This window comes from Cervus elaphus, chromosome 12 (genome assembly GCF_910594005.1).
Source record: "Cervus elaphus chromosome 12, mCerEla1.1, whole genome shotgun sequence".
Classification (NCBI taxonomy): Eukaryota; Metazoa; Chordata; class Mammalia; order Artiodactyla; family Cervidae; genus Cervus; species Cervus elaphus.
Genome location: NC_057826.1, coordinates 77,596,151 through 77,668,239, shown reverse-complemented (window position 1 = coordinate 77,668,239; position 72,089 = coordinate 77,596,151). Strand labels below are relative to the sequence as shown.

Genomic DNA, 72,089 nt, shown 5'->3' with positions numbered 1-72,089 from the left:
GAGCAAGCATTTTTACTTTTGATGAATATTTTATTTTTTATGGATTGTGCTTTGACGTCATGACAAAAACCATTTTGTCCAATACTTGGTCCTGAAGTTTGTTTTTTTTTTTTCAAAGTTTTATAGTTTTGGATTTTACAGTTGGCTATATGGTCCATTTTGCGACTTTCCTCAAATTTTTGTATAAGGTGTAAGATTTAGGCCAAGATTCAGTTATTTGCCTAGGAATATCCAATTGTCCCTAAATCATTTGCTCATAAGACTATCATTTCTCCATTGAATAGTCATTGCACCTTTTCCAAAAAATTAGATTTCCCCACTTTCTCACATCCCCACTTGGGATGAGTCAGTAGCATTATCCTGTTAATGATTTTTTATTATCTCCTTTTCATTTTTGTTGAACTTTTTATCTTGTATTGGACTATAGCCAATTAGCAATATTGTGATAGTTTCAGGTGGACAGCAGAGGTACTCTATCCTTTTAACACTGCAGCATCTATTCTTTACTTTTTCATTCTTTATATTTCTAATTTGTGTTTTCTCTTTTTTCACCATGATAATTCTATCTAGGAATATAATTTTTAGGAATATAATCTTTTTAGCAAAATTAACTTTGTATCTCATGTTTATTTCTATTATTCTATTTCTGTTTTACCAATCAGACAATTTTATTATTTTCTTATTTCAGTTTATATTAGTTGTAATTTGTTCTTCTTTTGCTATCTTTTTTGTTGAAAGCTTAGATAATTGTTTTGCAGCCTTTTTCTTTAGTAGTATAGGTATTTAAAAGAGAAATTCCTCCTATATTAGCTGCATCTCATAACATTTATATGTTTATGTTCTCACTATATTTTCTTTCACAATATTTTCTAATAGCCAAGTATTATTTCTTTAACCTGTGGGTTAAATTAAAACCTAAATTTTAATGCCTCAATTTGAAATATTGGGCATTTCTCAAGATGTCATTTTGCTATTGATTTTCTAAGTCAATTCCACTTTTGATCAAAGAATAAATTCTATATAATTTAAATTTTCTTAAATATATTAAAACTTTTATGCACAAACTGATATACGTGTGTGTGTCTGTGAGTATATTTCATCTACATGTCAGGGCATGTCTGGAACCTCAGCTGCATGTTTGGGTACAGGCTGCAGGTACCTGGGGAGCACCGTGCACTTTCTGCTCAGAAGTAGGCAGCTGAGTCCCCAGGTTGGGAAGTTGTGATGTGCAGTGAAAGCTGTTTGACACTCTTATTGAGGGAAACTGTGAGTCTTCCTTTTTATTCACAACCAAACATATGGTTATCAAGAGTGCAGGGCCTTTACCGGAATGTTGCTGATACCATTCCTTTAATATTCCTCATGTGCTCAGTCATATCCGACTCTTTGTGACCCCATGGAATATAGCCCACCAGGCTCCTCTGTCCATGGGATTCTCCAGGCAAGAATACTGGAGTGGGTTGCCATTTCCTTCTCCAGGGGAATCTTCCCTACCCAGGGATCGAATCTGGGTCTCCCACATTGTAGGCAGACGCTTTACTGTCTGAGCGACTAGGGAAGTCCGTGGGAAGTAGTCAAATGCACTATTCTCATAAGTACAGTTCAGAATGGAGATCTCTCTTTCCTGGACTGTCAATGATTGAGGGCTCTGTTTGAGATTGAGAGCAAAGACAAGAGTCTATTTTTGCACGGGTGTGATTGTGAAGAGAATGCTGTTCCCATCTCTAAATTCAAAATGTTTTAGATGAGAGAGACTAAGGAGCAACCACGAGAGAGAGAAATATATTATACCCGTCAGTTTTCAGTTAAGGCCATGTGGAAGGAATTTTCACAGAGGCTATTGCTTCCTTAAATAAAAGGGAGTGTAAAGATAATCATTCCAAAGCTCCTTTATAAACGTTCCTCTCTCTCTCCCATTTCACCAGACTTTGAAGTCCAAAGACAAGATGAACTTCCTTATCTGTTGTTACAGCAAACCAGAACCAAGCACCAGATTCTGGGATAATGTTAGCAATAAAGATGTTGGCTAATAAATCTCACTGACTGCATAGCATGCCACGGTGTTTCAGGAGCCCTTTAACATTAAGGATATGGCAGGTACTGTTCATTGTCTATAAGTAGATTTACTTCTTCATCCTTACCAGAATCCCAGTATTTTGTTTGTTAGCAATGTTCCTAGAGAAAAATTCGTACCTTCCCCAGGCTTTCATAGCTTGGGATCAGCTTGAACTCTATTGTAATCAATAAGATGTAAGCATCCTGAGCGATTTATCACCCTTTCCTATTCACTAGAGTTTTCTACTTTTCCTAATAATGCCAAATGTCAACGTGTTGCTACCTTGATACTACATGTGTTGCATGCGTGCGAAGTCACTTCAGTCATGTCTGACTCTTTCTGACCCTATGTACTGTAGCCTTCCAGGTTCCTCTGTCCGTGGGATTCTCCAGGCAAGAATACTGGCGTGTGTTGTTATGCCCTTCTCCAGGGGATCTTCTTGACCCAGGGGTCGACCCAAGACTCCTGCGGTTCCTGCATTGCAGGTGGATTCTTTACCGCTGAACCAGCAGGGAAGTCCTGATACTACATACCTAACATCAAAATCACACATTTGTACCTCGGATAGATGAAAAAGACAAATGACACATTTCTCATCAATGGTCTATGAATAGAAAGTCAATGCTTACACATGGTCAGAAGTCATGCTTGTTTCACAAATGTGTTCTTACTTAAATACTTCAGTAGCAGAAAAGGAAAACTAGAATGAAAACACCTGAAATTTAGTTTTAGTTTATTGTTACCTTATAACTAATAATTAATACAAGATCATTATGTATCATTTTAGTTTTTATTAGAGTTTTATATTCATATAAGAAAATGTAATATAAGGGTACAGCAAGGTAAATTTTCACATAACCAACACCTTTATAAACAACACTCAGATCAAGAAACAGCATTACCAGCCCTTCAGAGTTCACTTTATGATACTGACCCATTTAAAACAGTATTCTGATTTCTACCAGTATAAATTAGCTATGTCAGCTTATGCATCTTATGGGAACGACATGTTTATTGACCATTTGAACATCTTCTATTGTCAAATGCCTATTTCAGACTTTTGTCTTTTCTATCAATTTGTTTATTTTCTTGTTGATTTGAAGGAGATATTTTGAAATCAAAAAGCTCTTTGATAGTATGATAATATATTTTATAGCTAGTATTTGCTAATATAATATTTTTATAATTAATAATATTAACTTTGATAACATAATAATACTGTAAATATATTCACTAGTTACCCTTTAATAGATTTTCTAGCTATCCTTTTAACTCTTGAATACTTTTAATGGCAATTTTAATGTACATCAGTTTTTAAATGAAGGGTAGTTGGTTTACAATGTTGTGCCCATCTCTGCTATACAGAAAAGTGACACAAAAGATGAATGTATATATGAATATAGACTAGTTTTGATGCTTAGCCATGTTTGCGTCCTGTTTAAGAAATGTGTACTTAACACAAGTTTTGTATTTTTTCCATTAACTTCATGCATTATTCTTACATTCAGATCTGCATTATGACTGCTATCTATATATGATCTGAAGACCATAATACACTTTTGTATAGGAAACATGATGGAATGTCACTTATTGAAATGAAAATCTTTTATCCTTGGTGCATAAAGGCAAATGTTTTTCAATTTTTAGTGTAATACATTTTCAGTATTAATTTTATCACAAAATTTTACCTTGTCACCCTCTCCATCTGCTTATATCATTCTCCTTTATTTCAATTTTTCTTCTGTTTTTAGAACTTTTTTAACATTTTATAGTTATCACATATTTATTACTTGGATGATGCAGTTTTCTAAACTTTCATTCTAATCACTAAAATGAATTATTTTCACAAGTTTTCTCCTCCTTTTTGTGCCCAGGATGCTTTCTTTTCCAAGTGCTGTATTGTGTGTACACTTGTTATTAGTTAATTTGAAAGTCATTTAGTATGTTGCCTGTTTTATGCAATTCTGGTGTAACAAATGAATTAGATATTCATCTTACTTTAGATTCAGTCCTTCAGATGTGCAAACAGGTAGAATTTGTAAAACATTAGAATCCTCAGTGTGCATTGCTAACAATCTCTTCCTGATTCTATTTATTAATGTATTAGTTGTAGGGAAAAATAGTTAAAAGACACAGTGAGCCAATGGAGCTTCAAGTTCCTAACTCCTGTTATTTTTCTTGTGAGATCATCTGCTCATGGTGAATCTCTATTGGTAGAATTAGTGATAGAACTAATGACAGTTCTATTAAACAGTACTCATTAATTCTGTAATTTCTAAAGATAAGTTCAGTAGAATGTTTTAAAGCAGGACACGTTTGGTATAAGGATAGCACATTTTTTTTTTTTTTTTTTTAGTTGGTAAGTATTATTTCTGAATGAAGATGAAGAAAAGGCTTTTTAAAATCTGTTCACCACTTTTGGGTTGGCAAGCACTGTGCTTCCAATGGCCATGGGTTTGCTGAAATACCATATGGACTTTTAACACCTTTGTTGGCTTATAGTTATGGAAGATGTCGTGAATGACAATACCAGTTGATATCCAAATAACTATTTTCTGTATCCATTTTTCTAAAATTAGGAGAATTCCCTGCCTCATTGGGGGAATGAGTTAAGTGCAATTTTAATCTTTCAAAATATCTGGTGTCAACCACTTTATGAGAAACACAATGTACTGGGAATTTTAATGGAAGAAAGAATTTTGTGTTGGAATAAACTAAAGTTTCACAAGAAGACCTTAACAAAGTACTTGAGTACCTGTTTCACTAACAAAGATAGGAAAGAGGCGTAAGAGGAAAAAAGGAAAAGAGAGAGGGAGGGTGGAAGGAAAAGAAAGGGAAATAGAACAGGATTAATGAGTTTATGAATGAATAAGTATCTTCAAATATACCCCTGTCTTCATTGTGAAATCCGTGTGATGCTGACTCTCTTCTATTTTTAAAAAGATCTAACTCACCCTTTAATATTTTATTGCATCCCTAGCAATTACTAGTAACATCAGTCATAAATATTTCTTTACTCATTAAATATTTGTTGAACACATACTATTTGTTGGGTACTATGCTAATTACTGAGAATACTTCAATAAACTAAAGGAATGAAAAGATGTTTCATGAAAAGTGAAGTAAGGAAACAGAAAGTGAGCTCAAAGTCTGTGAATAGGAGGAAATGAGTGAAAAGTGACTGAAGGGATATGCTGATATTTGGAAAATGCTACAGCACCTCTCATTGTACTTGGCAAGATTGAGTACAAGTATCTGTTCCTTCATCTCTGACTCACAAATCAAAGCATTTTCCAAAGCATAAACACAGCAATATATGTTTAGGTACACATCATATGCAGCAGGATCAATTTCTCAGTTTTTTTTTTTTTCATTTATTTTCATTAGTTGGACGCTAATTACTTTACAATATTGTAGTGATTTTTGCCATACATTGACATGAATCAGCCATGGGTGTACATGAGTTCCCCATCCTGAACCCCCCTCCCACCTCCCTCCCCATCCCATCCCTCTGGGTCATCCCAGTGCACCAGCCCTGAGCGCTTGTCTCATGCATCCAACCTGGACTGGCAATCTGTTTCACACTTGATAATATACATGTTTCGATGCTATTCTCTCAGATCATCCCATCCTCGCCTTCTCCCACAGAGTCCAAAAGTCTGTTCTATACATCTGTGTCTCTTTTTCTGTCTTGCATATAGGGTTATCATTACCATCTTTCTAAATTCCATATATATATGTGTTAGTATATTGTATTGGTGTTTATCTTTCTGGCTTACTTCACTCTGTATAATGGGCTTCAGTTTTATCCATCACATTAGAACTGATTCAAATGTATTCTTTTTAATGGCTGAGTAATATTCCATTGTGTATATGTACCATAGCTTTCTTATCCATTTGTCTGCTGATGGACGTCTAGGTTGCTTTCATGTGCTGGCTATTATAAAAAGTGCTGTGATGGACATTGGGGTACACGTGGCTCTTTCAATTCTGGTTTCCTTGGTGTGTGTGCCCAGGAGTGGGATTGCTGGGTCATATGGTAGTTCTATTTCCAGTTTTTTAAGGAATCTTCACACTGTTCTCCATAGTGGCTGTACTTGTTTGCATTCCCACCAACAGTGTAAGAGGGTTCCCTTTTCTCCACACCCTCTCCAGCATTTATTGCTTGTAGACTTTTGGATAGCAGCCATCCTGACTGGCATGCAATGGTACCTCATTGTGGTTTTGATTTGCATTTCTCTGATAATGAGTGGTGTTGAACATCTTTTCATGTGTTTGTTAGCCATCTGTGTGTCTTCTTTGGAGAAATGTCTGTTTAGTTCTTTGACCCATTTTTTGATTGGCTCATTTATTTTTCTGGAATTGAGCTTCAGGAGTTGCTTGTATATTTTTGAGATTAATCCTTTGTCTGTTTCTTCGTTTGCTATTATTTTCTCCCATTCTGAAGGCTGTCTTTTCACCTTGCTTAGAGTTTCCTTTGTGGTGCAAAAGCTTTCCAGTTTAATTAGGTCCCATTTGTTTATTTTTGCTTTTATTTCCAATATTCTGGGAGGTGGGTCATAGAGGATCTTGCTGTGATTTATGTCGGAGAGTGTTTTGCCTATATTCTCCTCTTGGAGTTTTATAGTTTCTGGTCTTACATTTAGATCTTTAATCCATTTTGAGTTTATTTTTGTGTATGGTGTTAGAAAGTGTTCTAGTTTCATTCTTTTACAAGTGGTTGACCAGTTTTCCCAGCACCACTTGTTGAAGAGGTTGTCTTTTCTCCATTGTATAGTCTTGCCTCCTTTGTCAAAGATAAGGTGTCCATAGGTAAGTGGATTTATCTCTGGGCTTTCTATTTTGTTCCATTGATCTATATTTCTATCTTTGTGCCAGTACCATACTGTCTTGATGACTGTGGCTTTGTAGTAGAGTCTGAAGTGAGGCAGGTGATTCCTCCAGTTCCATTCTTCTTTCTCAAGATTGCTTTGGCTATTCAAGGTTTTTTGTATTTCCATACAAGTTGTGAAATTATTTGTTCTAGTTCTGTGAAAAATACCGTTGGTAGCTTGATAGGGATTGCATTGAATCTATAGATTGCTTTGGGTAGAATAGCCATTTTGACAATATTGATTCTTCCAATCCATGAACACGGTATATTTCTCCATCTGTTTGTGTCCTCTTTGATTTCTTTCATCAGTGTTTTATAGTTTTCTATGTATAGGTCTTTTTTTTTTTTTTAGGTAGATATGCTCCTAAGTATTTTATTCTTTTTATTGCAATGATGAATGGTATTGTTTCTTTAAATTCTCTTTCTGTTTTCTCATTGTTAGTATATAGGAATGCAAGGGATTTCTGTGTGTTAATTTTATATCCTGCAACTTTACTATATTCATTGATTAGCTCTAGTAATTTTCTGGTAGAGTCTTTAGGGTTTTCTATGTAGAGGATCATGTCATCTGCAAACAGCGAGAGTTTTACTTCTTTTCCAACCTGGATTCCTTTTACTTCTTTTTCTGCTCTGATTGCTGTGGCCAAAACTTCCAACACTATGTTGAATAGTAGTGGTGAGAGTGGGCACCCTTGTCTTCTTCCCGACTTTAGGGGAAATGCTTTCAATTTTTCACCATTGAGGATAATGTTTGCTGTGGGTTTGTCATATATAGCTTTTATTATATTGAGGTATGTTCCTTCTGTTCCTGCTTTCTGGAGAGTTTTTTTTATCATAAATGGATGTTGGATTTTGTCAAAGGCTTTTTTCTTCATCTATTGAGATAATCATATGGCTTTTATCTTTCAATTTGTTAATGTGGGATATTACATTGATTGATTTGCAGATGATCCACGAATATTATGTTAGTGATGCAGCTCACATCAAGGGCCAGAATGCCTCCCTATTACTTTCTCTGTCTTGTTTTCTAATTTCCTCTATATCTTGTCTCTTGCAGAAAATGTGTGGCTAATAGGGAGCTAAGGATGTTTTGGAATCCTGCTGCAATCAGTAAAAAATATTTCTACTGCTATTTGGATGTTTAGAGGACTAGCATGTCTCTTTACAGAATTAAGGATTATTGCTTTTCTTGAGTCACAACATATGCTTTTTATCCTAACACTTGACATTTTCCCCTAAAATGTGTTTCACCTTCAGCTATGGGAATTGTGATTCACTCCACTGACTTTCCAGTTGCCTCAGTATTTCAGGGCTTTCTTCTTACTGTTGCTTCTAGTAAGGCCAGATTGAACTACACATGCTGAGATTTTGGAGCTTGACATTAGCAGATTTAAAAATTTCAATGTATGGCAAAACCACTACAATATTGTAAACTAATTAGCCTCCAACTAATAAAAATAGATGGAAAAAATAAAAAAATAAATATAACAGTTGGTCTAAGACATATTAAGACTGAAGATAGGCAACTTTTAAAATCTCTTTGACCTTTAGCTTTCTAATAGGTAGCAGAGATCTCAGAATAATTCACTAAATGGTAAGGAGGATAAAAAGATACATTTAGGGCTTTCTAAAAGACACTGATTTTAAAGCAAAAAAGAAATACATTTTGATAGATTTGACAGTGTAAGAAATAAAGACAACATCATTTAAAAAATAAAGGTAGTATGTTAGAATAAAACATACAAGCAAACATAAAAGTCAAAATAGCATTTAAGATATCAAAATGATTCTAGCAAATAAAAATAAAACTAATCTAATGGAAAAAATGGTCAAAAGATAGGAATAAGCATGTGATCAAAGTTGAATGAAAGAGAGCCCATATACAGAGAAAAAAAATTGCTCAAAAGCACTAGAGTTCGGTAAAATGCTATAGATAAAGTACATTTGGATTGCCAAAATGAAAAAGGCTGATAATTCTCAATTTTTAGAAGATGCAAACTGCACCTTCTCACTCCCTGTTGGTTGAAGTATAATTGTTTATACCACTTGAATGGAAAGCTGTCACTTTATCAAAAAAAATTTTAATGCACCTTGTTTTGCAAACAGCCATTCCAGTTTCAGAACTTCCATTACAATAGACATGTCTCCATATATACAAAAGTCAATCTACAAAGCTGTATAAAGACAAAACTCTTTATGATAGCACAGTAATAGAAACAAATATTTATTAATGGAAAAGTAGTTAATAATAGAACATTTCAGAGTACTACATAGACATTATAAAGAAATAATTGGACCACTTCCAAGGTGGCACAGTGGTAAAGAATCCTCCTACAATGCAAGAGACGAAGGACACCAGGTTTGATCCCTGGATCGGGAAGATCTTCTGGAGATGAAAATGGCAACGCACACCAGTATTCTTCCCTGGAAAATCCCAAGGACAGAGGAGCCTGGCAGGCTACAGTTCTTGAGGTTGCAAAGAGTCAGACATGAAAGAAAACTTTGGAACAAGAGAATTATTTGTATTTTTCTCACTTTTAGGTTGAGACTAACACATGAGAACCAACATTTTATTGACATGAGAAAGAACCATGAAAAATTACTAATGCTCCTCACTTTAATTCTATATTGCAATTAGGATTCTTAGTATTCCCATAATTCTTCTCAGACACATCAACCAATGAAACACTTCTTCCTCGTCCTCTTCTTCTTTTCTTTATTCATCTTCTCCTCTTTAACCTCCCCTCATTTTCCTCATTTCTTACAGCTCTCTGACTCTCCTTCCAGATGACTCTAGATTTGCTCTCGTGACTGCTCCCCCCACTGTGTCCCTGCTTCTTCCCACCACAGATACTGTACAGTTGCAGCACCATCTGTCCCAGTGTGCCCCTCTCAAGACGCAGTAGTACACAGCGGTGTCTCTCAGGGTGACCTGGGGCAGGACCAAGGTGTTGGACTTTCTGTCTGAAGCTGTGGTCAGAGAGTCCATGCTGCTGTTCACAATGTCTCCTAAGCCATGAATGACATACTGTGGACTCTGATTGGGATTTTGCCGATACCAATGTATATAGTCATTTCCACCAATGGTAGAGTGGTTACAAGGCAGATTTACATCCTCTCCTTCAGCACAATCCGTGGAGCTGGGCCAGGTGGTCTTAGCATCAGACACATTCCCAGGGGGATTAAGAAATCAAATTAGTTCCAGAGCACAAATAAGCATAATTTTATGGATCAAGGGCACAACCCTCCTGTAACTGTCTAGCCCTAACTGTTACTCCTGTGTTTCTATTTATGTCCTGCAAAAATATTATTGGTGTTCAGTATTGGACTTTAAGGAGATCAAACCGGTTATCCTAAAGGAAATGAACCCTAAATAGTCACTGGAAGGACTGATGCTGAAACTGAAGCTCCAAAAATTTGTACACCTGATAAGAAGAGCTGACTCATTGAAAAATACCCTGATGCTTGGACAAATTGAAGGCAAAAGGAGAAGGGGACGTAGAGGATGAGATGGTTAAATAGCATTACTGTCTCAATGGACATGAATTTGAGCATATTCCAAGAGATTATAGAGGATAGAGGAACCTGGCATACTGCCATCCATTTGGTGGTAAGAAGTTGGGTACAAATTAGTGACTGAACAACAAAATTATAGAGACCAAAAATAAGTGACAAGAATCAGAGATCCATAGGCTTTGTTCCATGGGTCCTTAGCTCAATAAACCAAGAGATTTCCTACAACCTGCTTACTGCTAAAGACTCTTCTGAAATCATGGTCATGGTTTAACCTGTCATGTAGAAGTTTTTGTTCCCTAGCAAATCCATAGATCAGTTCTCAATTCCATCACTATAATGCTGAATAAAGCACAGGGAGAGGAGTAGAGAACAAATAACTCTTTGTGGCCCTTTGCTCTCAAAGTCATCCCTTGTAGACACAGAACACTTACCCAAGGTCAGAAACACGGTTACTCCAGTCAGCAGCCTCATACTTCAAGGACAAGTCAGGATCGTGGGCTCAGAGCTGATCCTTGGCTTAAGGAGGTTCCAGAGAACAGAGGAAACAACTGTTAGTAAAAACTTACAACCAGTGCAGATATCACTGTGTTGTTGCCAGGACCTTCTCAGCCAATGATCAAACAATCTCTTATCTAGGTCTTCCTCCCCTGTTTTAGTCATGTCCCCAAAAGATGGTGAAACATCCCCAGCTCACAGTGCAATCATCTCTGAAGTTTAATGTCTGCCTAGGGAAAAGGAATACCAATCGCAATGATGTGTCTATGCACAACCATTGGTCTATCATTTGTTTCTTAAGAAATTGGCCGGTGCTCCATGAAGCTTGCAGAACATAATATTTAATCCCAGAAAAGTGTACTGAGCTCTGTGTTGTAAGATAATGAAAATTTCCATCCACATTCCAGAAAATGTATGGGAGATTCAAAAGTAGGCAGTGATTTGCTCTGGGAGGTGGAAAAATTAATAACATCGAGACTAAAAGCTACACATCCTGGAAATCGGAGCTCTTGTAAGTGTTCTTGGAATCATGCAACTATCGCCATCTAGGTAGACATTTTTCATACATCTGTTCTAATTGACATACATCTATTGACATAGATGGTGTTCACCTCATCCTCCTTGAACAGTGGTCCATAATCCTCATGTTCCCTATGCCGATGCTTGTGGGTGTTGTGCAGCAAGGATGCTAAGGCAGAGGGATAGACAGAAAGAAAGGCAGAGTAGGTGGGGGTGGGGTGGAGGTGGGTGTTGGTGGTATAAAAAGTCAGAGGAGGGGAAAAAGGGTATAAGGAAAAGAAAAGGGAAGAGATAATCAGAGGAGGGAAATGGGAAAGCAGTGTTAGGGAGGAACATGGAAAGGGCTTAGGCTGTTGGGCTAAGATCCCCTGAATCCTTCATCACACACATTCAACAAGGGATAAAAGCTCAAGTTGTCTAAAGAAGATGAAAGCATGTCATTTTTCCTTTTTTTGGTGCATCAATGGAAAACACATTTCCCTCCCTTTCTCCCAGAAAGAAACACTGTTTTCAGATGAATCAGCCCCTTCTTGTGACTGAATAGAAGAACTGCAGAGCTAAACCCACACCAAAAGTCAGCAAGCAACTTTTTTTTTTTTTTTGCAAGCAACTTTTTGAAAAGCTCCTCAGATTTGAAGGTAAATGGGCTTCCCAAGTGGTGCGAGTGGTAAAGAACTCACCTGTCAATGCAGGAGACTTAAGACACCCATGTTCAATCCTTGGGTCAGGAAGATCCCCTAGAGAAGGGCATAGCAACCCACTTCAGTATTCTTGCCTGGAGAATCCACTGGACAGAGGAGCCTGCGGGCTACAGTCCATGACTCGCAGAGTTAGACACGATTGAAGCAACTTGCCACACAGTACGCACACCTTCCTTGTCACACCTCTGTGCTCATCTGGATTTCCTTGGCCCTAAATACCTCACAGAAGGTTTTAATTATCTTTGACTGCTTTCAGTTCAGTTCAGTTCAGTTGCTCAGTCGTGTCCAACTCTTTGCGACCCCATGAACCTCAGGATACCAGGTCTCTGCAGTCATACGATTCTCTTTTCATTTTCATTTGTTGATCTCTTTTTCATTTGTCTCTAACCTTCCTATATTTAAAATTTACTTCAAAGCCCATGTAATTCAATATTTATAAGAGAGTTTGATACACAGTAGGCACTCAAGAATTGCAAGGTTTCTGAGTGAGTCGATGAATCATTATTCATGAATTTGATGATAAATTACGTTAAACAACTGTTTAAGTTATTCTGAAAACAATCTTCCAGTTTTATGGGATGCATGCCAAATAAAAGACTCTGATAGTATAAACAGAAGGTTATTACTGTGAACAATGAATAATAGACTATAAACAATAGATCCAAGTCTAGCATGGGGAACATTACACTGAAGACTTAGGAGTAAATGTTACAGTAATCATGCTTTGCTCATTTAACAAATATTCATAAATACTCGCTGGAAGCGTTGTTGTTGTTCAGTCTCTAAGTCATGTCTGACTCTTTGTGACCCCATGAACTGCAGCACACCACAATTTCTTGTCCTCCTCTATCTCCAAGAATTTGTTCAAGCCCATGTCCATTGTGTGGATGCTGCCATCCACTCACCCCCTCCTCCTCCTGTCCTCAAGCTTTCCCAGCATCAGGGTCTTTTCCAATGAGTCAGCTCTTCACATCAGGTGGCCAAAGTATTGGAACTTCAGCTTCAGCATCAGTCTTTCTGATGAATATTCTGGATTGCTTTCCTTTAGGATTGACTGGTTTGATCTCTTTGCTGTCCAAGAAACTCTCAAAGGTCTTCTGCAGCACCACAATTAGAAAGCCTCAGTTCTTCAGCACTCAGCCTTCTTTAGGGTCTAACTGTCACATCAGTACGACTACTGGAAAACCATAGCTTCAACTCTGTGGAACTTTGTTGGCAAAGTGATGTCTCTGCTTTTTAATATGTTGTCTAGGTTTTGTCATAGCTTTCCTTCCAAGGAGCAAATGTCTTTTAATATAATGGCTGCAGTCACCTTCTGCAGTGATTTTGGAGCCCAAGAAAATAAAATCTGTCACTGCTTCTACTTTTTCCCTATCGATTTGCATTAAGTGTTGGGACCCCAGATGCCATGATCTTAGTTTTTTGAATGCTGAGTTTGTCACTGTCCTCCTTCACCCTCATCAAGAGGCTCTTTAGTTACTCTTCTCTTTCTGCCATTAGAGTGGTATCATCTGCATATTTGAGGTTGTTGGTATTTCTCCTGGCAATCTTGATTCCAGCTTGTGATTCATCCAACCCAGCATTTCACATGGTGTACTCTGCATATAATTTAAACAAGCAGGGTGACAGTATACGCCTTGATGTATTCCTTTCCCAATTTTGAATCAGTTTGTTGTTCCATGTCTGGTTCTAACTGTTGCTTCTTGACCTGCATACAGGTTTCTCAGGAGGCAGGTAAGGTGGTCTGGTATTCCTATCTATTTAAGAATTTTCCAATTTGTTGTGATCCACACAGTCAAAGGCTTTAGCATAGTCAACAAAGCAGAAGTAGATGTTTTCTGGAATTCCCTTGCTTTTTCTATGATCCAGTGAATGGTCTAGTGGTTTTCCCTACTTTCTTCAGCTTAAGCCTGAATTTAGCAATAACAAGGTCATGATCTGAGCCACAGTCAGCTCCAGATCTTGTTTTTGCTGACTGTGTAGGGTTTCTCCATCTTTGGCTGCAAAGAATATAATCAATTTGATTTCTGTGTTAATCCTTTGATGATATTCGTGTGTAGGGTGGGCTCTTGTGTTGTTGGAAGAGGGTGTCTCTATGACCAGTGTGTTTTCTTGGCAAAACTCTATTAGTCCTTGTCCTGTTTCATTTTGTGCTCCAAGGCCAAACTTGCCTGTTACTCCAGGTATCTCTGGACTTCCTATGTTTGCATTCGAATCCCCTATGATGAAAAGGACATCTTTTTTTTTGGTGGTATTTCCAGAAGGTCTTGTAGATCTTCATAGAACAGTTCTTCATAGATCCCTTTAGGTTACAGTTTAAACCCATCGTGTCACCATCACTGAGACATTCAGTCACCCTGTTCTGGGTCAAGTGCTTCCTCATACCCAAATCTTCTCCAAGGAGCCCTCTAAATGGTACACTCAGGATGACAATAAAAGTTGAAGATGCTTTTCACAGTTAGGAAAGTTGTGTCTCATTTCTCAAAGATTAAAAAAACTGGAGCAGTAAAATCTGTCTCATAGGGTTTTTTTTTATTTTTTATTAGTTGGAGGCTAATTACTTCACAACATTTCAGTGGGTTTTGTCATACATTGATATGAATCAGCCATAGAGTTACATGCATTCCCCATCCTGATCCCCCCTCCCACCTCCCTCTCTACCCGATTCCTCTGGGTCTTCCCAGTGCACCAGGCCCGAGCACTTGTCTCATGCATCCCACCTGGGCTGGTGATCTGTTTCACCATAGATAATATACATGCTATTCTTTTGAAACATCCCACCCTCACCTTCTCCCACAGAGTTCAAAAGTCTGTTCTGTACTTCTGTGTCTCTTTTTCTGTTTTGCATATAGGGTTATCGTTACCATCTTTCTAAATTCCATATATATGTGTTAGTATGCTGTAATGTTCTTTATCTTTCTGGCTTACTTCACTCTGTATAATGGGCTCCAGTTTCATCCATCTCATTAGAACTGATTCAAATGAATTCTTTTTAATGGCTGAGTAATATTCCATGGTGTATATGTACCACAGCTTCCTTATCCACTCATCTGCTGATGGGCATCTAGGTTGCTTCCATGTCCTGGCTATTATAAACAGTGCTGCGATGAACATTGGGGTGCACGTGTCTCTTTCAGATCTGGTTTCCTCAGTGTGTATGCCCAGAAGTGGGATTGCTGGGTCATATGGCAGTTCTATTTCCAATTTTAAAGAAATCTCCACACTGTTTTCCATAGTGGCTGTCCTAGTTTGCATTCCCACCAACAGTGTAAGAGGGTTCCCTTTTCTCCACACCCTCTCCAGCATTTATTGCTTGTAGACTTTTGGATAGCAGCCATCCTGACTGGCGTGTAATGGTACCTCATTGTGGTTTTGATTTGCATTTCTCTGATAATGAGTGATGTTGAGCATCTTTTCATGTGTTTGTTAGCCATCTGTGTGTCTTCTTTGGAGAAATGTCTGTTTAGTTCTTTGGCCCATTTTTTGATTGGCTCATTTATTTTTCTGGAATTGAGCTGCAGGAGTTGCTTGTATATTTTTGAGATTAATCCTTTGTCTGTTTCTTCATTTGCTATTATTTTCTCCCAATCTGAGGGCTGTCTTTTCACCTTACTTATAGTTTCCTTTGTAGTGCAAAAGCTTTTAAGTTTCATTAGGTCCCATTTGTTTATTTTTGCTTTTATTTCCAATATTCTGGGAGGTGGGTCATAGAGGATCTTGCTGTGATTTATGTCGGAGAGTGTTTTGACTATGTTCTCCTCTAGGAGTTTTATAGTTTCTGGTCTTACATTTAGATCTTTAATCCATTTTGAGTTTATTTTTGTGTATGGTGTTAGAAAGTGTTCTAGTTTCATTCTTTTACAAGTGGTTGACCAGTTTTCCCAGCACCACTTGTTAAAGAGGTTGTCTTTTTTCCGTTGTATATCCTTGCCTCCTTTGTCAAAGATAAGGTGTCCATAGGTAAGTGGATTTATCTCTGGGCTTTCTATTCTGTTCCATTGATCTATATTTCTGTCTTTGTGCCAGTACCATACTGTCTTGATGACTGTGGCTTTGTAGTAGAGTCTGAAGTCAGGCAGGTTGATTCCTCCAGTTCCATTCTTCTTTCTCAAGATTACTTTGGCTATTCGAGGTTTTTTGTATTTCCATACAAATTGTGAAATTATTTGTTCTAGTTCTGTGAAAAATACTGTTGGTAGCTTGATAGGAATTGCATTGAATCTATAGATTGCTTTGGGTAGAATAGCCATTTTGACAATATTGATTCTTCCAATCCGTCAACACGGTATGTTTCTCCATCTGTTTGTGTCCTCTTTCATTTCTTTCATCAGTGTTTTATAGTTTTCTATGTATAGGTCTTTTGTTTCTTTAGGTAGATATCTCCTAAGTATTTTATTCTTTTTGTTGCAATGGTGAATGGTATTGTTTCCTTAATTTCTCTTTCTGTTTTTTCATTGTTAGTATATAGGAATGCAAGGGATTTCTGTGTGTTAATTTTATATCCTGCAACTTTACTATATTTGTTGATTAGCTCTAGTAATTTTCTGGTAGAGTCTTTAGGGTTTTCTATGTAGAGGATCATGTCATCTGCAAACAGCGAGAGTTTCACTTCTTCTTTTCCTATCTGGATTGCTTTTACTTCTTTTTCTGCTCTGATTGCTGTGGCCAAAACTTCCAACACTATGTTGAATAGTAGTGGTGAGAGTGGGCACCCTTGTCTTGTTCCTGATTTCAGGGGAAATGCTTTCAATTTTTCACCATTGACGGTGATGCTTGCTGTGGGTTTTGTCTCATAGGGTTTTGATATTTAAATTAGATAATGAATTGGAAATGCCTGACATGTGGTGCCTGACATACAGTAAGCTCAATAATTACAAACTTTCTATATTCTACTAAAACCTCTTTTCCATTAATGTCCAGGTCTGTGACCTGATTTTTCAACTCCACATCAGTTCAGTAATGGACGCTTCTAGGAAATTTATTTAATCACTTGTTTTCCTGGAGATAGTCTTTATTTTTCCTTATCCTTTTGGTGTGACGGCCAGCTAGCTACATTGATACACTCAGGGTGCTGAAAAGACACAGATGGAACAAGTGAGGTTTGACTTTGATTTCCATAAAAATAGTGAAATCAAGGAAAACTTGCATGTTTACTAACTATTGGATATACTATTTCTGAATTGGATCTCCAAGATTTTGCTATTCTTATTAATGACTACTAATAAGTCATTCTTATTAATGACTAAGAAGTGACTATTTTCACTTCTTTTTGCTTTATGAGCTTTTAATATATTCTGCAGTTGATTCCTTTTTCAGTAATGTGTATTGCATATATGGCCTTCCAGACTGACACTGGTTTTCCACTCTCTTAGCAGTGTTTTTTTTTTTTTTTTTTTTAACAAAAAATACAATTTAAAAATATGCTTTATGCTCATTAGAAGCTTCCTTGAAAGTTTTGTTCTTTTCTTTAAAGACTTTACAAATGTTTTCCTTTTATGACTGCTATTGCTTGTGATGAGAAGACAAGTATCATTCTTAATGATGTATCCCAGAATACAACATATCAATTTCCCCTGCCTATTAGCACTATTTTTTCCCCACTAAAATAGACCCATGAATTTGGCTTCAAGACCTTGCAAGCTTCAACCAAATCCACAGCGGTCAACTTACAGAACTTCTTACTCATCTTTATGACTTTCCAGATAGCATTGCTCCTGAATAAGGAGCTTCTTTTAGAGGAAGTCAAGTACAACAGTGAGTAGAGGTTCTTTCTACGCTAAAGAAGTTATGGAATGGGTAATGGATGAGGTAGTTATAAATACCAGTTACAACCATGTGGTCATTTGCAGTAACAAAACCTAGAATATTTATGAAATTATTTTCATTTTATATGAATATATTTATGTATACATTAGCCATTTTAAGCTTCTCTCTCCTCTTTGCCTGCTTCTGGTAACATAAAATGTGTTGCTACAAGGTAATCTTATATCTCATTGTATCTGTGTAGCAAAGATACAGGGTCAATTGGAGAGTGTGATTCAGCTAGAAGAGGAAAGAACGTCACCCTTAAATAGATAAATGAACTTGGTATTCTCTTTGAAGGAGAGAGCTTGTTTTGGCTGAATAAAGAATAATTGCATCATATTAACAGGAAGCATAGTTTTCCTGTGGTCCTTATTCAAAATTGTGGTGTTCAAAGAGGTAATGAATGCTTAGTTAACAAGGAGGGAAGTTAACTAGTTAAGCTATTTTGGTGGATTGGTACTGTCTCAACTTAATCTATTTCCCAGAATTTGCTTCTCTGTATTGTTCTTGGTTATGGTTGGCCATGAAAGAGATTTGTGTAAGATTTGGAAGTTACTTGTGGTGAAGCATCCCATCACTTCATGGGAAATAGATGGGGAAACAGTGGAAGCAGTGTCAGACTTTAGTTTTTTGGGCTCCAAAATCACTGCAGATGGTGATTGCAGCCATGAAATTAAAAGACCCTTACTCCTTGGAAGGAAACTTATGACCAACCTAGATAGCATATTAAAAAGCAGAGACATTACTTTGCCAACAAAGGTCCATCTAGTCAAGGTTATGGTTTTTCCAGTGGTCATGTATGGATGTGAGTGTTGGACTGTGAGGAAAGCTGAGCGCCGAAAAATAGATGCTTTTGAACTGTGGTGTTGGAAAAGACTCTTGAGAAGAGTCCCTTGGGCTGCAAGGAGATCCAACCAGTCCATACTAAAGGAGATCAGTCCTGGGTGTTCATTGGAAGGACTGATGCTGAAGCTGAAACTCCAATACTTTGGCCACCTGATGCGAAGAGTTGACTCATTGGAAAAGACCCTGATGCTGAGAGGGATTGCGGGCAGGAGGAGAAGGGGATGACAGAGGATGAGATGGCTGGATGGCATCACCGACTCGATAGTCATGAGTTTGAGTAAACTCCGGGAGTTGGTGATGGACAGGGAGGCCTACCGTGTTGCGCTTCATGGGGTCGCAAAGAGTCGGACACGACTGAGCGACTGAACTGAACTGAACTGAACTGAACTGTGATGAAGTAGTCATGTTTCTAGGTTCCGCTGGTTGGTTCAGGGATACAGAAACTATGGCAACTCATAATGTTGCTGCTGGTCTGGTAGTTCAACTTATTGTTGACTCACAACTCCTCGACCTCCCACCAGATCTCTTACTCATGTTCTCTTTGTCTTTGACCAAGTAAGCATGTAGCATGATGGCATACTTCTGAGGTTTACCCACTACTGTGAGCCTGAAGGAGGTAAGAGAGAGACAGGTTTTAGTGTGTCTTGTGGGGTCCATTGTCCTCATGTACACGTCAGTTTGTCCATGCTTTTTCCAGTTTGTCCACAGTTTGTCCAGTTGCCACATCCAACTTTCCTTCATAAATGGTACTTTAGTTGACTTACAGTGATCTCAAGCTCAAGCCAAATACAAACATAATAGCTTTTATAGACTCTTCCACCAGCTCTAGCCCCTGCCTGTGAATAATCCTTATAACTAATCTTATCGTACATCACTGGTGGTTCTCCTCTGAATATGCTCTGACACGATGTCTAAGAGGAAAGGACTGTATGATAAGTTGCTTCAGTCGTGTCTGACTCTTTGCAACCCCATGGACTGTAGCCCACCACCTTCCTCTGTCCAAGGGATTCTCCAGGCAAGAATATTGGAGTGGGTGGCCGTGCCCTCCTCCAGGGGATCTTCCCAAACCAGGGATCAAATCTGAGTCTCTTATGTCTCCTGCATTGGCAAGTGAGTTCTTTACCCCTAGAGCCTGGGAAGCCCTAAAAGGAAAGGACTAAGGAAATGATTTCCATGATCATTTCAGACTCTAGACCCAGATCTGTGATGTGAGGATCTTTAGGTGAAACTACCATTTTATATTATTGTGGAGCAAGTCTTCAAATTTAGACAACTTTGCACATATTTTGTATGGTTGATTTAAAGTCAAAAATTCAAGAGGAGAATGTTATCAGGAGAGAGTTACTCTGGACACCTGCTTCCATATGTCATGGAAGGAAATTTTATTTAGAATTAAATCCTCTGATGCAGACCACAGATGAAGCAACCACAGGATTATCATTTCTTGTCTAGGATCTACAGGTGTGTATCTCAGGTGTGGTCCTGCAGCAGAGGGACTCTCTCTTATTAAGCTCTGGGGTTTTTGTTAGGCTTTTCCTATTACCTTGAGCACTGTGAGTTCAAAGAGAGCACAGAAGTACTGCAGAATCTTCCAGTTGTAAGGTTGAAATGGTGAGGCTGGAGGATATTTAAGTGATCTCTGAAAATTTATAGAGTGGCGGCCATCCCTTGTAAGGAAAATCATCTCTCCACTAGGAGGCGGCTTATACCAAAACATGTTGTAACCCCTCCAACTTGTTTCACACCGACAGTTCATGGTGACTGCCTCTCCAATCTGAGTGAATATTTCTGCTTGATCTTGAATAACTTTCTGGGCTACACCAGATCCTGTGGAAAAAAGTCAGAAGACAGAGATGAAGCAGTGAATAAAATAGTGTAGGAATTAGGCTCATTTCAGATCACTCTCCCCAAAAAGCCAAACTGAAATCATAAGATGCTTGCTAATTCCAATCCTCCTTTCCTCCTTAAGTCCCTGTGAAGCACCACGTGCCTGTGTGCAGTCCTTTCACCTTGAACACTCACACCCATGTTTGGAAGCATCCCTACCAGAGAAGGTGAAGGCCAGAAATATCCAAAGCAGACTGGAGAGCAGCATGAGGCACGGATTCCCCTACACAAATGTGCTCAGTTCTGCCTCAAGCTTAGAGTTCAGTGTTTTTGTGCACCTGGCAGCACATATGCATAATACCTCAGTTCTTGTGTGACTCCTTCAAACAGGAAGTGGTGTTTGTCATATTCATACATCATGTGGTCTGTGTACAGAAGAGAAAAAACGTCTGACTCACCACAAACTTTTACTTTGTCTATTTTTCTTTCACTGGCAATTAAGTTAGGCTGATCCTGAAAGGAGGCATTGAAAAAACAGTTAGTAATAAAGGTTTGAGCTGAGGGAATTGAGGAACAAACTAGGTGTCATTCACTGATACATATTCAGGACAATTATTTTGCCATACCATTTAAAACACCGTTTGCTTTTTGTTTTTAAACTTTTTATTAGAGTATAGGCAAAATTTTCGTCTGAGGAGGCCTTACAAATAACAAAGAAAAGAAGAGAAAAGAAAAGCAAAGGAGAAAGGGAAGGATATACCCACTTGAATGCAGAATTCCAAAGAATAGCAAGGAGAGATAAGAAGTTCCTCCTCAGTGATCAGTGAAAAGAAATAGGGGAAAACAATAGAATGGGGAAGGCTAGAGATCTCTTCAACAAAATTAGAGATATCAAGAGAACATGTCATGCAAAGATGGGCACAATAAAGGACAGAAATGGTATGGACCTAAGAGAAGCAGAAGATATTAAGAAGAGGTAGCAAGAATACATAGAGAAGCTATACAAAAAAGATCTTCATGATGCAGAAAGCCATGATGGTGTGATCACTCACCTAGAGCCAGACATCCTGGAATGCAAAGTCAAGTGAGCCTTAAGAAGCATTACTACAAACAAAGCCAGTGGAGGTGATGGGATTCCAGTTGAGCTATTTCAAATCCTAAAAGATGATGCTGGGAAAGTGCTGCACTCAATATGTCAGCAAATTTGGAAATCTCAGCAGTGGCCATAGGACTGAAAAAGGTCAGTTTTCATTCCAATCCCAAAGAAAGGCAATGCCAAAGAATGTTCAAACTATGGCACAATTGCACTCATATACATGCTAGCAAAGTAATGCTCAGAATTCTCCAAGCCAGGCTTCAACAATATGTGAACCGTGAACTTTCAGATGTTCAAGCTGGATTTAGAAAAGGCAGAGGAGCCAAAGATCAAATTACCAACATAAGCTGAAACATCGAAAAAGAAAGAGAGTTCCAGAAAAACATCTACTTCTGCTTTATTGACTATTCCAAAGCCTTTGACTGTGTGGATCACAACAGACTGTGGGAAATTCAAGATTGGAATATCAGGCCACCTGACCTTCCTCCTGAGAAGTCTGTATGCAGGTCAAGAAGCAACAGTTAGAACTGGACATGGAACTGGACATGGACTGGTTCAAATCGGGAAAGGAGTACATCAAGGTTGTCTATTGTCACCCTGCTTATTTAACTTATATGCAGAGTACATCATGTGAAATGCCGGGCTGGATGAAGCCATGGACTCAGTAATGAGGCTGGCAAAGTGCTCCTCTCCATTTATTCTGATCAGGTATCCTCAACAGAGGAAAGTTCTGCAGCCTAGGTCTGTGGAATATTCTGCTTCAGGTATGGATTTTGCATCTTGTTTCCCAGCCAATCAGAGATGAGACCACATACATGTGCTAGAAATGCACCATTTCTGCCCTAGAATCAACTTCCTGTGGTTCAAAATGAGGAATCAAACACTGCTTTCTTGAGACCAGCTTCACAAACATTGTGGATATCTCTTAAGAGCTCACAATGCAAAGAAAGCTGACAACCTTTCAGAATTGGGTTGCCTTGGGATGGACTGCTGTTATTCAACTTGAGAGAGATTGGGATTGCACATGTGGCAGGAAACACACTGTGGTTAGGAATCTTTTACATAAAATTTCAATAAAATTGATAAACTTTCAAATCACCAATTTATAAATGTGCGCAAATGCTGTGTGTTAAATTATCTTTGTGCACACTATTCTAATAGAAAATATATGCAATAGAGATATTATTTCCAACTTACAAAAAAGAAAACTAAAGCTGAAAGAGATCAAGTAACTAACTTGAGATCACACATATGGCAGGTAGCATAGTAAGAACCACAATATATATCTATTTGGCTAAGTAGTCTATTCCCTGGATTCCCCAGTGGCTCAGACGGTAAAGAGTCTCCCTGTAATGCAGGAGACACTGGTTCGATCCCTGGGTCAGGAAGATCCCCTGGAGAAGGAGATGGCAACCCACTCCAGTATACTTGCCTGGAAAATCCCATGGACAGAGGAGCCTGGAAGACTACAGTCCATGGGTCACAAAGAGTCAGACACGACTGAGTGTCTTTCCTTTCACTTTCTTTCTTTTTTTTTTATCTTTCTTGATTTTATTTTATTTATTTATTTATTATTTATTTTTTTATTATTATTATTTTTTTTCCAGTGGGTTTTGTCATACATTGATATGAATCAGCCATGGATTTACATGTATTCCCAATCCCGATCCCCCCTCCCACCTCCCTCTCCACCCGATTCCTCTGGGTCTTCCCAGTGCACCAGGCCCGAGCACTTGTCTCATGCATCCCACCTGGGCTGGTGATCTGTTTCACCATAGATAGTATACATGCTGTTCTTTTGAAATATCCCACCCTCACATTCTCCCACAGAGTTCAAAAGTCTGTTCTGTATTTCTGTGTCTCTTTTTCTGTTTTGCATATAGGGTTATCGTTATCACCTTTCTAAATTCCATATATATGTGTTAGTATGCTGTAATGTTCTTTATCTTTCTGGCTTACTTCACTCTGTATAATGGGCTCCAGCTTCATCCATCTCATTAGGACTGGTTCAAATGAATTCTTTTTAATAGCTGAGTAATATTCCATGGTGTATATGTACCACAGCTTCCTTATCCATTCATCTGCTGATGGGCATCTAGGTTGCCTCCATGTCCTGGCTGCCATAAACAGTGCTGCGATGAACACTGGGGTGCACGTGTCTCTTTCAGATCTGGTTTCCTCAGTGTGTATGCCCAGAAGTGGGATTGCTGGGTCATATGGCAGTTCTATTTCCAGTTTTTTAAGAAATCTCCACACTGTTTTCCATAGCGGCTGTACTAGTTTGCATTCCCACCAACAGTGTAAGAGGGTTCCCTTTTCTCCACACCCTCTCCAGCATTTATTGCTTGTAGACTTTTGGATAGCAGCCATCCTGACTGGCGTGTAATGGTACCTCATTGTGGTTTTGATTTGCATTTCTCTAATAATGAGTGATGTTGAGCATCTTTTCATGTGTTTGTTAGCCATCTGTATGTCTTCTTTGGAGAAATGTCTGTTTAGTTCTTTGGCCCATTTTTTGATTGGGTCATTTATTTTTCTGGAATTGAGCTGCAGGAGTTGCTTGTATATTTTTGAGATTAATCCTTTGTCTGTTTCTTCATTTGCTATTATTTTCTCCCAATCTGAGGGCTGTCTTTTCACCTTACTTATAGTTTCCTTTGTAGTGCAAAAGCTTTTAAGTTTCATTAGGTCCCATTTGTTTATTTTTGCTTTTATTTCCAATATTCTGGGAGGTGGGTCATAGAGGATCTTGCTGTGATTTATGTCGGAGAGTGTTTTGACTATGTTCTCCTCTAGGAGTTTTATAGTTTCTGGTCTTACATTTAGATCTTTAATCCATTTTGAGTTTATTTTTGTGTATGGTGTTATAAAGTGTTCTAGTTTCATTCTTTTACAAGTGGTTGACCAGTTTTCCCAGCACCACTTGTTAAAGAGGTTGTCTTTTTTCCATTGTATATCCTTGCCTCCTTTGTCAAAGATAAGGTGTCCATAGGTATGTGGATTTATCTCTGGGCTTTCTATTCTGTTCCATTGATCTATATTTCTGTCTTTGTGCCAGTACCATACTGTCTTGATGACTGTGGCTTTGTAGTAGAGTCTGAAGTCAGGCAGGTTGATTCCTCCAGTTCCATTCTTCTTTCTCAAGATTACTTTGGCTATTCGAGATTTTTTGTATTTCTGTACAAGTTGTGAAATTATTTGTTCTAGTTCTGTGAAAAATACTGTTGGTAGCTTGATAGGAATTGCATTGAATCTATAGACTGCTTTGGGTAGAATAGCCATTTTGACAATATTGATTCTTCCAATCCATGAACACGGTATGTTTCTCCATCTGTTTGTGTCCTCTTTGATTTCTTTCATCAGTGTTTTATAGTTTTCTATGTATAGGTCCTTTGTTTCTTTAGGTAGATATACTCCTCAGTATTTTATTCTTTTTGTTGCAATGGTGAATGGTATTGTTTCCTTAATTTCTCTTTCTGTTTTTTCATTGTTAGTATATAGGAATGCAAGGGATTTCTGTGTGTTAATTTTATATCCTGCAACTTTACTATATTCATTGATTAGCTCTAGTAATTTTCTGGTAGAGTCTTTAGGGTTTTCTATATAGAGGATCATGTCATCTGCAAACAGTGAGAGTTTTACTTCTTCTTTTCCTATCTGGATTCCTTTTACTTCTTTTTCTGCTCTGATTGCTGTGGCCAGAACTTCCAACACTATGTTGAATAGTAGTGGTGAGAGTGGGCACCCTTGTCTTGTTCCTGATTTCAGGGGAAATGCTTTCAATTTTTCACCATTGAGGGTGATGCTTGCTGTGGGTTTGTCATATATAGCTTTTATTATGTTGAGGTATGTTCCTTCTATTCCTGCTTTTTGGAGAGTTTTAATCATAAATGAGTGTTGAATTTTGTCAAAGGCTTTCTCTGCATCTATTGAGATAATCATATGGTTTTTATCTTTCAATTTGTTAATGTGGTGTATTACATTGATTGATTTGCAGATATTAAAGAATCCTTGCATTCCTGGGATAAAGCCCACTTGGTCATGGTGTATGATTTTTTTAATATGTTGTTGGATTCTGTTTGCTAGAATTTTGTTAAGGATTTTTGCATCTATGTTCATCAGTGATATTGGCCTGTAGTTTTCTATTTTTGTGGCATCTTTCTCTGGTTTTGGAATTAGGGTGATGGTGGCCTCATAGAATGAGTTTGGAAGCTTACCTTCATCTGCAATTTTCTGGAAGAGTTTGAGTAAGATAGGTGTTAGCTCTTCTCTAAATTTTTGGTAGAATTCAGCTGTGAAGCCATCTGGTCCTGGGCTTTTGTTTGCTGGAAGATTTTTGATGACAGTTTCGATTTCCTTGCTTGTGATGGGTCTGTTAAGATCTTCTATTTCTTCCTGGTTCAGTTTTGGAAAGTTATACTTTTCTAAGAATTTGTCCATTTCATCCAAGTTGTCCATTTTATTGGCATAGAGCTGCTGGTAGTAGTCTCTTATGATCCTTTGTATTTCAGTGTTGTCTGTTGTGATCTCTCCATTTTCATTTCTAATTTTGTTAATTTGGTTTTTCTCTCTTTGTTTCTTAATGAGTCTTGCTAATGGTTTGTCAATTTTGTTTATTTTTTCAAAAAACCAGCTTTTAGCTTTGTTGATTTTTGCTATGGTCTCTTTAGTTTCTTTTGCATTTATTTCTGCCCTGATTTTTAAGATTTCTTTCCTTCTGCTAACTCTGGGGTTCTTCATTTCTTCCTTCTCTAATTGCTTTAGGTGTAGAGTTAGGTTATTTATTTGGGTTTTTTCTTGTTTCTTGAGGTAAGCCTGTAATGCTATGAACCGTCCCCTTAGCACTGCTTTTACAGTGTCCCATAGGTTTTGGGTTGTTGTGTTTTCATTTTCATTCATTTCTATACATATTTTGATTTCTTTTTTGATTTCTTCTATGATTTGTTGGTTATTCAGAAGCGTGTTATTTAGCCTCCATATGTTTGAAGTTTTAACAATTTTTTCCCTGTAATTGAGATCTAATCTTACTGCACTGTGGTCAGAAAAGATGACTGGTCCTTTCACTTTCAAGTAGTCTATAGTGTTTGGAATTTGCCATGCGACCTACATTTGTGATATTCAGTAAATGTTTAAGTGTTAGCAAAGTTACGTTCTAAAAATACTGGGAACCTACTTTGTGGTTATCCTTCCTAATGGCCCCCAAATGAGAAGTAACCAAATGTGCAACATCTGGTGAGTGGATAAACAAAATGTAATTAATTTGTCAATGAATTTCTATTCATCAATAAATATGAGTGAAATACTAATGTATACTACAAGATAAATATTTTTTCTAAAAAAATATGTTAAGGAAAAATAGCATAACACAAAATTACATATTGAAAGTTCCTATGTATATGAAATATTCATAAAGGAACTTATAAAGCTGTAAATTAGATCAGTGGTTGCCGGGGGGGGCAAACATGGAAATAAAGGACAACTATAATTGGGGATGCAAGATAATTTACTAATAATTATTAAACTGGGAATTCAAAATGGAAGAATTTTAGGAAATGTCACTTATACCTCAGTAGAGTTGCTTAAAAATAAATAAGAATTTTGTCCTGTCTTACTTGTGTCACAGTACAGGAAGAATGTTAGTTTAATTCAACATGTACATATTTATTTAAACAGTGCTTTTGTCCACAATTTCCCTAGGACCTTTAAAAGTTATAAAAGCAACATTGTCTGTGAGCTCAAAATGTAGTTGAAAAAATAAAACATGTCTAGGGAAAATTTGCAAGTATGAGATAGTATTAATAGAAACTGTTCAGAATCTAAATCTACTTCTTGGAATCTGGTACTGCATACTCACTACAAATCTTCTTTCCAGGGAACAATTGAAATAAGCAAAGTAAACAGTATGGTTGTTGTTCAGTAGTTAAGTCGACTATTTGTGACCCCAAGAACTGCAGCATGCTAGGGTCCTCTGTCCTCCACTATGCCCTGGAGTTTGCCCAAATTCATGTCTATTGAGTCAATGATGTTATCTAGCCACCTCATCTCATCTCACCTAAACAGTATGGGACAGGTGCTAAAAATCAGAGCAGTGCCTTCCACCAGCTTAGTCGCTCAGTCATGTATGACTCTTTTCAACCCCATGGACTGTAATCCACCAGGTTCCTTTGTCCATGGGAATTCTTCAGGCAAGTATATGGGAGAGGCTTGCCATGCCCTCCAGGGGATCTTCTCAACCCAGAGGTTGAACCCAGGTATCTTGCACTGCAGGAGGATTCTTTAGCATCTGAGCCACCAGGGAAGCCCATGAACACTCAAATTTAAATCATGTTCTGAAAAGAGAAACAGGATTGGAAGGTTTCTCAATGGCTAACCTCTGGCTTCCCTTCCCAAGAAAAGAAACGCAGCTACAGTTAATAAAGGAATATCTGAAAAGTCTCATTAACGTCTCCTATTCAGAAGTATAAATGTATGTTTGGGGAGGGGATGCTAGACAAACAACAGTGTAGTATAGTGTTAGTTGCTCAATTGTGTCTGACTCTTTGCAACCCCATTGACTGTAGCCCACCAGGCCATGTCCATGGGATTCTCGGGGCAAGAATACCAGAGTGGGTTACCATGCCCTCCTCTGGGAGATCTTGCAGACCCAGAGACTGAACCCATACCTTTTATATCTCCTTCGTTGACAGGCAGGTTCTTTACCACTAGCATCACTTGGGAAGCCCTGACAAACAGAAGTCACTACAAATCAATTTCCTTTTTCTTTTCTCCAGATCACAGCAATCAGCCCACTTGAGGATAAGATCGTAAGAACATGACCACACCATTAAGAAAGCTCATTTGCTATGGAGCTTATTTCTGATGAGACGACTAATTCTTTGATAAATTTACCCACATATTGGAGGGGCTGTGTCCAAACCAGGAAGTATAGGCCTCCAACAGCAGGAAGCATTCCTTCAACTAATGTCACAGAATCCTGAAATCTAAAATTATCATAATTATCTAAAATGGAGGCCAAGTCAATTGACCATTGGGTAAATTAAATAAATCTTCCTGAAGTGGCATGCAGGGTAGAAATGTTGGCAAATATAGATAAATTAAAATGAGCCCCATTTAATCTTTTACTTTAGAGTTTGAATACTGTGGACTCTTAGAAATACTTTTATTTTTTGCACTACACACACACACACACACACACACACAAACACATACTCACATACATTGGCTTCCCAGATGGCTCAGTGGTAAAGAATCCACCTGCAATGCAGGAGACGTGAGTTTGATCACTGGGTCAAGAAGATACCCTGCAGAAGAAAATGGCAACCCACTCCATTATTCTTGCCTGGGAAAGCCTGTGGATAGCGGAGCCTGGCAAGCTACAGTCCACCGGGTCACAAAAAAGTCGGACATGATTTGGCGACTAAACAATATATAGTCCTGGAACATTTCTGGATCCACTTGCCCATGTGGGTTGCAGTGAAGCAAAATGCAGTGTTAATCACAGGGCACCAAGCAAGTAGCCCATGCAGCCAGGACTCAAAAGTCTGGAATTCCCAGATGGCTTTGAGGAAAATGTTTTAAAGATAAGGTGAGGGAAGGGAGTTGTGGGGTGTGTGATAAGCTTGTGGACATTCTTCTGGTTCGTTGGTGGTGAGGTAATCAGGAGTCAACAAAATCAACCTTTTGTTTCCAACCAGTCTGAGTACTGGGGCTTCGTTAGTAGCTGGGACAGTAAAGCAGCCACTTGCAATGTAGGAGACCCAGGTTTGATACCTGGGTCAGGAAGATCTCTGGGAGAAGAAAATGGCAACCCACTCCAGTATTCTTGCCTGGAGATTTCCATGGAGAGAGGAGCCTGGTGACTACAGTCCATGGGGTTGAAAGGAGTCCAACACATTTAAGCAACTAACACACATAGTCTGAGATCTAGTGTTCGTGAGCACATACAGTTAACTTCTTCCACTTGGTAGGGGTTTCAGGTTCTGCAAAACAGCTCAAAGGACTTGGCTCAGAATGTTACACACAGTCCTTGAGGGGGATCTGAAGGTCCTTGAATTTGCTTAATGGCTAAACTATCGGCAAAGACTCTTAAGAGTCCGTTGGACAGCAAGGAGATCAAATCAGTCAAACTTAAAGGAAATCAGTCCTGCATATTCATTGGAGGACTGATGCTGAAGTTGAAGCTCTAATACTTTGGCCCCTTATATGAAGAACTGACTCATTGGGAAAAACCCTGATGCTGGGAAAGATTGAAGGCAGGAGGAGAAGGGGGTGACAGAGGATGAGATGGTTGGATGGCTTCCCCAACTCAATGGACATGAGTTTGAGCAAGCTCTGGGAGTTGGTGACGGACAGGAAGCCTGGCGTGCTGAAGACAAGACTCCACGACTGAACTGAACTCAAAGTATTATTGTTTTGTCTTGTTTGATTGTTTTCCTTTCTTTCTTCATTTTCTCACTTCTCTGATTAAATTTATGCTTTGGAACTTGAGGAAGGTCTAGGAGCTAAAGTTTTTCTACACACAGGAGGCAGAGAGAGGACATTGCAGGGGCAGATGGAGTGGTCTGCTCCAGGAAGGCCTCATAAGGTCCTGCTCAATTACTTATAGATAGATAGATAGTCTCCTGTGTGTGCTGTGTATTGTTCAGGAATGCAGGATGCAACAGTGAAGAGCAATAAAAAAAAAAAAAAAAAAGAAAAAAAGGCCTATAGTGCAGTAGAAGGAGAAAAAATTAAACAGCATTGTTTTTTAAAAAATTAGACAATTTTAAGTAGTGATAAGCACTTTAAAGACATTACAAAACTGTGTTAAGATAGAGAGTGACTCTTGAGATGAGGAAAGGCATCAGCTCTAAGTAGGGTGTGGAGGGAGGGCTCCACTCTGACACTTACTCTGCAACACCAGGCTAGGCATTCAACCTCTCTCATGTTCAATTTTATTTCTGTAAGTAGCCAGTATCTTTCTGCTGGACACTGGGCTCAGCATTAGCATTCTTTATTCCATTCACTGCTTATCAGAACCCTGCATGGTAAATTCTATCAATAGCCACAGTGCAGAGATGAGGAAATGGAAGCGTAAAAATTCTTGTCACAATCCTAAGGTCACACACTAATGAATGCTAGATCTAGAAACACAATCTAAGTCTTTGGTCTTAAGCACTTTGCTCCACTGTCTTCCTAAAGTAGGGTGAACCCAATCTTGAGGGGTTCCAGTAAGAATTGCAAACACACATGCAAATCACCTAGTGCAACACCTTCTCTGTCACAGGCTCTCAACCAGCTGTGGTAATGTACAAAACCTTGGAGGATAGGAAGTCATGGCATGAAATTCCAGACGAGTCTATCTACAAGATAAAGCTCAATATTTTCTGAGGTTTGTTTAGCAGCTTACACAGAAGATTTCATGTATTATCATAAATGTCTGTGGTCTATCATGTTTCTTACTGTAAACGGGAAATCAGTTCCCATTAACTGATGGTAACCACCTTAAATATAAAGTATTACATTGAGACAATGGTAGCATAATATAACATAGAAAGAGTATACCAAGCTGTGTTTGCTACTACAGTCTATTAGTATTTTCATAATTGACTTTTGCTCCCACTTCTCAGGATATTTCTACACTACAAGAAAGGACAAGCAGTAAATGCAATTTGACTCAATACATAAAAACCTCCCATCTTGTGCAACTATTCCAAACTTTCTATTCATGCAGCCATAGTCATCTCATGTGTTTATTTCTCATTTGGAATCAATCACTTTCATATCTGTCTGGCAAAAGCCAAAAAAAAAAAACAACAACAACAACAACAACCAGCCAGTTTTCCTAAATCCCCTCTCTCTTGAATTTTGCATTTCAAAGTTTACTGAATGCTTCAAGTTTGGCAGCTGCTATTGTGATTAGGCTTCCCCACAATTTAATGCAAGATCACTGGAGGGGAGCAGGGAAGCCAGAGAAAGCCTCACAAAATGTTTGAGCAGGACACCAGGTGGCAGTATGTCAGCTTTCATTCTTGCTGCATCCAGTGTGCCAGAGTCAGATTCTCAAGAAGGAAAAACAGATTTAGATAAAGGATTCACAAAGGTGTGATATCTGAGTTGAAACATGAAGGGATTCAGAGGTGCATCATGTTCATATTTGGGGGGATAGCATCACTGGCTCAGTGGTAAAGAATCCACCTTCCAATGGATTCAATCCCGGGGTCTGGAAGACCCCCTAAAGAAGGAAATGTCTACCCACTCCAGTATTCTTGTCTGGGAAACCCCATGGACAGAGGATGAGTCACACATGACTTAGTGACTAAACAACAGCAAAGCGTCACAGGAGAGAGGGAAAAACAAGGGGCACAGGTCTTGATTGGGAAACAAGCTTGGGGTGTTTAAGGAATGAAATCTCATTGTAGCCCCTGTTTTTCCCAGCACACTATTACTTAAGAAACTTACTTAAAAAAAAAAAAAAAAGGAAAAGAAAGAAGAAACTTACTAAAGCATCCGGCACTGTTGACTAGTTAGTGGATGCTTTCCTCATTTACTGACCCTGGGACAGTTGAATCCATGTTTGGCATTTTCCTTCTTAGTTCCCTTTAGCACCCAGTTTAAACCAGTAATGTCACCACCACTGAGACATCCAGCCACCCAGTTCTGGGGCCAAGTGATTCTCCATAGTCCAGACCTTGCTTCTAAGCAGCCCTCTAAAATGCAACACACTGGCTGATAATACAAGGTAGAGAAGCTTTTCACAATTAGGGAAGATAGGTCTCATTCCCGAAGTATTTTTTTTTTTTTAAAGGAAACAAGAAAACCTATCTCTTAGGGTTTTGATATTTGAATTAAATAATGAATCTGAAAGGCAAACACAGTGCCTGACATTGAGTCAAGCTCAGTAAATATAGCAACTTTCTTTTTTCCAGTAAATCCTACCTCTCCTTCAATGTCCAGGTCTGTGACTTGTTACTGTTTGTTCTTTTCTCCACATCGGTTCAATGATGGAAGCTTCTAGAAAATTCACTTAATGACTTAGTTTCCTAGAGACAGTCATTATTTCTCCCTATTTCCTGGAGTCATATTCTCCTAGCCACATTGATACACTCAGAGTACTGAAAGGACCCAGATGGAATGCCGAGATAAGATATTATTTTCATTTCCCTAATTAATAAAAATATTAAGGTTTTTATATATTTATTACCTATTGGATATCTTATTCCTGAGTTGGATCTCCAAGATTTTGTCATTCTTTATTATCTGTTTTCTTAATGATTTAAAGGAACTTCTAACATATTCTGCATTTGAGTCCTTTTTCAGAAATATGCATTGCAAACACAGTTCATCAGTCTGTGCAATCACTTTCAAAACTCTTAGCAGTGATTTATAACAAACACAATTTAAAAATATATTTTCATGTTCACAAGAAACTGGCTTGGGTATTTAGTTTGTTTTCTTTAAATTCTTTCTTTCTTTCTTTCTTTTTTCACCTTGGTAGCTTCTATTTCTCCTGATGTGAAGTTATCAACTCAGTTCAGTAGCTCAGTCATGTACTACTCTTTGCGATCCCATGGACTGCAGCACACCAGGCTTACCTGTCCATCACCCACTCCTGGAGCTTGCTCTAACTTAAGTTCATTGAGTCAGTGATGCCATCCAACCATCTTATCCTCTGTATTCCCCTTCTCCTGCCTTCAATCTTTCTCAAAATCAGAGTCTTTTCCAATGAGTCAGTTCTTCGCATCAGGTGGCCAAAGTATTGGAGTTTCAGCTTCAACATCAGTCCTTCCAATGAATATTCAGGACTGATTTCCCTTAAAATTGACTGGTTGGATCTCCTTGCAGTCCAAGGGACTCTTAAGAGTCTTCTCCAACACCACAATTCAAAAGCATCAATTCTTCAACACTCAGCTTTATGGTCCAACTTTCACATACATGCACAACTCCTGGCAAAACCATCGCTTTGACTAGAGGGACCTTTGTTGGTAAAGTAATGTCTCTGCTGTCTAGCTTTGTCACAGCTCTTCTTCCAAAGAGCAAATGTCTTTTAATCATTCTTAGTGATATTTCCCAGAATATAATGCCTTGCAACATCTGTCAAAACCAGAGTGGTGGACTTGCAGAATTCCTTATTCAAAGTTATGGCTTTCCTCATAGCATTCCTCCTGAATAAGGAGATTGCTTTATAGGAAGTCAAGTATAGCAGTGAGGGGAAGTGCTTGCTATGAGCAAACAGGTTATGGGATGGGTAATGGAAGAGGTCATTATAAACACCAGCTACAATCATATGGTCATTTGCAGGAATGAGAACAATAATACTTACAAAAATTTGTTTTTCATTTTGATATGAATATTTTTATGTGTTAAATTAACCAATTTTAACTCCCCTCTCCCATTTTCCTGCATGTAGTAACATAAGAAAGGTATGCCAACATAAATCAATCTTATATCTTATTTTATCTCAGTAGTGAAGATACAGGTTTCAGCGGGAGAGTGTGGCTAGCTAAAAGATAAGATAACATCACCTACAAATGGATAAATGAACTTGCTCTGATCTTTGAAGGATAAGGTTAGAAGACTTTGGGTTGAATGAGGAATTACTGCATCATAATAGCAAGAAGTGTGGTGCTGGAGAAGACTCTTGAGAGTCCCTTGGACTGGAAGGAGATCAAAGTAGTCAATCCCAAAGGAAATCAACCCTGAATATTCATTGGAAGGACTGATGTTGAAGCTGAAACTCCAATACTTTAGCCACTTGTTGAGAAGACCCAACTCATTAGGAAAGACCTAGCAGGATGCTGGGAAAGATGGAAGGCAAAAGAAGAGGGCAGCAGAGGATGAGACGGTTGTATGGTACCACCAAATCAATGGACATGAATTTGAGCAGACTCTGGGAGGTAGTGGAAGACTGGTGAGCTGCAGTCCATGGAGTCACAGTCAGACACGACTTAGTGACTGAACAGCAACAACAGCATTAGCAAGAAGCATAGCTTTCCAATTGTCCTTATTCAAAAGTGGTTAAAAGAGTACAGATGGATGACAAGTTAACAAAGAGGGTACTGTAGCAGGTTTGATCTATCTTAACTAACTGGAAACATCTTTCCAAGAATTTGCTTCTCATGTTGTTCTGACTAAGGGTTGGCCACCAAAGGAACTTGTCTAACATTTGGAAAGTCATTGTGGTGAAGTAGCCATAGTTTTTATGTTTGGGGATTTGGTGCAGGACTCCAGGGACTATGGTTAATCACACATGTTGCTGCTGATCTGATAGCTCATCTTATTGTTGACTCACAACTCCTTCACTTCCAACCAAATCTCCTCCTCATCTTCTCTTTGTCTTGGGCCAAGTATATATGTAGCATGATGCCAAATAACACCTAGTTCTCCTAAGGTCACCCACTACTGTGAAACTGAGGGAGGTGAGACATAGACAAGTTTTAGTGTGTCTTTGTGGGCTCCATTATCTTCATGGTTCTAGTATGTCATTTGAGTCACAGTTCGTCCATGCTTCAGTCTCTATCCAATGTTCTTCTACAAATATTACTCCAATGACTAACACTAAATTCAGTCTCAACACCAGATACTAAGATAACAGCTTTGTATACACTCTTCCACCAGACTTAGCAATTGCCTGAATTCTAATCTTTATAACTAATTTCTTATTCGACACCAGTAGTGGTTCTGCTTCTCTGATTGTACCTTAAATGACAAAAGTCTAAGAAGAAAGGACTAAGGAAATGATTTTCATGATGATTCATGATAACTATACCCAGATTTGTGATGTGAGTATATTTTAGGGAAACTGTCACTTCAAATTATTGTGGAGGAAGTTTACAGCTTTAGACAACTTGGCACATCTTCTGTATGATTGACTTAAAGCCAAGAATTCAAGAGAACATATTAGTCGACAATCACTCTGGACACCTGCTTCCAAATGACATCAAAGAAGCTTTTATTTAGAATTTAATTCTCTGATCTAGACTACAGATGAAGAAACCGCAGGACTACCATTTCTTGTCTGGGGTCTGCAGGTGTGCATTTCAGCTGGGGTCCTGCGGCAGGGGGTCTCTTGTTTATTTAGTTCTGGGGTTTTTGTTCAGTCTTTCCTATTTCTTCAAGCACTGTGAGTCCAAGAGAGCACAGAAGTACTTTGCAGAATCTTCCAGCTCTATGGCTGAAATGGTGAGGCTGATAGAATTATGAGCTTTCTGGAAATTTACAGAGTAGCGGCCGTGCCTTGCATTCCCATGATCTGAATACTGACGAATAAGATAAGTCATCTGTTCACTGGGAAGCTGCTTGTACCAAAAAATGTAGTACTTGTACACGTCCCAACTTGTCTCATACTGACAGTTCAGGGTGACTGTCTTCCCCACTTCACTGAGTATGTCTGGCTGGTCTTGAGTAACACTCTGGGCCACACCAGATCCTGTGGGGAAAAAAACAAGAAAACAGAGCTGAAATAATGAACAAAATAATGTAGAAATTAGACTAACTTTGGACCCAAATGTTTACAAACCAAACTGAAATCCTAAGATGCTTGCTTTTCTCCAACCTCCTTTCTTCCCCAAGTCCCTGTGAAGTAACACATGCCTGTGTGCAGTCCTTTCACCCTGAACACTCACACCCATGTTTGAAAGCATCCCTACCAGAGAAGGTGAAGAACAGGAACACCCAGAGCAGGCTGGAGAGCGGCATGAGGCATGAAGTCCCCAGCACAAGTGTGTCTACTTCTGCCTCAAGCTAAGATTTTAGTGTTTTTAAATTCCTGGCAGCACAAATATATAGTATATGGTTCTTGTGTGACTCCTCCCAAACAGGAAGTAGGGTGTTATGTTCATCGACCACGTGGTCTGTGTACAGATAAAGTCTGGCTCATCACACACTTTTACTTTGTCCACTTTTCTTTCCCTGGTCATTATGTTTGGCATATCCTGAAAAGGGGCATGAAGAAAGAAATTAATATTAAAGGTTTGAACTGAGGGAAAATGAAGATTAAACAAGTTGACATACATTTTAAAATTTTTATTTATTTTAATTGGAGGCTAATTACTTTACAATATTGTAGTGGTTTTTGCCATACGTTGACATGAATCAGCCATAGGTGTACATGTGTTCCCCATCCTGAACTCCCCTCCCACCTCCCTCCCCGTCCCATCCCTCAGGGTCATTCCAGTGCACCAGCCCTGAGCACCCTGTCTCATGCCTCGAATCTGGACTGGTGATCTCTTTCACATATGGTAATATACATATTTCAATGCTATTCTCTCAAATCATCCCACCATCACCTTCTCCCACAAGTCCAAAAGATTGTCCTATACATCTGTGTTTCTTTTGCTGTCCCACATATAGGGTCATCGTTACCATCTTTCTAAATTCCATATATATGCATTAGTATACTCCACTGGTGTTTTTCTTTCTGACTTACTTCACTGTGTATAATAGGCTCCAATTAGAACTGATTCAAATGCATTCTTTTTAATGGCTGAGTAATATTCCATCGTGTATATGTACCACAGCTTTCTTATCCATTCGACTGCTAATGGGCATCTAGTTTGCTTCAATATCTTGGCTATTATAACAGTTCTGTGATGAACATTGGAGTACATGTTTCTCTTTCAATTCTGGTTTCCTCAGTGTGTATGTGCAGCAGTGGGATTGGGTCATATGACAGTCCTATTTCTAGTTTTTTAAGGAGTCTCCACACTGTTCTTCATCGTGGCTTTACTAGTTTGCATTCCCACCAACAGTGTAAGAGGGTTCCCTTTTCTCCACACCCTCTCCAGCGTTTATTGCTTGTAGACTTTTGGATAGCAGCCATTCTGACCAGCATGAGATGGTACCTCATTGTGGTTTTGATTTGCGTTTTTCTGATAATGAGTGATGTTGATCATCTTTTCATGTGTTTGTTAGCCATCTGTAAGTCTTCTGTGGAGAAATGTCTGTTTAGTTCTTTGGCCCATTTTTTGATTGGGTTGTTTATTTTTCTGGAGTTGAGCTGCAGGAGCTGCTTGCATATTTTTTAGATTAATTCTTTGTTAGTTACTTCATTTGCTATTATTTTCTCCCAATCTGAGGGCTGTCTTTTCACCTTGCTTATAGTTTCCTTCATTGTGCAAAAGCTTTTAAGTTTAATTAGGTCCCATTTGTTTATTTTTGCTTTTATTTCCATTACTCTGGGAGGTGGGTCATAGAGGATCCTGCTGTGATTTATGTCAGAGAGTGTTTTGCCTATGTTTTCCTCTGGAAGTTTTTTAGCTTCTGGTCTTACATTTAGATCTTTAATCTATATTGTTTATTTTTGTGTATGGTGTTAGAAAGTGTTCTAGTTTCATTCTTTTACAAGTGGTTGACCAGTTTTCCCAGCACCACTTGTTGAAGAAATTGTCTAGTCTCTATTGTATATTCTTGCCTACTTTGTCAAAGATAAGGTGTCCATAGGTGCATGGATTTATCTCTGGGCTTTCTATTCTGTTCCATTGACCTATATTTCTGTCTTTGTGCCAGTACCATACTGTCTTGATGACTGTGGCTTTGTAATATAGCCTGAAGTCAGGCAGGTTGATTCCTCCAGTTCCATTCTTCTTTCTCAAGATTGTTTTGGCTATTCGAGGTTTTTTGTATTTCTGTACAAATTGTGAAATTATTTGTTCTAGTTTTCTGAAAAATACCATTGGTAGCTTGATGGGGAGTGCCTTGAATCTATAGATTGCTTTGTGTAGTACACTCATTTTCACTATATTGATTCTTCTGATCCATGAGCATGGTTTATTTCTCCATCTATCTGAGTCATCTTTGATTTCTTTCATCAGTGTTTTATAGTTTTCTATATATAGGTCTTTTGTTTCTTTATGTAGATATATTCCTAAGTATTTTATTCTTTTCGTTGCAATGGTGAATGGAATTGTTTCCTTAATTTCTCTTTCTGTTTTCTCATTGTTAGTGTACAGGAATGCAAGGGATTCCTGTGTGTTAATGTTATATCCTGCCGCTTTACTATATTCATTGTTTAGCTCTAGTAATTTTGGTGGATTCTTTAAGGTTTTCTATGTAGAGGATCATGTCATCTGGAAACAGTGAGAGTTTTACTTCTTCTTTTCCAATCTGGATTCCTTTTATTTCTTTTTCTTCTCTGATTGCTGTGGCTAAAACTTCCAAAACTATGTTGAATAGTAGTGGTGAGAGTGTGCACCCTTGTCTTGCTCCTGACTTTAGGGGAAATGCTTTCAATTTTTTACCATTGAGGATAATGTTTGCTGAGGGTTGATCATATATGGCTTTTATTATGTTGAGGTATGTTCCTTCTATTCCTGCTTTCTGGAGGGTTTTTTTTTTTTTTATCATAAATGGGTGTTGAATTTTGTAAAAGGCTTTCTCTGCATCTATTGAGATAATCATGTGGCTTTTATCTTTTAATTTGTTAATGTGATGTATCACATTGATTGATTTGTGGATATTAAAGAATCCTTGCATCCCTGGGATAAAGCCCATTTGGTCATGATGCATGATCTGTTTAATATGTTATTGGATTCTGTTTGCTAGAATTTTCTTAAGGAATTTTGCATCTATGTTTATCAGTGATATGGCCTGTAGTTTTCTTTTTTGTGGAATCTTTGTCTGGTTTTGGTATTAGGGTGATGGTGGCCTTAAGGAATGAGTTTGGAAATTTACCTTCCTCTGCAAATTTCTGGAAGAGTTTGAGTAGCATAGGTGTTAGCTCTTTAAATTTTTAGTAGAATTCAGCTGTGAAGCCAAAGTTGACATACATTGATTCAGTAAAATAATTTTGTCATCCTCTTTAAGATATAATTTAGTCTAGCCTAAGAGATATTCTTGTAATCTACTGATTTGTCATTCATTTAGCTTATACTTACTTTTCTCTGTCCAGAATCTAGTGACTATTTTAAAACATTCACAGAACTTAGGACTTCTGAGTGAATAGCAATCTTATACAAAAGAATTAATGTACCTCTGTCTTTTTTTCTTTTTCTTTTTTACTGTGTTCCAGGGCTCCACTTTGATTTTTCAATAAATAAAATCACTTTAACATAAAATGACTTTAAAAAATCAGCCCATCTGAATTTCAGAGTCTATTCAGTGGTGTATATTTAAATGAAATTATAATTGGAATATTATTCTTTTTAAATTTTATATTGAATCTTATGTATTAAACTTTGAGTGCAATCAGGCTATTCAATCCTGTTACCTCTAAATGTAGAATTGTACTTATTAGATCATCTGTCCTAGAGTCATTCTCATGTTACATTTTCTGTCTCGTTGGTCCAGAGTGTTCAGTCTCATTTGTCATTTGCTCATTATTATTTCTCTTTGTAAAATAAAGATAAGCATGCCAGATCTTTCTCTGGTGTAATGCTATAATGCACTCCTACAAAACTTAATATTTACAGACTGTAGACACTTAGTACCTGTCAACACCAGAGAAGCTGGTGACTGAAGTTCTCCACACTGTTTCATGTTCATGTGGAATGTAGCTGTCAATCTTCCATTTGCTTTCATTGCTGTAATAGATGAATTAATATAAAAGAACCAAAGGCAAATAAACAAGTAGAAAAGAAAATACAGACAAGGTCTAAAATAGTGCCATTTCATGGAATTTAAGATCAAAATAACTCATGAATACTGAAGCAGGGAGGATAGTTTGTATTTATCTGAAACATCTACTCTTCTTTCTCATTTCACTTCTGAGTGCTGACAGGCAACGAATGCCTGGGCTTGAAATTATTTGTACCTAAGCAGCTTCCAAAGCAGCATGATATAATAAAATATAAATATATACTAATATAATAATTACATATATCAAGAAATTGGTATTGATGAAATTTTATCAAAATACCATAACCTTATACATCAGTTTTTACATACATTCTTTGGTTTCAATGCATCAGTCCATGAAGTTTTATCACATGTATTGGTTCTTGTACCACCACTAAAATCATGACACAAAATTGTTTTGTCTCTTAAAGAAATCTCCTCTGCACACCCCCCCCATCCCTGCAGCTCTTTCTAACCCTGACTACTGATCTCTTTTTCATCTCTAATTTTGTTCTTTGAGAATGTTGTTTAAGTAGAATCACAGTATGTATACAATCATAATAATCCAATAAGTGTAATCATACACCAAATAGCCTCTGAGATTGACTATTTCTTCATTCAGCATAACATCCTGAGAGCCACTTAGGCTATTGTTTTATAGTTGCTAAGTCATGTCCCACTCTTTTGCAACCTCACTAACTGTAGACTTCAAGGCTCCTCTGTCCTTGGAATTTTCCAGGGAAGAATACTGGAGCAGGTTGCCATTTCCTTCTCCAGGGGATCTTCCCCACCCAGGGATCAAACCCCTGCCTCCTGCATTGCAGGCAGATTCTTACCACTGAGCCACCTCGGAAGCCCCATCTAAGCTATTGCATGTATCAGTAGTCTGTTTCTTTTAATCACTACAGACTGTCACCAACTTATGATGTCTTGACCTTGGATTTTTGACTTTACAGTGGTAAGAAAATGATGCACATTCAGTAGAAACCACACTTTGAAATTTTAACTTTGATCTTTGCCCTTGCTAGTAACATTTGCTATATATTCTTTGGTGATCTGGGCAGCAGCAGTAAGCTGAGCTCCTGGCCAACCCTGAGATCATGAGGGTAAAAAACTGACACACTTACCTTCATTCTGTAATCATACAACTATTCTATTTTCCACTTTCAGTACAGTACTCAATAAATTACTTGAGATTTTCAACATGTTAGTATAAAATAGACTTTGCATTAGATGATTTCTCCCACCTAAAGAAAAAGTAAGTAGGCTAAAGTAAAAAAAAAAAAGTAAGTAGGCTCAAGTAAGTGTTGAGCACCTTTAATGTAGGCTGGATTAGGTATACTAAATGCATTTTTGTTATTTTCAACTGAAAATGGTTTATTGAGACACAACTCTATTACAAGATGAAAAAAATCTATAAATAATATGTCATTGTACAGAGGTATTACAGGGAATTTATTTATCTATTCACCCAAGGAAGAATACTTGACTAGTTTCCAGCTTTTGGTCATCACAAATATAGCTGCTATGAATATTAATGTACAGATTTTTGTATAAAGATAAATTTTTTTATTTCTCAAGCATAAATACTCAGGAGTGTGATTGCAGAGTTGTAAGGTAAGTGAATATTTAAGTTTATGTGGAACGGCTGAACTTTTTTCCAGAATGACTGGACCATTCACCCACCAGCAATGTATGAGTGCTCCAATTTCTCTGCATCTTTGCCAGAACTCGATATTGCCAGTATTTTAAATTTTAGTCCTTATGGTAGATGTGAAGTAGTATCTCTTTGTGCCTTAATTTGCATTTCCCTAATGACTAATAATGTTGACCATTTTTTTTCTCTTTATTTTTTAAATGATGAAAGTATACATTAGACTTAGAAAACAAAGCACAAACTACAGTTCCACTACATATTACAACTATTTTTTAAGTAAATAAATTAAAATTTTTGGTTGGAGTTTCAATGGCAAACTCTCAAAAATTAATAGAATGGATATACAGAAAAGTAGGAGGGTACAGTAGACCTGAAAAGCACTATGAATCAACTTAATTAAGATTTATGCAATTTTCACACAAGAGTAGGATGCAAATTCTATTCAAGGTCCCATAGACTATAAACTAGGAGACACTGGTACATATCCAGGGACATAAAACAAGGTGCAAAATTTCATGGTCTAAAGATATTGAAATCCCACAGTCTATTTTCTAATCACTGTGGAATTATGCTAGAAATCATTATCAAAAGACACTTGAAAATAACCCACATATTTTCCAGTGCAATGTGACATTTAATAAGAGAGATATTCGACTTAGCCTGACCATCTTTTTATATGCTATTTCCTTACCACATAGCTCTCTGGTGAAGTGTCTGTGTAAATCTATTGTCCAGTTTTCACCTGGACTGTTTTCTTCCTGCTGCGTCTAGAGAGTTCATTGTATTCTGAACACAATCTTTTGATGAAAATGTATTTCCTGTCATTTCTGTGGTTTATCTTTCTCCTTCTCTTAACAGTGTCTTTCACAGAGCAAACAGTGTCTTTCACAGAGCAAATTCTTAATTTTGATGAAATCTAAGTTTTTTTATGGATCGTGCTTTTGGTGTCATGTCAAAATTCCTTTTGTTCAACCCTAGGTCATGAAGATACTCTCTTATGTTTTTCCTAAAAGATTGAGTAATTTTACATTTTACACTTGGATGTACGATTCATTTTGAGGCTGTACCCAAATTTTTGTATAAGGTGTGATATTTAGGCCAAGTTTTAATTATTTCCCAAGAATATCCAGTTGTCCCAAAATCATTTGCTCATAAGACTGTGTTACATCCATTGAATTGCCTTTGCACTTTGTCAAAAAAATAAATCTTCCTTACTTGTGTAAATCTACTTCTATACACTTACTCAGTGACCTAAACTTGTTAACTATATTCCTTTATTACCCTTATAACATTATAGAACTTGTAGAATAACTTTCTTTTTAGTTACTTATATTTATAATTTGTGTTTTTTATTTTTTTCCCTTGATAATTCTACATAGAAATATTTCAAACTTATTGACCATTTTAGCAAAATTAACTTTGTATTTCCTGGCTACCCCTATAGCTTTCTTTGTATTTCACCAATCCAACAGTTTATTATTTACTTCTTTCAGTTTATATTGGGTTTAATTTGCTTTTCTATCATCTTTCACTGAAAGCCTAGATGATAGTTTTTCAATCTTTTTTCTTTAGTTAAATAAGCATTTAAAAGCATAAATTTCCTTTTATGTATTATTTTAGCTGCATCTCATAACTTCAGTTCAGAATTTAAATCTCACCTTCCTGGACTGTCAAAGATTGAGGGCTCTGTTTCACTTGCTCTTGATCATTTTTTTCCTTCTGTTGTCCACTCACCCCTACTTAAAGAGATAAAAAGTTGTTAGATCCACAGACACCTATTTCTTTGAGTTTCTATCTGTATGAGCTTGTTCGTAATCCAGTTTTCTCAGTCCGCCTAATTGATGAGATTTCCTAGATTTTCTCCTCACAAGTCATAGCCTAGTTGAAGCCACAGAATCAAAATGATGCTCCCAGTATCTTGTTCATTGTTTCTGGCATCAGTGCTCAGTGACAACTCAAGTTCCTTTTCTGCTCTTCTCAGCCAGCTAGAACTCTAAGTTCATATCTGCTTTAATTCTTTCAGTAGGCCCCACCCTCTCACAAACTGGATAATATCTTTATTGGAGTGATTTCATTTAATTCCTTTCACTTTTTAACATTTTTGAGTTCAGCATGTGTACTTAGTCACTCAATCAGTCCAACTCTTTGAGACCCCATGGACTGGAGCCCGCCAGCCTCCTCTGTCCATGAGATTTCCCAGTGTTTCCCAAGAACACCGGAGTGGATTACCATTTCCTACTCCAGAGGATCTTGCCAACCCAGGGATCAAACCCATGTCTTCTGCATCTCCTCCATTGGTTGGCAAATTCTTTACCACTGAGCCACCTGGGAAGCTGTGGTTAAATATTTATTTTAATTCTGTCTTCTTGTCAACTACTTTGCTAGTTCCCAGTCAGAAGTTTCTAGCGCAGAAGGAGATACATGTTGAGAAGGGAAGATAAAGACCAAACTCCGTAATCTGTAGGGCCAAAAAGTATCTGTGGGTAAAACTGCCCTGATGTAGGTGAGTAACATGAAGCACCGCAAATGCCCTGTGGGGGCCTCACGGTGTGACTGAGGCTGGAGGAGGGGCTGAGCCCCAGGAGGGTTCGTGTAGAGGCCGCAGGTGCCTGGGGAGCACCGTGCTGCGCAGCACAGAAGTAAGTGCCCGAGTCTGTGGTCCGCGAAGAGGAAATGTGCAGTGAGCTGCGGCGTTCTGCAGGGACTGTCGTGGCCTTTAATCTTCCTTCCTGCTTTGTCCCTGAAGGAATGTAAAACAGCTGTATGAGGTGGCCCCCAGGGTTCTGAAGATACCAATTCACACTCTGTGGGAAAGTGGAAAAATTACACTGAAGCGTGTAGCTGGCTCCCTCCTGGAGACTCAGAGCTGGGGGACTCTGCTCCACATCAGCCCCTCGCACACCTGATGAGGAAAGAGAAACAGTCACTGGTGAGGGTCACTGTAACTCCTACTAAACCCTGAAAGTGCTCCCCCATCACCATAGATAATAAGGATAGACAGTCTGCAGGACTTGTCAGCTCCTCTCCCTCCCTCAACAATAGAGCAGCGCCTCACTCCTTCAGGTTCCCTGTGGGGCGGCCCCAACTCACAGCAAACCTGGGCAAACAGAAACCGCGGCACAGCGCCTGCTAGCCTCTTCATGATGCTTCCTCTTCTTGTTGGGACATTTTCACTGCAAGACACTTAACTAAACCCTGAGGGAGGGAGTGACGTAAGTTGTTCCTGCTCCTGCAGCCAATCAGCTCACCCAACAAATCCTGCTCAGGTGAGGCTGACAGGATGCCCCATCCTCCACCGCAACCAACTCAGAATGTGCTGGCCAGGGGTGGAGTGAGAGTGGGAAATAGAAAGATCATTATTTTATGACTTAAGGGATACTTTCTGAGAACATTTAGGAGAAGGCAGACCCTGATTAGGAATTTGGGAGAATTTTAGGGAAAAGAAAGCAAAAGTTAACTGTATAGCCCTGTCTTCCTCTCACATGGCATGGATTCAGTAGATTCTTCCGTAATGAAATACTGTTTCCCAGATGTGCTGAGGATGCGGCTTTTGCTTCTCTTATGCACTTACTTGTGGTTCTGAAGGGTGCTCATGAGTCAGCACAGTATCAGAAGTTGCTTCTATTGGCTGGAACACTTTGCTGTATTAACCAGTATTATTTTTTAAATTTATTTTAAAAAATTAATTTATTTCTAATTGGAGGATAATTGCTGTACAATATTGTGTTGGCTTTGCCATACAAGGATGTGAATCAGCCAGAAGTATACACACGTCCCCTCCCTCTTGACCTTCCCCTAACCCCTCTAGGTTGTCACAGACCACCGTGTTGAGCTCCCTGCATCACACAGCAACTTCCCACTAGCTATCTATTTTACATATGGTAATGCATATGTTTCAGTGCTACTCTCTCAATTTTTCCCGCTCTCTCCTTCTCCTACTGTGTCCAAAGTTTGTTCTCTATGTCTGCGCCTCTATTTTTGCCCTACAAATAGGGTCCATCAACAGATGAACAGATAAAGAAGTTGTCGTACTTATATACAATGAAATATTTCTCAGCCATCAAAAAACACATATGAGACAGTCCTAGTGAGGTGGATGAGCCTAGAGCATGTGAAACAGAGTGAGGTAAGTCAGAAAGAGACAAAAAAATTGTATATTAATGCATATATATGGATTCTATAAAAATGGTACTGATGACTTTAAAAGTTATATATATATTTATTTTAGACTAAGCCTGCATTGAGAGCAATATGTGTTATCTTTACCACCAGCTAGACATTGAAAATTGAATTGTAATAGTTTTATTTTGATAAAACAGCTATAATTTTAAAATAAATTATTTTTTAAAATTTCTATTGTAAATACATTTTTAAACTGTTTATCACTAGTTTTATATTCTGCTTTTTAATTTTAGTAGGCCATTTTAGAGAAAAATAAGTGCTTTTGAAACCATATAAAGATAATTTTAGTTTGTGCTCTTATCTCAGACTCTGTAAATAATATCGATTCTCTGTCAGTAGATTTGGGGGTAAAAGGGATGGAAGATGAGGACTTGTATATTTTCACTGCAGTGAAAGTGAAGTCATCTGAAGACACTAACGTTCTGATGGACAGTTCAAGGATGCTTCAGTAGTAGCAGCACATAGGCCTAGTTGCTCCAAGGCATGCGGGATCTTAGTTCTCCAACCAGGGATTGAACCTGTGTCCCTTGCATTGGCAGGCAGGTTCTTTACCACTGAGCCACCAGGGTAAGCCCCATGTGCTGCTTGCACGCCTGCATGCTAAGTTGCTTCAGTCATGTCAGATTCTTTGCAACTCTAAAGACTGTAGTCCGCCAGGCTCCTCTGTCCATGGGATTCTCCAGGGGAGAATACTGGAATAGGTTGCCATGCCCTCCTCCAAGGGATCTTCCTGAACCAAGGATTGGACCCGGGTCTCTTGCAGCTCCTGCATTGCAGGTAAATTCTTTACTGCTGAGCCACCGGGGAACCCCCGTGTGCTGCTTAGGGATTATCAAATTGATGAAAACTCCATATAGAGGCAGGGTTTCCAGACCTGCCTAGAAAGTGAAAAATTATTATTCACTTAATTTTTGTTTCTTTCAAAAAACTTCATGGGAAATATGAATGTTTTAGACTAGCAACAAAAAAAAATTTTAAATCTTTCTGAGAGAGAGTAGTTTGTTTCTGGTAAGTGGAACAACTATAACATATCAGAGTCTCAACTTGCCCTTGGATCCTAATGGAAGACGCCTCTGGTACAAGGAGAATTATTTATATGTTTCCCACTTCTTATGTTGGGACTAGAACACTGAAACCAACATTTTATTGAGATGAGAAAGAGTCATAAAAATTATTAACACCTCTTACTTTATCACTATGTTAAAATTATGATCCTGACAATCCTCAAAATTTTTCTCAGATTCATCAGTAAACTAGGTGCTTATTCCTTGTCCTCTTTTTCTTCTTTTCTTTATCAATCTTCTCCCCTTCTCCTTCCCTTCATTTTGCTCATCTCTTACGGCTCTCTGACTCTCCTTCCAGATGACTCCAGGTTTGCTCTCGTGACTGCTCCCCCACTGTGTCCCCCCTTCTTCCCATCAGAGATACTGCACAGGTGCAGCCCCATCTGTCCCCGTGTGCCCCTCTCAGGACGCAGTAGTACACAGCGGTGTCTCTCAGGGTGACCTGGGGCAGGACCAAGGTGCTGGACTTTCTGTCTGAAGCTATGGTCAGAGAGGCCAGGCTGCTGTTCACTGTGCCTTGTAAGCTACGAATGACATACTGTGGACTCTGATTGGGATTTTGATGATACCAATGTATATAGTCATTTCCACCAATGGTAGAGTGGTTACAAGGCAGATTTACATCTTCTCCTTCAGCACAATCCATGGAGCTGGGCTGGGTGGTCTTAGCCGCCAACTTAATCACAGTCCCTAAAGGGTCAAGAAAATAAAATTATCCCCTGATAACAAATCAGTGTAATTCTGTGGATGAAGGGCACAACATTCCCATAACTGTCTGGACGTACCCCCTACTCTATTGTTTATATCTATGTCCTGAGAAATATTATTGGTGCTTATTATATAGGCACCAAAGACACATGGCAAGAATCTGAGAACTCATAGGCTTTAGCCCATGTTCCTTGGCTCAGTAACCTCAGAGATTTCTTCCAACCTGCTTACTGCTAAGGTCTCTTCCGGATCATGGCTATGAATTAACCTGTCATGTAGAAGTTTGTACTCCCTAGCAAATGCATAGATCTGTTCTCAATTCCATTGCTATAATGCTGAATAAAACACAGGGAGAGGAGTAGAGAGCAAATGCTCCCTTGGCCTCAAAGTCATCCCTTGCAGACACAGAACACTTACCCAAGGTCAGAAAAACAGTTACTCCAATCACCAGCCTCATATTTCAAGGACAAACCAGGATTGTGGGCTCAGAGCTCACACTTGTGTCTGCTCCTGGGCTTGTCTCCAGAGAACAGAAACAACTGCTGCTGGTAGAGACCTACAACCAGTGCAGGTGTCTGTTGCAGTGTGTTGTTGCCAGGATCTGTCAGCCAGTGATCAAGCAGTTCCTCGTCTAGGTCTTCCTGCCCTGTTTTAGTCACATCCCCCAAAGAAGGAGAGACTTCGCCACCTCACAGGGTGCCGACTGCTATCCCTTGTGAAGTTTAAAGTCTGGCTCTGGAAAAGGAACACTGTTCACGATGGTGTGTCTATCCAGAACCATTGTTCTATCATTTCTTCTTCAAAGAAATTTTCTGATGTTCCATGAAGCTTGTGGAAAACATTGTTCAATCCCAGAAAACTGTACTGAGCTCTGAATTGTAAAGAGATAAAATTCCCATCCGCGTTCTAGGAAATGTATGTAAGATTTCAACGTAGGCTGTGATTGCTCTGAGGGACAGGAAATATTATGAGCATTGGGACAAAAAACTAAACGTCTTGAGCTCGGACATTGGGGCTCAGCGTCCTGAAAAGGTCCTTGGCATCCTGCATCTGTCTCCATCTCGGCAGACATTTCTAGTGCATCTGTTCTTGATATAGTAACTGATGACACAGATGGTATTCTCCTCGTCCTCCTTGAACAATGGTCTTGAATCCTTATGTCCTCTGTGCCCGTGTGCGTAGGTGCTCCGCACCAAGGATGCTGATACAGAGAGAAAAGACGGAAGGGAGAGCAAACTCTCCGGGGTGGAGAAGGGTGGAGGTGGATGATCCTGGCAGAGAAAGAGAAGTGAAGAGAAAAGAACATAAGGAATAGGGAAGGGAAGGGTTAACCAGGGGTGGGAAACGGAAAAGCAGTGTTTAGGGAGGTACATGGAAATGGTTTAGGCTATAAGGCTATGATTCCCTGAATCCTTGACCACATGCACTCAACAAAGGATTATAAAATCAAGTTGTCTAAAGATGATGAAAATCTGTCTTTTTTTTTTTTTTTTTACTTTTCTGTGGAACATCGATGGAAAACATAAACTTCCTTTTCTTTATTGCCAGAAAGGACGGCTGTTTCCAAATGATGCAGCCCCCTCTAGTGACTGAATAGATGAACTGCAGAGCTAAACTCCCACCGGATGTCAACCTTTTCAAAGGTTCCTCAGATACAAAGGTAAATATCCCTGGTGGATCAGTCTGTAAAGAGTCCATCTGCAGTGTAGGCAATGGGGGTTCGATACCCGGATCAGGATTTGTCGCCTGAAAAGGAAATCGCTACACATTTCAGTTTTTTCAATGATCCAGTAGATGTTGGCAATTTGATTTCTGGTTCCTCTGCCTTTTCTAAAACCAGCTTGAACATCTGGAAGTTCATGGTTCACATATTGCTGAGGCCTGGCTTGGAGAATTTTGAGCATTACTTTACTAGTGTGTGAGATGAGTGCAATTGTGCGGTAGTTTGAGCATTCTTTGGCATTGCCTTTCTTTGGGATTGGAATGAAAACTGACCTTTTCCAGTCCTGTGGCCACTGCTGAGTTTTCCAAATTTGCTGGCATATTGAGTGCAGCACTTTCACAGCATCATCTTTAAGGCTTTGAAATAGCTCAACTGGAATTCCATCACCTTCACTAGCTTTGTTTGTAGTGATGCTTCTTAAGGCCCACCTGACTTCACATTCCAGGATGTCCGGCTCTATGTGAGTGTGAGTGATCACACCTTTGTGGCTATCTGGGTGGTGACGATCTTTTTTGTATAGTCCTTCTGTGTATTCTTGCCACCTCTTCTTAATCTCTTCTGCTTCTGTTAGGTCCATACAATTTTTGTCCTTTATTGAGCCCAACTTTGCATGAAATGTTCTCTTGGTATCTCTAATTTTCTTGAAAAGATCTCTAGTCTTTCCCATTCTATTGTTTTCCTCTATTTCTTTGCATTGATCTCTGAGGAGTGATTTCTTATTTCTCCTTGCTATTCTTTGGAACTTTGCATTCAAATGGGAATATCTTTCCTTTTCTCATTTGCCTTTTGCCTTCTTTTCATAGCTATTTGTAAGGCCTCTTCAGACAGCCATTTTGCTTTTTTGCATTTCTTTTTCTTGGGAATGGTCTTGATCCCTGTCTCGTGTACAACTTCACAAACCTCCGTCCATAGTTCATCAGACACTCTGTCTATCAGATCTAGTCCCTTAAATCTATTTCTCACTTCCACTGTATAGTCATAAGGGATTTGATTAGGTCATCAAAAAAGCAAGAGAGTTCCAGAAAAACATCTATGTCTGCTTTATTGACTATGCCAAAGCCTTTGACTGTGGATCACAATAAACTATGGAAAATTCTGAAAGAGATGGGAATACCAGACCACCTGACCTGCCTCTTGAGAAACCTGTATGCAAGCCAGGAAGCAATAGTTAGAACTGGATATGGAACAACAGACTGGTCCCAAATAGGAAAAAGAGTATGTCAGGCTGTATATTGTCACCCTGCTTATTTAACTTATATGCAGAGTACATCATGAGAAACGCTGGGTGGAGGAAGCACAAGCTGGAATCAGGATTGCTGGGAGAAATATCAATAACCTCAGACATGCAGATGACACTACCCTTGTGGCAAAAAGTGAAGAACTAAAGAGCCTCTTGATGAAAGTGAAAGAGGAGAGTGAAAAAGTTGGCTTAAAGCTCAACATTCAGAAAACTAAGATCATGGATTCTGGTCCCATCACTTCATGGCAAATAGATGGAGAAACAGTGGAAACAGTGGCTGACTTTCTGGGCTCCAAAATCACTGCAGATGGTGATTGCAGCCATGAAATTAAAGACGCTTACTCCTTGGAAGGAAAGTTATGACCAACCTAGACAGCATATTAAAAAGCAGAGACATTACTTTGCCAACAAAGGTCCGTCTAGTCAAGGCTATGGTTTTTCCAGTGGTCATGTATGGACGTGAGAGTTGGACTATAAAGAAAGCTGAGCGCCGAAGAATTGATGCTTTTGATCTGTGGCGTTGGAGAAGACTCTTGAGAGTCCCTTGGACTGCAAGGAGATCCAGCCAGCCCATCCTAAAGGAGATCAGTCCTGGGTGTTTATTGGAAGGACTGATGCTGAAGTTGAAACTCCAATACTTTGGCCACCTGATGTGAAGAGCTGACTCATTGGGAAAGACCCTGATGCTGGGAAAGATTGAGGGCAGGAGGAGAAGGGGACCACAGAGGATGAGATGGTTGGATGGCATCACCGACACAATGGCCATGGGTTTGGCTAGACTCTGGTAGTTGGTGTTGGACAGGGCGGCCTGGCATGCTGCAGTTCATGGGGTCGCAAAGAGTTGGACATGACTGAGTGACTGAACTGAACTGAACTGAACCCACTCCAGTTCTTGCCTGGGTAAATCCAGGAACAGAAGAGTCTGGTGGCCTATAGTCCATGGTGTCCCAAGAGTTGGACATGACTGAGATACACACATCTTAGTTGTATGACCTCTGTATTCATCTGTGTTTTCTATGTTTTCATAGTTCTATGCCACTCCACAAATTGTTTTCATTCTTTCTGGCTCCTTTCTTTGTCACACCCCCATTATGATCCTCACTTGCTGGCTTCTTTGTAGTTTTCCTTTTGTCTGTTGTCTTCCCATATTGAAAGGTTATTCAGTGTTTATAGAGAGGTTGGTACAGATAAAGCACTCAAGAGTTATCTGTTTTCTGAATGAGTAGATGAGTTGTTATTCATGAACTTAGTGAAAGAAGTTATACTGAACAATTCTTGAAATTATTCTAAAAGCAATCTTTCAATACTATGGAAGTCAAGTTAAACAAAAGACTCCAACAGGATAAATAGAGGGTCATATTCATGGACAAAATTCAAGAACAGATAACAAACATCCCAAGTCTAGGATGGAGGAAAATTAAACTGATATGGGTATAATTATTATTATTCCCATATAAATATTTAACAAATATTCATAAATATTCTTTGGTAGTCCATTCTATGGTGGATCACACACACACAAGTCAACACCCACTACTACTGAAAATATAGGAACAACTAAAAATGAATTCATTTAAACTATGTAGGAATATATTATTTTATTATATTACCAAAAGGCAGAAAAAAGGAAAATGCTTTTGCTTCTTGGTTTCTTTGACTTTATTTTTTAGAAGATTTGACGACACACTTCAAAGTGGCATTTTAAATAATGCTGAAAACCAAAAAAATGAAAACCAAAATATGGAGAATCTAAAAATAAGGTTTTTTTAGCCTATTGGCTCTTCTTGGAATTTTTAATTTTAGAAGATTATATCTTGACCATATGAGATGAAGTTATCTTTCTTTGCTTGATGAAAACCAAAATAATGTACTTAATTTAATTTTAAAAAATCAAAAGAATTTGATGAAAGGCTAATGTCTCTGCATGATGAATACTCCCAACAATCCAAAAATAAAAGAGACATTCCCAAATCTAATAAAGGGTATCAGTGAAAACATCAAAGTCAATATTATTCCCTACAGGATCACAAACAAGACAGGTACTTCTATTCACTGCTTCTATTCACTGTCCTAATGGAGGGCCTGGGGTCAAACCAGGAAAGGAAATAAGATATATTAAGTTTTAGAAGGAGAAGCAAAAAATTAAAAAATAAAAGGAGAAGCAAAACTATTTTAATTTATAGATCATAAGTTTATACATGTAGAAAATACAAAGTACCTCTAAACAAGCTGTTTGAGAACTAGAACCTATTAGTGCATTGATACAGTCACGAAACACAAAAATCAATTTTATTTCTAGATTCTAGCAAAAGCATTAGAAAATGCAATTAAAATGTCATTTATCAGATGCTGGGGAACTAATGTAATATAAGGTATGCAAGACCTCTTGATTCCTCTCCAGTAACTCTAGAATAATTTTGATTTGAGGGATAAAAATCACATAGCATTTTAGGGAGATGAGAAATGTCCTCACTTCTAAGGTCTGGGGGTAACTAACATAAATCATGGCCTGGTACTCAGTGGTGACCAGTCCTTGCCACCTACAGACACTAATGTCAGGAAAGACCATTTCCTAAGGCTGCTCAATGAAATAGTGTTTTCAAAACCCCAAACAAGAGGTTGGTACCATTTATTTGGCTGTTGAACTAAATCTGTTCTCATATTGACAGGTATCTAGCTCTGTTCTGGCTATTTCAGGGCATAATTAATTCCCTGTATTTGCATTTTCTTAACCCAATTAGTCCTAGCTCTGGATTTGATGCTGGGCATTTAGGTCAATTAAGGTAAAAAAGCTATATGAAATAAAAGATAAAATTGTTATAAGTAGCCTTGCTTCCCAGGTGGCTCAGTGGTAAAGAGTCCACCTGCCAACCAGGCGGACTATTTTTATTTATACATCATACGTTTGTACATGTAGAAAATACCCCTGCTTTGGGAAGATCCCCTGGAGAGGGGAGGGGCAACCCACTCCAGTATTCTTGCCTGGGAAATCCCGTGGACAGAGGAGCCTGGCGGGCTACAGTCCACGGGGTCGCGAAGAGTTGGACACGACGGAGACTAAACAACAGCAACAATACAAGTCCTCTACAAAAATCTTAACACTAACGAAAGAAATTAGAGAGGACCTAAATGAATGAAAGAAATTAGAGAGGACATAAATAAAGAGGTTATGGATCTAAGGACTCCATAGGTTAACATGTCAATTGTCCTAAATGAATTCATAAATTCAACACAATCCCAATCAACTTACCTCAGTCTCTTGTGTTAGAGGCTGTTCTATAATTTACGTGAAAGTGCAAAGACCCAGAATAAGCCTTGAATAAGACAAGGAAAACATGACTTGCATTTCCAGGTTTCAAAACATGTATGAAGCCCCAGTAATTAAAATAGAATGGTCTGTTGATATGAAGATAAAATAAAGAAATTTATAAACAAAATCAAGTCCAAAAAGATGTGCCATAATACATGTGCCATCAATTTATTTTCTCTAAAGGTGCTTATGCAGCTCCACTGGGGGAAAGTTGGTCCTTCTAGGATAATAGCTAGAATAATTGGCTATTTTTATTTTTGGAAGTACCAGTGTTTTGTAGCTTTCTGTGTATAATTTCTGTACTTATTTTCTTAGATTTATGCCTAAGGATTTAGGGTCTTTCTTGAGCCATTGTAAACAGTATTATGTTTTTAATTTAGGCATCCACATGTTTACTGATAGTATATAAAAATGCATTTTATTTTGTGTGTTTACCTTATATATCCTGAGACCTTCTGAACCCACTTAATAGTTGTAGGAGTTTTGGAGGGTATATTCTTTGGGATTTTCTATGTAGGTAGAAAATAGTGGTAATTTGACTGCCTTTCTGGCTTAAAAGATTGTTTATATATTTATTTGCTTTATTGCTCTGGCTACACCGTCCAGCACTGTGCTGAAGGAGAGTGATTAAAGCGGATATTCTCCCTTTGTTCCCTTCCTTAGGGAAAAGTATAATATTTTACCAGTAAACATGCTAAGAGCTATTGAGGAACTTCTCCATTATTCCTGTGTTTCTTAGAGTTTTCACCATGGCTGACTGTTGGATTTTGGCAAATGCTTTTTCTACGCATTGCTGCTGCTGAACTAGCTCAACTTATTGTTGACTCACAACTCCTCCACTTCCCGTTAGATGTCCTCCTCATATTCTTTGTCTTGGGCCAAGTATGCATGTAGCAAGATAGCAAATGATACCCACTTCTCTTCAAAGTCGCCCACTATTGTGAGACTGAAGGAGGTGAGGGACAGACAAGTCTTTGTGGGTTCCAGTTGTCCTCATAGTTCAAGTATGACTTTGTTTGTCCAAGTTTGTCCATGCTTTTGTCCCCATCAGACTTTGCTTTACAAATGTTAACCTCAGTTCAGTTTTGTTCAGTTCAGTTGCTCAGTTGTGTCTGACTCTTTGCGACCCCATGGACTGCAGTATGCCAGGCTTTCCTGTCCAACACCAACTCCCGGAGCTTACTCAAACTCATGTCCATTGAGTCAGTGATGCCATCCAACCATCTCATCCTCTTTCATCCCCTTCTCCTCCCACCTTCAACCTTTCCCAGCTTCACGGTCTTTTCCAATGAGTCAGATCTTCGCATTATGTGGCCAAAGTATTGGAATTTCAGCTTCAGCATCAGTCCTTCCAATGACTATTCAGGACTGATTTCCTTTGGGATGGACTGGTTGAATCTCCTTGCAGTCCAAGGGACTCTCAAGAGTCTTCTCCAATACCACAGTTCAAAAGCATCAATGTTACTCTGAGCTGACTTAAAGTGAATTCAGGCTCAACAGCAGATATGAAGATAACAGCTTTGTACAGACTCGTCCACCAGCTCTAGCCATTGCCTGAGTTCTAATCCCTAGAACTCATCTCTTATTCTACATCACCCATGGTCTGCTTTTCTGATTGTGCCCTGACACAAAGCCTAAGAGGGAGTGACTAAGGAAATGGTTTTGATGGTGATTCCACACAACTAGACCCAGGTTTGTGATGAAGTAAAACTGCCAGTTTAAAGTATTATGGGCCAAGTTTTCAAATTTAGACAACTTTACACATGTTCTGTACAGTTGATTTAAAGTCAAAAATTCAAGCAAATATATTAATAGAAAGTTACTCTGGACACCTGTTTCCAAATAACGTAGAAGGTGCCTTTAACTAGAACTAAATCTTCTGATCCAGACCACAACTTAAATAACCACATGACTATCATTTCTTGTCTGGGGTCTGTGGGTGTGCATTTCAGCTGGGGTCTTGCAGCAGGGGGGCTCTCTCTTACTAAGCTCCGGGGTTTTTGTACAGCTTTTCCTATTACTTCAAGCACTGTGAGCTCATGGAGAGCACAGAAGTACTTTGCAGAGTCTTCCAGTTGTAAGGCTGAAATGGTGAGGCTGATGGATTTGTCTGCTTTCTTAAAGTTTACAGAGTAGCGGCCGTTCCTTGCATTACTGCTTTCTGAATACTGATGAAGAAGGTAAGTCATCTGTCCACTGGGAAGTTGTTTGTACCAAAAAAGGTTGTAATAGCTCCAACTTGTTTCATACCGACAATTCAGGGTGACTGACTGCCCCACTTGTCTGGATACATCTGGCTGGTATTGAGTAACTTTCTGGGCCACAGCAGATCCTGTGGGGAAAAAATAAGAAAACAAAGATGAAGCAGTGGATAAAATAGTGTAGGAGTTATTTAGGACCCAAAGACTAAAAATTGAAATCATAAGATTCTTGCTTTTCTCCATCTTTCCTTTCTTCCCCAAGTCCCTGTGAAGCATCACGTGCCTGTGTGCAGTCCTTTCACCCTAAACACCCTCACCCACGTTTGACAGCATCCCTACCAGAGAAGGTGAAGGCCAGGAACACCCAGAGCAGACTGGAGAGCGGCATGAGGCATGGATTCCCCTACACAAATGTGCTCAGTTCTGCCTCAAGCTGAGAGTTCAGTGTCTTTGAGTGCCTGGCAGCACATATACATACTACCCGGTACCTGTGTAACTCCCCCCAACAGGAAGTGAGGTTTGTCATGTTCATAGACCACGTGGTCTGTGCATGCATGGGAAAAAGTCTGGCTCACCACAGACCTTTACTTTGTCTGATTGTCTTTTCCAGGTTGTTAAATTAGGCAGATCCTGAAAGAAGACATGAAAAAAGCAATCAGTATTAAAATTTGAGCTGAGGAGAACTGAATATTAGACAAGTTGACATATGCTGATAATTATTCAGCAAAATAGTTTTGCCATCCTGTTTAAGATACAATTTACTATAGCCTATGAAACTTTCGGTAATCTACTAACAGGTCATTCATTTAGCCTATACTTTTCTCCATCCAGAACCTAATGACTCTTTTAAAAACTTGCAGATCTTAGGCTTCTTGGTGAATGGAAATTTCATTCAAAATCATTAATGTATCTCTGTCTTTGTATTGAGTTTTGTGACTCTATTTAGGTTTTTCAATAAATAAAATTACTTCACCATAAAATGACAAAAAATAATCAGTCCATCTGACTTTCAGAGTCTATTCAGTTTTAAATTTTGAATGAAATTATACAGGAATAAAATGTTCTTTTGAAATTTGGAATTGAGTCTTATTTATTAGACTTTGAGGAAGACCAGGATATTCGGTCCTGTCCCCTCCCCAAGCAGAATTGCATTTATTAGACCATGTGTCCTGGAATTGTCCTGATGTCACATTTTCTATGTCATTGGTCCAATGAGTTCAGTCTCCCTTGTTAGTGGCTTATTATTTTTCTGTTTGTAAAATAAATTCAAAATAAGTACACCAGATCTTTCTGTGACATAATGCTGTAATGTTCTCCTACAAAACTTGGTATCTACACATTTTAAACACTTTTTTGTTTTTGTTCAGTCACTAAATCACAACCAAACTTTGTGACCCCATGGACTGCAGCACCCCAGGCTACACTGTACTTCGATATCTCCCAAAGTTGCTCTAATTCATGTCCACTGAGTCAATGATGCTATCTATCCACCTCATCCTCCACTGCTCCTTTCTCCTTTAGACTTCAGTCTTTCCCAGCATCAGGGTTTTTCCAAAGAGTCAGATCTTCACATCAGGTGGCCAAAGTATTGGAGCTTCAGCTTCAGCATCAGTCCTTCAGGTGAATATTCAAAATGGATTTCAATTAGGACTGACTGGTTTATTCTCCTTGCAGTCCAAGGGACTCTCAAGAGCTTACTCCAGCACCACAATTCAAAAGCATCACTTGTTCAGCATTCAACCTTATTTATGGTCCAACTCTCACACCACACATGACAATTGGAAAAACCATAGCTTTGATGATACAGACTTTTGTCGGCAAAGTGATGTGTCTGCTTTTTAATATGCCATCTTAAGCTTCCCAGGAGGCACAGGTGTTTAAGAACCCGCCTGCAAATGCAGGAGACATAAGAGATGTGGGTTTGATCCCTGGGTCAGGAAGATCACCTGGAGGAGGGCATGGCAACCCACTCCATATTCTTCCCTGAGAAATCTCATGAACAGAGGCACTTGGAGGGCTATGGTTCACAGGGATGCAGAGCCGGACACGACTGAAGCAACTTAGCTCACCCGCAGGTTTGTCATATCTTCTCTTCCAAGGAGCAAGCATCTTTTAATTTCATGGCTTCAGTCACCATCCATAGGGATTTTGGAGCCCATGAAAATTAAATCTGTCACTACTTCTACTTTTTCCCCTTCTATTTGCCACAAAGTGATGGGACCAGATGCCATGATCTTAGATTTTTAAATGTTGAGTTTCAAGCCAGTTTTTTCACTCTTCTCTTTCACACTCATCAAGAGGCCCTTAAGTTCCGCTTCACTTTCTCCCATTAGAGTGGTAACATCTGTATATCTGAGGTTTTTTATATTTCTCCCAGCAATCTTGATTCCAGCTTGTGATTCATCCAGCCAGGCATTTCGCATGTTATACTCTGCATATAAGTTAAATAAGAGGACTGGCAATACAGCCTTGACGTACTCCTTTTCCAATTTGGAATCAGTTGGTTGTTCCATGTCTGGTTCTAACTCTTACTCTTGACCTGCATACAGGTTTCTCAGGAGACAAGTAAGGTGGGTTGGTATTTTCATCTCCTTAAGATTTTTCCAGTTTGTTATTATCCACACAAAGTTTTTAGTGTAGTCAATGAAACAGAAGTAGATGTTGTTCTGGAATTCCTTTGCTTTCTCCATGATCCCATGAATGTTGGCAATTTGATCTCTGGCTCCTCTGCCTCCTTGAAACCCAGTTTGTACATCTGGAAGTTCTTGGTTCCCATCCTGCTGAAGGCTGGTTGAAGGATTTTAAGCATAATCTTACTAGCATGTGAAATGAGCACAACTGCATAATAATTTGAACAATCTTTGGCATTGCCCTTCTTGGGACTGGAATGAAAACTGACCTTTTCCAGTCCTGTTCAAACACTTAGTATATGTCAATACCACAGAAGTTGATGATTGAAGTTTTGTATACTGTACATGATCATGAAGTATGTATCTCTCAGTCTTCCACTTGGTTTCATCATTTTAATAGATGAATTAATTTAAAAGAACCAAAAGCAAACAAACAAGTAGAAAAGGAAGTATAGACACAGTCTCCAAAACAGTGCCAGTTCTTAGAATTTAAGGTCAAAAGAACTCATTAATGAGTGATGCAGGGAGGAGAGTTTATATGAGGTTGACCCATCTCTTCTTCTGTCCCATTTGAACTCTGAGTGACAGGCATCTGATGTCCTGGTTTCTAATTATTTACAAGGAAGCAGGGGAGACCACACATGCCCAGAGCAGTCTGGGGAACACCAAGATAATACATATATGTATCAAAATATTATATTTATCACATGTTTTTATATCCACTTTCTTATGCATAGTTGTGAAATTGATCACATCTGTAAATTCTTATTACTACCACTAAAATTAAGATACAGAACCATTCTATCACCCTAAAGAACTTTAGGTTGTTTTGCCAACCATCCCCACCACTGCAACCCTTGAAAACTGCTGATGCCTTGATTTCCAATTATTTGTAACTAGGCAGAAGAGACCACAAAGGCCCACAACAGCCTGGGGAGCAGCTTGATATTCTAAAATATATATGCTAATATAATAATTACATATACATACCAGGAAATTGATATTGCTAAACTTTTATTAAAATACAAATCGTGATCTGATACCTCAGTTTTATATGCACTCTGGTTTTGATGCATAGCTCTGTGAAACTTTATCACATATATAGGCTCCTGTTACCACCATTAAAATCACAACATAGAATTTTTCCATCTCTCTAAAGAAACCCTCTTTGCACTCACTCCCGAGGCCTGCAATTCTTTACAGTCCAGGTCACTACTGATCTCCTTTCATCTCTGTATTTTGTCCTGTTGAGAATGTTGTGTAAGTAGAATCACACTATTTATACAATCATAATAATCCAGTAAGTGTAACCATACACCATGTAGTCTCTGAGATTGATTATTTTTTACTCAGCATAACATCCTGAGATCCATCTAGACTATTGCATATGTCAATAATCTTTTCCTTTTAATCACTACAGACTGTCCCCAACTTAATTAGGATAATTCAATTTAAGATTTTTGACTTTACAGTAGTGAGAAAGTGGTATGCATTCAGTAGAAGCCATACCTGGAATATGGAAATTTTATCTTTTCCTGGGCTAGCAACATGCAGTATGATATTTCCTGGTGATTCTGGGCAGCAGCAGTGAGCTGAGCTCCTGGCCAGCCTCAAAATCATGAGTTTAAACAACTGACACATTTACAGCCATTTCATACCTATATAACCATTTTGATTTTCACTTTCACTACAGTACTCAACACATTCATAAGATTTTCATCATTTTAGTATAAAATAGACTGTGTGAGACAATTTTTTCCAACTTTAGGCTAATGTAATTGTTGGCTACATTTAAGGGAAGCTATGCTTCCCTGATAGCTGAGTTGGTAAAGAATTTGCTGCAATGCAGGAGACCCTGGTTTGATTCCTGGGTTGGAAAGTTTCTCTGGAGAAGGGATAGGCTACCCATTCCAGTATTCTTGGATTTCCCTTGTGACTCAGCTGGTAAAGAATCCGCCTGCAATGCAGGAGATCTGTGTTTGATCCCTGGATTGGGAAGATGACCTGGAGAAGGGAAAGGGTGCCCACTCCAGTAGTCTGGCCTGGAGAATTCCATGGACAGTCCACGGGGTCACAGAGAGTCAGACACGACTGAGTGACTTTCATTTTCAAGGGAAGCTAGGTTAAAAATACTAGATGAATTTTCTTTTATTTTTTAATTTTATTTTTATTGAAGTAAAGTTTCTTTACAATGTCAGTTCCTGCAGTATAGCAAAGAGAATCAGTTATACATGCATACATTTATCTCCACTCTTTTTTAGGTTTCCTTCCCATATTAAATGAACTTTTGACTTACTATTGTTTCAACTTAAAATGATTTATTGCAAAATGACCCTATTGAAGTTGAGAAAGATGTATAAATAATATTTCATTGTGTGAATGCACTACAGAATATTTATCTGTTCATTCAGTGAAGATCACTGGTTAATTTCCAGTACTAATGTACATATTTTTGTGTGAACATAAAGTTTTCATTTCTCAAGCAGAAATACCCAGGAGTGTGATTTCTGGGTTGTTCAGTAAGTGAATATTTAAGTTTATGTGAAACTCGTGGATTATTTTCTAGAATGACTGGGCCGTTCACCCACCAACAATGAATGAGTGATCCAACTTCTCTGCTTCCTTGCCAGAACTTGATATTGTCAGTAATTTTAATTTTGGCCCTTGTGATAGATGTGAAGTGGTTTCTCTTTGTAATTTTAATTTGGATTTCCCTAATATAATTTTAGGGGTGTATTCTTTGGATTTTCTACATAGATGATCATGTTACCAGCAAATAGTGGCAGTTTCACTTTTTCTTTCAACTCTATAAGATTGTTACATCTACTTTCTTTATTGCACTGGCTCCAACATCTAGCACTGTACAGAAGGAGTGACAAGAATGGACACTCTGTCTGGTTTTGTTCTCTTTATTAGAGAAAATCATAGTCTTTTACTAGTAAGAATATCATTAGTTATTGAGGAAATTCCCCACTATTCTTGTGTTGCTCAGAGTTTTCAACATAACTGACTACTGAATTTTTGCAAATCCTTTTTTTCTGACTAGGTTAATATGATGATATGATTTTTCTTTTCTACCGTGTTAACATGGTGAATTTCATCCATTGATTTTCAATATTAAAGTGTCTTGCACCCTTGAAAGAAATTACATTTGTGCTCAGTATATTATTCATTTTATATATCAATGAATTTAACTTGCTAAAATATTTTCAGAAATGTTGTGTCTATCTTCAAGATAAAACATATTTCCCTGTAGTTTTTGGTTCTTAATGGTCTTTGTCTGATTTGGGTATCAGGGTAATATTAGCCTCATAAAATGAGTGAAGAATTATTTTCTTTCTATTTTCTACAAGAAATTGTGTATAATTCAATGTTTGACAGAATTCTTCAGTGACACTGAGTCTGGGGATTTTTTTTATTAAAAATTCAATTTCTTCATAGACATCATGACTTCAGCTTTCTCTGGCCCCTGCTCTGAGGAGAGATGAGGAGGAGTGACCCCGGAGCCCACAGTGAGGTTTGGGGACAGACAGTAGGTGCTTCCAGAGCACTGTCCCCTTGCCCAGAAGTACGTTCCTACGTCTGAGAGCTGGGCAGCCGCGAGGTGAAGGGAGCTGTGCTGTCTGGACTCTCCACACCGATCTGTCCGTCTCTGCTCCGTCTTCACTTCTCCACCCTTAGCTAATATCATCAAGAGGACAGGACTTCCCCCAGGCCTCTGCTTATACCACTGTAAACTGTAAAATGTGCTTGAGGAATTGCAGTATGTGGTGAAGTTCTCTCCTTCTTGCAGAAGCAAGAATTCAGGAAAATGCTTTATCTGTTGTCCATTCATCTCTGTTCAGAAAAGCAGTGAGAAGTAACAGAGAAAGTCTGATTAGATGTTTATTCTCTCAGCTGTCATGGTCTCTCTCATTCTTCTTGTGTATTTTCTCCTTCTTTCCATGTCTCTCTCAACAACTCCCTCTACCTCCCACATTTTAGTTTTTATGTTTTTCTCAACATCCTGCTCTCAGTCAGAAAATCCCACTCCTACAGTTGCCTGCAGATAAGATTCCTCTGTGCTGAATTTTCTGGGAACAATCAGGGTAACCCCAAACTCACATGATATTTGCATCCATAAGATCAACCCTAGTGCTAACAGTAGCATCTCCCTTTTCTTCCTCTTCAGAAAGAGTTGCTGCTTCTGCCTGCTCCTAAAAGTGTTTCCCTTGTATCAGCTTCTTCCAGACCTATAGAAATATGGTCTATACTGCCTGTTGGAAAGAAAATAGAAAGGAGTGACTGCAATTTGAGACAGCCAATCAGATTTACCACCTTATTATCCACCCATCTTCCCCATGGAGTGTCTGTGTTTGCAGATGCTGCCCCTCTGTGATTGGATCAAAAATTGCTGATCCAGTAATACCTGGTAAACAGTGATTACTCAAATATTTGCTGAATGATAATTAAATATATATGTTTGCATATGTGAGAATTTGAATACAAATGTCCCAAAGAGCAATTTAAAAGTTCCCTTCCATGCATGTAAACAGTCAGGAGTTGCTTGCAGCTATTTAGAAATGCTACCTTTTGAAAACTGTGTTAGCCCCAGTAGTCCTAGTTCTCCCATAACAAATCATCACAAATTTGATGGCTCCAAAAAACAAGAATCGGTTCCCTGCAACCTGGAGGGCAGAAGTCTGATGATAAGGTGTCAGCAGGAACATATTGCTTCCAAATGTTCCTGGAGAGACTCCTTCCTGCCTCTTCTGGCTTCTGGTGGTTCCAGGTGCTCCTTTGCTAGTGACTGTACACCTCCAGCCTCCTCCTCCATTAAAAAGACCTCACGAGGCCTTCTCACCTGTGTGTCTCTTTAAAGGACACTTGTCACTGGATTGAGGCCCCACCAAGATAATCCAGTACGATTGGATTTTGATATCCTTTGCTTAATTCCATTTGAAAAGGTTCTTTGTTAAATAAGTTCACATTCACAGTTTCTGTGGGTTAGGATGTGAATGTATCTTTCGGGACCCGCCCTCCAACCCACTATAGGATCCTTAATGTCTTTGAAGTGTTGTCATGTAATTATACAAACAGTAGAAATCTCAAAACTTCTTTAAAGTCAAAAGTAAATCTGAATCTGAATTACTTTATATATAGAAACAGAAAGAGAAGCAGGTTTAGGATGCAATGGAAAAGGAAAAGCCCATGAGTTAACAAAGTTCTTTGAAATGCACATCAGTGGGATAACTTTTCCTTCTCAGGCATGTTGGATTTGAACCTCCAAATGAAGACGAATCTAGCAATGCTATGTTGGTGAAGGCTCCACTCCCACCCTAGAAGAGCAAGGGGTCTAGAGCAGCACTTGGGGATGCTTTAAAAGTTCCCTGGTCTTCATGCAGATCAGGAGCCCTGCTGCAGTTTACACAGAAGGATGTAAACGAAGACACAGCAGTCACCCCCTGGAGAAGGCCGTGCTTTCCCAACTCACAGCATCGTATTTGCTGTAGCCTATCTCCAGGGCTTGTGCTGTGAAGGAGATATTTGCTAAATGAATGGAAATGAACCTGACCGTGCTTTGGTTTGTGGACTAAAAGGAATCTCTTCATGCCTCGTAGGAAACAGTTTGAATGAATATAAATATAAGATGGCCCCCAGTAGCAAATATTCCTGTCAAACCATCTTAAGAGGGGAGCAGATCCAAGAATATTTATAATTAAAAGTTAGCATATTATCCTCTGAGATTTCACATAAGAAGTAATGTTGCTTGAACTGGGCTGTAAAGGTTGAGTGCATATATGTGTTTTGAACAAGCACTTGGGAAAAACCATTCTGACCAAGGAGGACAGCATCTGCAAAGGTTCAGATTAAGGAAAGAGCTTAATAGCAGCATAAATGGTTTTATTTTAAAGTGGCTGATGTACATCTAGAGTATGTGGCAGAAAAGAGTGAATGAGTTACTATAAGTAACTGAGGGAAAAATTGTACATTGCCTTGTAATTCTTAATATAAAATTTAATCTTTACAATTTCTAATGGTTCCTCATTAACCAAAGATGACCAGGAAGCAATCTAATTGTATGTGTATATATATATGTATATGTATATATATATGTATATATTATATATATTATACATGCATATATATGTTATTGTTGTTCAGTCGCTAAGTCATGTCCAACTCTTTGTGACCCCATGGACTATAGCTCACCAGGCTCCTCTGCTCATGGAATTATCCAGGCAAGGATACTGGAATGGTAGCCATTCCCTTCTCCAGGGTATCTTCCTGACCCAGGAATCAGACACAGCTCTCCTGCATTGTGGGCAGATTCTTTACCATCTGACCATCACAGAAGCCCAATATGATGTTAAACTGGTGGGTTATTTGGAGATCTGCAAAATGAGCACAGGACCAGATAATTGATCAGCTTCATATACCTGGAAATTACTAAGTAAGAAACTCAAATGCCCATAAAAGACTGTGATTGCTGAGTTGTAAGGTGAGTGAATATTTAAGTTTATGTGGAACTGCTAACTGTCTTCCAGAATGACTGCACCATTTACCCACCAGCAATGTGTGAGTGGTCCAGCTTCTCTACATCATTGCCAGAACTTGGTTGTCATGAGTAATTTTCATCTTAGCCATTAAGCAAGATGTGGAATGGTATCTCATTGTGGCTTTAATTTGCATTTCCTTGGTGGTTAATGATGTTGAACATCTGTTTATATGCTCATTTCCCTAACACATAGCTCTTCCATGATATGTTTGGATGAACCATTTTCCAATTGGACTACTTGTTTTCTTCCTACTGAGATTAGACAGTTCATTGTTTTCTGAACACCATCCTTTGATGAAAATACATTGTGGACCACAGGAACAAGACAAGGGTGCCCACTCTCACCACTACTATTCAACATAGTGTTGGAAGTTTTGGCCACAGCAATCAGAGCAGAAAAAGAAGTAAAAGGAATCCAGATAGGAAAAGAAGAAGTGAAACTCTCACTGTTTGCAGATGACATGATCCTCTATATAGAAAACCCTAAAGACTCTACCAGAAAATTACTAGAGCTAATCAATGAATATAGTAAAGTTGCAGGATATAAAATCAACACACAGAAATCCCTTGCATTCCTATATACTAACAATGAAAAAACAGAAAGAGAAATTAAGGAAACAATACCATTCACCATTGCAACAAAAAGAATAAAATACTTAGGAGTATATCTACCTAAAGAAACAAAAGACCTATACATAGAAAACTATAAAACACTGATGAAAGAAATCAAAGAGGACACAAACAGATGGAGAAACATACCGTGTTCATGGATTGGAAGAATCAATATTGTCAAAATGGCTATTCTACCCAAAGCAATCTATAGATTCAATGCAGTCCCTATCAAGCTACCAATGGTATTTTTCACAGAACTAGAACAAAGAATTTCACAATTTGTATGGAAATACAAAAAACCTCGAATAGCCAAAGTAATCCTGAGAAAGAAGAATGGAACTGGAGGAATCAACCTGCCTGACTTCAGACTCTACTACAAAGCCACAGTCATCAAGACAGTATGGTACTGGCACAAAGACAGAAATATAGATCAATGGAACAGAATAGAAAGCCCAGAGATAAATCCACGAACCTATGGACACCTTATCTTTGACAAAGGAGGCAAGGATATACAATGGAAAAAAGACAACCTCTTTAACAAGTGGTGCTGGGAAAACTGGTCAACCACTTGTAAAAGAATGAAACTAGAACACTTTATAACACCATACACAAAAATAAACTCAAAATGGATTAAAGATCTAAATGTAAGACCAGAAACTATAAAACTCCTAGAGGAGAACATAGGCAAAACACTCTCCGACATAAATCACAGCAAGATCCTCTATGACCCACCTCCCAGAATATTGGAAATAAAAGCAAAACTAAACAAATGGGACCTAATGAAACTTAAAAGCTTTTGCACTACAAAGGAAACTATAAGTAAGGTGAAAAGACAGCCCTCAGATTGGGAGAAAATAATAGCAAATGAAGAAACAGACAAAGGATTAATCTCAAAAATATACAAGCAACTCCTGCAGCTCAATTCCAGAAAAATAAATGACCCAATTCAAAAATGGGCCAAAGAACTAAACAGACATTTCTCCAAAGAAGACATACAGATGGCTAACAAACACATGAAAAGATGCTCAACATCACTCATTATTAGAGAAATGCAAATCAAAACCACAATGAGATACCATTACACACCAGTCAGGATGGCTGCTATCCAAAAGTCTACAAGCAATAAATGCTGGAGAGGGTGTGGAGAAAAGGGAACCCTCTTACACTGTTGGTGGGAATGCAAACTAGTACAGCCACTATGGAGAACAGTGTGGAGATTTCTTAAAAAACTGGAAATAGAACTGCCATATGACCCAGCAATCCCACTTCTGGGCATACACACTGAGGAAACCAGATCTGAAAGAGACACGTGCACCCCAATGTTCATTGCAGCACTGTTTATAATAGCCAGGACATGGAAGCAACCTAGATGCCCATCAGCAGATGAATGGATAAGGAAGCTGTGGTACATATACACCATGGAATATTACTCAGCCGTTAAAAAGAATTCATTCGAACCAGTCCTAATGAGATGGATGAAACTGGAGCCCCTTATACAGAGTGAAGTAAGCCAGAAAGTTAAAGAACATTACAGCATACTAACGCATATATATGGAATTTAGAAAGATGGTAACGATAACCCTATATGCAAAACAGAAAAAGAGACACAGAAATACAGAACAGACTTTTGAACTCTGTGGGAGAATGTGAGGGTGGGATATTTCAAAAGAACAGCATGTAAAAAAAAAAAAAAAAAAAAAAAAAAGAAAATACATTGTGAAAATATTTCCTGCCATTCTGTGGTTTGTCCTTTACATTTTCTTAATAGTATCTTTCACAGAGCGAGCATTTTTACTTTTGATGAAATATTTTAATTTTTATTGATTGTGCTTTAACATCATGACAAAAATCCTTTTGTCTAACACTTGGTCCTGAAGATTTTTTTTTTCAAAAAGATTTAGAGTTTTAGATTTTACACTTGGATATACAGTCCGTTTTGAGATTCTCCTCAAATTTTTGTATAAGGTGTGAGATTTAGGCCAAGATTCACTAATTTGCCTAGGAATATCCAATTGTCCCTAAATCATTTGTTCATATGACTATCATTACTGCATTGAATTGTGATTGCACCCTTGCCAAAAAATCAAATTTCTCCACTTTTCCACATCCCCACTTGGGATGAGTCAGTAGCATTATCTTGTTAATAATTTTTTATTTTCCCTTTTTATTCATTTTTATTGAACTTTTTATCTTGTATTGGAGTATAGCCAATTCACAATGCTGTGATAGTTTCAGGTTGACAGCAGAGGGACTCTATCTTTTTAACATTGTAACATCTGTACAATATTTTACTTTTTCATTCTTTGTATTTCTAATTTGTGTTTTCTCTTTTTTTCACCATGCTAATTCTGTCTAGGAATATATAGCTTATTAATCATTTTAGCAAACTTAACTTTGTATCTCATGGGTATTTCTATCATTTTCCTTCTGTTTTACCAATTTGACATTTTTATTATTTTCTTATTTCAGTTGATATTAGTTGTAATTTGTTATTCTATCTTTTTTGTTGAAAGCTTAGATAATTGTTTTGCAGAATTTTTCTTCAGAAATATAAGTATTTAAAAAGATGAACTCTTCCTATGTAAAATATTACCTATGAAATTGAAAGTGGAAGTAGCTTAATCGTGTGTGACTCTTTGAGACCCCATGGCCTATACAGTTCATGGAATTCTTGAGGACAGATTACTGGAGCAGGTAGCCTTTCCCTTCTCCAGGGGATCTTCCCAATCCAGGGATTGAACCCAGGTCTCCCATATTGCAGGCAGATTCTTTACCAGAATCTATTATGAGATATTACCTATATCTTATAATATGTATATATATATGTTCTCACTATATTTTCTTTCCAAATAGTTTCTAACAGCCAAGTAATTATTTCTTTAACCTATGGGTTACTTTCAAACTTAATGCCTAAATTCCAAATATTTGGGAGTTTCTAAAGATATCTTTTTGCTATTGATTTTCTAAGTCAATTTCACTACTGATCAAAGAATAAATTCTGTATAATTTCAACTTTCTTAAATATATTAAGGCTTCTTATGCACAAATTGTGTGTGTGAATGTGTATTTAATCTACACAACAGGGTGTGGCTGGATCCTGGACTGCAGATCTGGGTCCAGGCTGCAGGTGCCCGGGGAGCACTCGGCACTTGCTGCAGAAGTCGGTGCTGAGTCTCCAGGCTGGGAAGCTGTGATGTGCAGTGAGAGCTGTTTGGCACTGTACTGAGGAAAACTTAATCTTCCTTTTTATTCACAACCAAATGGATGGCTACCAAGAATGCAGGGCCTTTACCAGGGTATTGCTGATACCGTGGGGGGTAGTCAAATTCACTCTTCTCATAAGTACAGTTCTGAATGGAAAGCTCTCCTTCTTGGACTGTCCATGATTGAGGGCTCTGTTTGAGACTGAGAGCAAAGACAAGAGTCTATTTTTGCATGGGTGTGGTTGTGAAGAGAATGCTGTTCCCATCACTAAATTGGAAGTGTTTTAGATGAGAAAGAATTAGGAGCAACTACAAGAGAGAGATAGGTATTATAAATGGTCAGTTTTTAGTTAAGGCCATGTGGAAGGAATTTTCACAGAGGCTATTGCTTCCTTAACTAACATGGAGTGTAAAGATAATCATTCCAAAGCTCCTTTATAAATGTTCCCCTCTCTCTTCCATTTCACCAGCCTTTGGAATCCAAAGATAAGATGAACTCCTTTTTCTGTTTTTACAGCAAATGGGAACCACACACTAGATTCTGAGATAACGTTAAGGATAAAGATGTTGGCTAACAAATCTCATTGACTGCACAGAATGCCACAGTATTTCAAGAGCCCTTAAACACTTCCCTGGTAGCTCAGTTGGCAAAGAATCCACCCGCAATGCAGGAGACCCCGGTTCAATTCCTGGGTCGGGAAGATCCGCTGGCAAAGGGATGGACTACCCACTCCAGTGTTCTTGGGCTTCCCTTGTGTCTCAGCTGGTGAAGAATCCTCCTGCATTGCGGGAGACCTGAGTTCAAAACCTGGGTTGGGAAGATCTTCTGGAGAAGGGAAAGACTACCCACTTCAGTATTCTGACCCGGAGAATTCCATGGACTGTATAGCCCGTGGGGTCTCAAAGAGTCGGACACGACTGAGGGACTTTCACCTTAATGTTTAGGTGAAAGGCTATGGCAGGTACTGTTCATTGCCTACAAGTAGGTTTACTTCTTCATCCTTACCAGAATTTCTATGTTCTGTTTTTCAGCAATGTTTCTAGACAAAAATGCATGCCTTCCCCAGACTTTCATAGCTTGAGATCAGCTTGAACTCTGTTCTAATCAGTAAGATGTAAGCATCCTGAGTGATTTATCACCCTTTCCTATTCACTAAACTTATCTACTTTTCCTAATAATGCCAAACGTCAACGGGTCCAGTTCAGTTCAGTTCAGTTCAGTCGCTCAGTCGTGTCCGACTCTTTGCGACCCCATCAATGGGTTAGTACCTTGCTAATACATGAGTGCATGCGTGCTAAGTCACTTCAGTCATGAAACGACTCTATGGACTCTTTCTGACCCTGTGGACTGTAGCGTGCCAGGCTCCTCTGTCCGTGGGATTCTCCAGGCAAGAATACTGTAGTGGGGGGAGGAGCCAATATGGCGGAGGAGTAGGACGGGGAGACCACTTTCTCTCCTACAAATTCATCAAAAGAATAACTGAACGCAGAGCAAACTTCGCAAAACAACCTCTGATCGCTAGCTGAGGTCATCAGGCGCCCAGAAAAGCAGCCCATTATCTTCGAAAGGAGGTAGGACAAAATATAAAAGATTAAAAGTGAGACAAAAGAGCTAAGGACGGAGACCCGTCCCGGGAAGGGAATCTTAGGCGGCATTGCTTGGGGTAGGGTCCGGGCCTGAGTGCCCTGAGGGCAATCGGAGGGAGCTTCTGTGAGTTGCCAACTTGAACTGTGGGAGACCAAAGGAGAGAGAGTAAATTAACCGGCCCGAACACACTGCCAGCCGTTCGCAGAACAAAGAGACCGAGAAAGTCCAGAGAAGAGCTCGCAGGCTGCGGACCGGAGCTCGCAGGCTGCGGACTGGCCCAGCCCCGCCGGAGGCAGGAGGCAGGGGGGAGGGGAAGGTCGCGGCGAGACACAGGGCGCAGGCACCCAACCGGCGCGGGCGGGGACTGGGGCTGGGGACGCGGAGGGCAGAAGGCGCACGCACCGGACTGGCGCCAGAGGAAACTGAGACTGGGTCCGTGGAAGGGAGTGGGCGCGCCACACCTGGGGAGAGTGCGCCCACCAAGCCCCTCGCTGCCTGGACCGCTCTGACGGGGAAGGCACAGAGAGCAGGCGCAGCTTTTCGTTCCGCGCTTTTGTGGAACACCCGAGGGCTGGAACCTCGCTCAGCGCGGGGCGCGCTCCATATAGAACAGCCAGGAGCCTGAGCAGCGCAGACGGAGAAAGCAGCATCAGCCCCTCCCGGCAGCTCCAGCCCGTCCCGCGGCGCAAGCCCCTCCCTGCCTCGCAGAGCGACGGAACTAGCTACCTGAATAAGAGTCCACCTCCGCCCGCCTGTGTCAGGGCGGAAATGAGGCTCTGAAGAGACCTGCAAACAGAAGCCAAATAAACAAAGGGAACCGCCTCAGAAGGGACTGGTGCAACAGATTAAAATCCCTCTAGAAAACACCGACTACACTGGAAGGGGCCTGTAGATATCGAGAAGTGTAAGCTGGAACGAGGAGCTATCTGAAACTGAGCCGAACCCACACTGACCGCAACAGCTCCAGAGAAACTCCTAGATATAATTTTACTTTTTTCTCTTTTTTTTTTTTATTTTTTCTTTTTTTAAATTATTTTTTCTTTTTTTCTTTTTTTTTTTCTCTTTTATTTTCCTTTAAAATCCCCTATTACTCCCCCATTACTCCTTAACTTTCATTTCCATAGATTTTTACGATTTTTTTAATTAGGGGAAAAAAAAATTTTTTTTT

General features: G+C 38.9%; 4 gene segments (V, D, J or C); all 4 read right to left on the bottom strand.

The window, feature by feature from the left end:
* Nucleotides 1-35,818: 35,818 nt before the first annotated feature.
* Nucleotides 35,819-36,474, bottom strand: LOC122705836. The segment is given in 2 exon segments: nt 35,819-36,141; nt 36,362-36,474. Coding segments are annotated over 2 exon segments (372 nt in total).
* A 7,850-nt stretch (nt 36,475-44,324) lies between these two features.
* LOC122705835 lies at nt 44,325-45,088 on the bottom strand. The segment is given in 3 exon segments: nt 44,325-44,662; nt 44,750-44,824; nt 45,013-45,088. Coding segments are annotated over 3 exon segments (465 nt in total).
* Nucleotides 45,089-47,433: 2,345 nt separating this feature from the next.
* LOC122705834 lies at nt 47,434-48,333 on the bottom strand. The segment is given in 2 exon segments: nt 47,434-47,858; nt 48,294-48,333. Coding segments are annotated over 2 exon segments (465 nt in total).
* Nucleotides 48,334-48,892: 559 nt separating this feature from the next.
* LOC122705833 lies at nt 48,893-56,828 on the bottom strand. The segment is given in 4 exon segments: nt 48,893-49,077; nt 50,727-50,730; nt 56,180-56,481; nt 56,690-56,828. Coding segments are annotated over 4 exon segments (540 nt in total).
* Between the last annotated feature and the right edge of the window lie 15,261 nt (nt 56,829-72,089).